We start from the raw sequence: 72,089 nt of genomic DNA on the forward strand, positions 1-72,089 counted from the left end.
AACATGAGACTATGTGTGAATGTGTGTGTGTGTGTGTGTGTGAGTGAGTGAGTGAGTGAGTGAGTGAGTGAGAGAGAGCGAGAGAGAAAGCGTGTGTGTGTGTATGTGTGTGTGTGAGAGAGAGTGTGTGTGTGTCCGTCCGTGCGTCGGTACCCACCATGTAAACATGAGACTGTGTGTGTGTGTGCGTGTGTGTGTGTGTGTGTGTGTGTGTGTGTGTGTGTGTGTGAGAGAGAGAGAGAGAAAGAGAGAGTGTGTGTGTGTGTGTGTGTGTGTGCATGTGTGTGTGTGTGTGTGTGTGTGTGTGTGTGTGTGTGTGTGTGTCGGTACCCACCATGTAAACATGAGACTGTGTGTGAATGTGTGTGTGTGTGTGTGTGTGTGTGTGTGTGTGAGTGAGAGAGAGCGAGAGAGAAAGCGTGTGTGTGTGTATGTGTGTGTGTGTGAGAGAGAGTGTGTGTGTGTGTCCGTCCGTGCGTCGGTACCCACCATGTAAACATGTGCGTGTGTGTGTGTGTGTGTGTGTGTGTGTGTGTGTGCGTGCGTCCGTCCGTGCGTCGGTACCCACCATGTAAACATGTGACTGTGTGTGTGTGCGTGTGTGTGTGAGTGTGTGTGTGTGTGTGTGTGTGTGTGTGTGTGTGTGTGTGTGTGCGTGCGTCCGTCCGTGCGTCGGTACCCACCATGTAAACATGAGACTGTGTGTGTGTGTGTGTGTGTGTGTGTGTGTGTGTGTGTGTGTGTGTGTGTGCGCGTCGGTACCCACCATGTAATCATGAGACAGTGTGTGTGGGTGCGTGTATGTGCATCGGTACCCACCATGTAAACATGAGACTGTGTGTGTGTGTGTGTGTGTGTGTGTGTGTGTGTGTGTGTGTGTGTGTGTGTGTGTACTGTACTCTATGTATTTGTGTATGTTTAATTTTCTACTTATTATGTACATACATTTGTATATGTAGTACATGTTTTGTACATTTATACAATAATGTAAACTGAATGAAAATAGCTTGAGCAATTAGCAAGATATGATTTATTTTCAATTAGGATGAGTTACCTTCATTGAGTACTTTGCTGTCCTTAATAATGGCCAACTCACAGAACTTACTACTATGTGTGTACGGTCAAATCTACCTAGCAACAGCAGTCGGTCCTTACAACTACAAAAGTAAAATATTTGTTTTACTTTGCGTGTTTTGCATTCTGAAGTGAGGTTGCAACTCTCTACTCCCATCTAGTGCTAGATATATTTTTTTCATCATTCTAGCTATAGTGGAAAGGGGGGCCCTCACAACCTACTGACTAAACGTGGGTCCACACAAAGTAGGCAAGACATGTATGTGTGTTTGTACTCGCACAAAATGACAAAGCTACGAACAATGGGAGACCGGGCTTTTCTGCGGAGGTGTGTGGAACGCTCTCCCTGACCACCTGAGGGCACCACAGACTGTGGATGCCTTTTAAATAAGGCTTAAAAACCCTTCTTTTTAAAAAAGCATTTTTTTAGATGTATGCATACTAGTTTGAGCTATTTGGCTGTTCTAGTTTTTATTTTTATTAATTATTTTTTATTTTGAGGTTGTTTACTCAATGCTTTTATAAATAAAATATATTATTATTATTATTGTCGTAAGATATATTAAAACACAGTAATCACGTGATAATTATACAAAATGTTGTTCAATTGTCAACAATAAAGTTGAACTTGTATCTCAGATCCAGAAGAGGAACCCAAATTTGAGTTTGGTGTGGATCCAAGGCCGACCCTCCCTCGGACCCGTCCTCACCAGCAGACTCCACATGAGGTCCGGGGTCGGCAGGATGGACCTGGGCAGGACCATGAGGTAGAACAGACTCCACATGGGGTCCGGGGTCGGCAGGATGGACCTGGGCAGGACCATGAGGTGGAATCTGACATCCATTTCCATGACGAGGACTTCCCGCTGGACCCGAGCATGGTGGCCTCTAAAAAGAAGAAGAAGAAGGCGGCGCTGAAAGGCCAACATAAGATCTACGGTACGCCAGACGGGGAGGAACCCAGCAGCGACATCCATTGCTTGGGCTGCGGCAGCATCCTGCACTGCCGGGACGCGGTGGCCCCCGGGTACCTGCCCAGCGAGAAGTACAGGGTCCTGCTGCAGGAGAAAGGTCTGAGCGGCGCCACCTGCCAGCGCTGCCACCTCCTGCGCCATCACCAAAAGGCCGTCAGAGTCCAAATGTCCAAGGAGGAGTTCCGCCACGTGGTGCAGACCATCCGCTCTAAGAGGGCGCTGGTACTTCTTTGCGTGGACCTCCTGGACGTCCCGGACTCCGTGGTTCCCGACCTAGCGGAGTTGGTGGGCGCCAACAAACACATCGTGGTCCTCGGCAACAAGATCGATCTCCTCCCTGGAGACTCTCCCAACTACCTGCAGCGCATCAAGCGCCAGCTCTCTCAGTACTGCCAGGAGGCCGGTTTCGGGAGCCAGGTGACCGACGTCCACCTGGTCAGCGCCAAGACCGGATACGGGATCGAGGGTCTGATCTCTAGCCTGCAGAGCACCTGGAAGTACAAAGGCGACGTCTACCTGGTGGGGAGCGCCAACGCGGGCAAGTCCACGCTCTTCAACACGTTGCTGGAGTCCGACTTCTGCAAATCCAAAACCTCCAGCGATCGTAAAGCCACCATTTCCCCCTGGCCTGGTGAGTTCTCATACATCCACAAAGCATGCTGGGAGATCTCATCACCTTTTTATAGTGCACTTCTTCTCAAGTAGTCAGTATTAGTGATTATGGAGGCTCAGATGGGACAATAGTAGGGGTGTAACGCTACACAAACATTTGGGTTCGGTACGTACCTCGGTTTAGAGGTCACGCTTCGGTTCATTTTCGGTACAGTAAGAACATTTTTGGGTTATTTATTTACCAAATTTACAAAATGTTCCACCAAAAATATTTTTCTTCGTGTAATATTTGATGTGAAGTAATGGGAACCTTGGATAGGTCAATAATTCTGAACAGCTTTGTTTTATTAGTCAACATTGCAACTTTTTCTAAATGACATTTAACCTTAAAGCTTTTTTATGTCACTTTTGTCATGTTTTTGTTTATTTGAATAGTATTTTTAGAATGTTCCGTGGGCCTTTAAAACATTATCTGTGGGCCGCAAATGGCCTCCGGGGCACACTTTTGACACCCCTGCTATAGATAATAAAAAAAATTAAATGTGATAAATCTAAGGATAAAAAGCAGAGCCTGGCGACGCATGCGCGTTTATCATAACTCTCTCACTCTCTCTGTCTCTGCCCCTCCCTCACCAATGCTGCTGCTTTGTTTTGTTTTGTTTTCAACCCCTTCTTAACCCTGAACGTACATTGAAAACACACGCAACCCTAACTCAAAATGCCGGACATTTTTGGCATTTAAGAAACTCCGCCCTGACAGCTCCGCAAAAGAGGACGTATGGTCAGTCTATCCTAGCCCGTTAGCTGCTAGCATGCCGTGTGTTGTGCCTCGGTGTGCATTGTTTACACAACGTACGTTACGCTACTTAATATGTCCGTGTGGAAACTAGGGATGATACTCGAAACCGGTTTTCCCGGTTGTTTGATAAGAAAAGAACCGAGTCTCGGACTCGAATCCCTTTTTGAGAACCGGTACCCGTTATCGAGACCACTATAGTAAAGGAAAAGAGTTGATTCTTTATTGGAATCCCGTCCCGACCAGAAATGCTCCGTGGGACATCACAAGAAATGACGTCACGTAGCTCAGTCATTAGGCGCAGATAGCGAAAGCAGGAAAAACAATGGACGGGAAAAAGCGCTCCAAGGTGTAATAAAGTTCAAAACAAAAGCTATAATCCATCGAATAACTTTACTGAGAGATTTGAGCAGGGTACAAACACATGACGAACACTTTTACCACCAACCGGAAACATAGCAACCAGGCTAGCAACGCACCTCCTTTACGGCAGCTGTCGCAACCTTCTTAAAACAACCGCAGCACATACATATATATACAACACTGCAGCACATACATATATATACAACATATCTCCCTTTTTTAACTTTTGTTTTTCACACTGTATATGTGTTGTCTGTCTAATTATAAATAATGCAGACGAGGCGTGTTGGCTGACTTCTTGACGTTTACTTTCACGGGTGACGACATGCAACAACACTTTTCGGGGCTACCGCGCATGCTCGTCACTCCCGTTGCATGCTGGGTAGTGTAGTTGTTATATTCCCTAGCTCATAACATCTTTCCCCCTATAAAGAAATAATGTTGACTCAATAAAGTGTATTTCTTTTTTTAGCTTTAACTTTTCATTTATTAGCATGGTAACCACATTTGCAAACAACTTTTCTCTTCATAGAATTTTCTTTCAATAAATAAAGTGCAAAAATGTCAAAGCATCATAACAAACAGTTATGTCAAATAGCAGCAGAAGTGCACTTTTTGGAGAGCTGTATTATTTTCAGTTTTGTGCCCAAGGGACTGATTTTATTTAACACTATATTATTATTTATACACCTATAGTGATCACAGAGACAGCTTGTTTTTGTGTTACTGTATATATTTGTTTCTCTGAAAAATCCCACTTAATATACTTTGGGTAACAACAGTCAATATTTATTTATTTTATTTTATTTTTTTAGGTGGGTAACAGTCAATATTTATTTATTTATTAGATTTAATTTTTTTATTATATAATAAAAGTGAGCTTTTGTTAAACCAAATATTGTGTGTTTTTTTCCATATACAACAACCTATCTGGACTCCATAAGAGAATCGATAAGGAATCGGTTCGATAAGAGGATTCGATAGTAGACTCGAACTCAATAATTTCTTATCAAACATCATCCCTAGTCATGATACACCATATATATGTGGATATGTTTAGTCCATGTCAGGATACACCATATATATGTGGATATGTTTAGTCCATGTCACGATACACCATATATATGTGGATATGTTTAGTCCATGTCACGATACACCATATATATGTGGATATGTTTAGTCCATGTCACGATACACCATATATATGTGGATATGTTTAGTCCATGTCACGATACACCATATATATGTGGATATGTTTAGTCCATGTCACGATACACCATATATATGTGGATATGTTTAGTCCATGTCACGATACACCATATATATGTGGATATGTTTAGTCCATGTCACGATACACCATATATATGTGGATATGTTTAGTCCATGTCAGGATACACCATATATATGTGGATATTTAGCTTTAGCCTTGAATGAACACTTGATGCATATAATCCCAGCAGTATGATGATTCTATGTGTCTACATTCAAACATTCTTCTTCATACTGCATTAATATATGCTACTTTTAAACTTCCATGCAGAGAGGGAAATCACAACTAAAAGTGTATTTATTAAACAGTTATTAAGCAGTGGCACAAACATTCATGTCATTTCAAAACAGAAAGTGCAAGATTGTCAGAGACATTTTAAAACAAGCTATTAGTGCACTTTTGTGCATGATGTCACTAAGATGACATATCCAAACAACACTAAATTAAAGTGCACTTTTTGTACAGAACGCCACTACAATAGTTTAAAACAAATAAAGTGCACTTTTGTGCATGATGTCACACAAGATATTTCAATAAGTGTCATATAAAAATGAGCTGCATAATAGGACATCAAATAGTGTACGTCCTTCGCTATGTGGTAGGTTCCTGCGGACGTTATCTCCTTCTGTTGTGGACTATTTGTTTCATACCGTGTCGATCTGGAAATGGTTGCTTGGGCATTTTGTGGGTGTGGCACCGAACGGAGATGTTGACATGCAGAGTTTCAAGCACTCTTCATTCTCTAAAGCAGGGGTCACCAACGCGGTGCCCGCGGGCACCAGGTAGCCCGTAAGGACCAGATGAGTAGCCCGCTGGCCTGTTCTAAAAATAGCTCAAATAGCAGCACTTACCAGTGAGCTGCCTCTATTTTTTACATTTTATTTATTTACTAGCAAGCTGGTCTCGCTTTGCTCGACATTTTTAATTCTAAGAGAGACAAAACTGAAATAGAATTTGAAAATCCAAGAAAATATTTTAAAGACTTGGTCTTCACTCGTTTAAATAAATTCATTAATTTTTTTACTTTGCTTCTTATAACTTTCAGAAAGACAATTTTAGAAAAAAAAAAAGAAAAAGATTTTAGGATTTTTAAACACATATACCTTTTTACCTTTTAAATTCCTTCCTCTTCTTTCCTGACAATTTAAATCAATGTTCAAGCAAATTAATTGTTTTTATTGTAAAGAATAATAAATACATTTTAATTTAATTCTTCATTTTAGCTTCTGTTTTTTCGACGAAGAATATTTGTGAAATATTTTTTCAAACTTATTATGATTTAAAATTCAAAAAAAATATTCTGGCAAATCTAGAAAATCTGTAGAATCAAATTTAAATCTTATTTCAAAGTCTTTTGAATTTCTTTTAAAATTTTGTTCTGGAAAATCTCGAAGAAATAATGATTTGTCTTTGTTAGAAATATAGCTTGGTCCAATTTGTTATATATTCTAACAAAGTGCAGATTGGATTTTAACCTATTTAAAACATGTCATCAAAATTGTAAAATTAATCTTAATCAGAAAAAATTACTAATGATGTTCCATAAATTCTTTTTTTAATTTTTTCAAAAAGATTCAAATTAGCTAGTTTTTCTCTTCTTTTTTTCGGTTGAATTTTGAATTTTAAAGAGTCGAAATTGAAGATAAACTATGTTTCAAAATGTAATTGTCATTTCGTTCGTGTTTTCTCCTCTTTTAAACCGTTCAATTAAGTGTAAATATCATTAATTATTAATAATAACATAGAGTTAAAGGTAAATTGAGCAAATTGGCTATTTCTGGCAATTTATTGAAGTGTGTATCAAACTGGTAGCCCTTCGCATTAATCACTACCCAAGAAGTAGCTCTTGCTTTCAAAAAGGTTGCTGACCCCTGCTCTAAAGGGTGACTTTTCAAATGATGCTACAAATTAGCAGTAATGTTACTTTTGTAGCAACACTTTTGCCGCATACTTGACATATTACGGTTGTCTGTTCAACATCTTCCCGCCAGACGATGGTTGATTCTTCCTTCATTTGTTAGCAGATTGGCACCTTCTCTCTCTCGTATTACCACTCGCACCGCACCGCTAGCACCACAGCTAATGTTACCATGTCGCTACCTCTCTGCTCGGCGAGGGTGTATGACGTTGCACGCGTGACAGTATGACGTATGTAAGAAGGCGCGCTTGTTTTATGTCTCTGTGAGAAGGAGAGACAAGAAAGAGTGAGAAACGCATGTAGTGTAATGCCCGCAGCTAAAAGCAATTGTGTGAGAACGTATACTCCAATATCACCATATAGTCATTTTCTATATCGCACAAAGACAAACCCGCGATATATCCAGTATATTCCATATATCACCCAGCCCTACTTCATTCACAATCAATATGGATTCCAAATATTAAATAAATGCGATCAAAAGTCTGATTACTATGGATTCTATGGGAGCTGCTCTATTCTGCCTCTAAAGCCCTTAAATAGCATCCAGACACCTCCATTAAGGTTTTATATACATGATGTAAGTATATATGTCATGTAGTAACATTCATAATAACATGTCATATATACATGATGTAAGTATATATGTCATGTAGTAACATTCATAATAACATGTCATATATACATGATGTAAGTATATATGTCATGTAGTAACATTCATAACAACATGTAATATATACATGATGTAAGTATATATGTCATGTAGTAACATTCATAATAACATGTAATATATACATGATGTAAGTATATATGTCATGTAGTAACATTCATAATAACATGTAATATATACATGATGTAAGTATATATGTCATGTAGTAACATTCATAATAACATGTAATATATACATGATGTAAGTATATATGTCATGTAGTAACATTCATAATAACATGTAATATATACATGATGTAAGTATATATGTCATGTAGTAACATTCATAATTACATGTAATATATACATGATGTAAGTATATATGTCATGTAGTAACATTCATAATAACATGTAATATATACATGATGTAAGTATATATGTCATGTAGTAACATTCATAATAACATGTAATATATACATGATGTAAGTATATATGTCATGTAGTAACATTCATAATTACATGTAATATATACATGATGTAAGTATATATGTCATGTAGTAACATTCATAATAACATGTAATATATACATGATGTAAGTATATATGTCATGTAGTAACGGACACATGTATTGTAACATTTAATATTTACGCATTTTGATCATTTTAAGGATATGCGGCACATTAATTCCATAAACGTATCACGACGTTTGCTTTTTTTTAACATGACTGATTATTACTCAGTGCAGACTTTGAGAGCCCACAAACATAATAAAGCATCACTTACTGTACAAGGTCTGCTGTCATCAGGATGCCGACTGCTTGGATGTTCATATATTCCCATTTAGATGAAGAATGACTCATAATACCGTAATTTCCGGACTATAAGCCGCACCTGACTATAAGCCGCACCAGCTAAATTTAGGGGAAAATACAGATTGCTCCATATATAAGCCGCACCCGACCATAAGCCGCAGGGTTTTGATGTGTAATTAGCGTAGTATATAGGGGTTCCTGCTACCACGGAGGGGATTGTCGGGACAGAGATGACTGTTTGGGAACGCAAAGCGTCCCATTTATTAACAATAAATCTTTCAATCATTCAATCAAACTTTCACATCTTTGACATGGCGAACAGCATTCGTGCAGAGTACAAATAATACAACGCTGCAAAGTAATACAAAGTGCCCGCCTGTACGTTATCAAAATAACCAGCCTACCGGTATATGAAAAGTCAGTCTTTAATCATTGTGTCATCGTCTTCCTCCTGCGTACTAAAACCAGCGAAATCCTCTTCGTCGGTGTCGGAGAAGAACAGGCCGTAAATAAGCCGCACCCTTGTATAAGCCGCAGGGACCAGAACCAGGGGAAAAAGTAGCGGCTTATAGTCCGGAAATTACGGTAATTTATTTCAGTCATTTCATTCAAAAAGTGAAACTTGTATATTATACACATTGTTTACTGACATATTCCAAATGTTTATTTCTTGTCGTTTTGATGGTTAGAACTGAAAACGAATGAAAATTCCAAATTTAGTATCTCAGAAAATGACATTACTCATGACCGATTAAAAAAGGACTTTAGAAATGTTGGTGAACTGAAAAGCATGAAGATGACCAGTACTTGACCAGTACTTCTTCTCTGGTGTTTGGACCCGCCCTCTGACTTTGACGGATAAAATACATTCTTCAAGTGCTGACACAAGATGTTCAAAATATAAAATAAATAATTAAATCACTAAATAAACAAATCAATAATAAAACAACACCACATGTTTGTATTTCCAATAATGATTAATAACACAAGCAAGTAATTATTTGAAGATGTATTTAATTTGCAGATATGTAGCAGCAGCAACTAATGCTGTTTGTTAAATGTTACCAATTATGCAGAATAACAAATAAATATCAGTGTTTTCACTCTAGGCGGGACATGAACAATTCTTGTTTGCTATGATGGAAGATAACCATTGTCATGTGACCATGTTGCATTCAGGGACCACTCTCAACCTGCTCAAATTCCCCATCATCAACCCCACGCCGTACAGAATGTTCCGGCGGCAGAAGCGTCTTGGAGAATGGGACCGGCAGACGGAAGATCAGCTGCCGCCTGACGAAGTGAAGAGGCTGCAAGACTTCCGTCGCCAGGGATACTTAGTGGGTAAAGTAAGGGGCGGGGCTACATGGAGAAATGTTTAAAACTATTTGGATTTGAAATGAAAAAAATAGACAAGCGGTAGAAAATGGATGGATGGATGGGTTATGAAACCAAAAAAAAGTTTGGGTTTATTTTTTGGTTCGTAACACCAAAAAAATTGCAACCCAAAAAAGATTTGTAACAAAAAAAGTATTTTGAATTTAAAAAAAATATTTTCAAACAAAAAAAGGTTCGCAAACAAGAACAAAAAATTGGCAACTGGAAAATAATTGCAACCAAAAATAAATGGATTTGAAAGAAAAAAAGATTTTTGTGACCCCAAATTTTTTTTTTGCCAAAAAGAATGGTTTGGAAATTTAAATATAATCAAACCAACCCAAATTGTTGGTTACAAATAATTGATATATTTATTTGTGGTTACACCTTCAGTTCTATCTTGTGGGCGGGGCCTCCTTTAAACAATTATTTTTATTGGCCAGTATCCACCGACCACCAGTCTTTAGTATTTTGCGTGTGAAACAGACCAATAAAAAGGCTTCTAACATTGTTCAGAGGAGGCCCCGCCCACAAGATTGAAGTGGAGTCGTATATAGAAATGATTTCAATTTTGTTTGAATAAAAGACACAATAGAGCATGTGTGTACTTCCAGGTCGTGTGGGGAGAACTTTCCTGCCCACAGTCCAACCGAGAGGGATCTCATTTGACCCCGACAGTTTAGCTTTTGGGGAGAACAGCGAGGAAGAACGGAGCACGGGTGAGAAATGTGAGGTCTGTGATTGGTGGATGGTGTGGTAACTGATGAAGATTTCCACAGAGAAAGAAGACTCGGCAGACGAGTTCACCTACAACGAGCTGAAAGGCGCTCACTGGCTGTTCGACACACCAGGAATCATGAAGGAGCACGACGTGAGGACCAGACTCTGACACTTTCATACAGCTCCTTGCTAACCACCGTCCATTGTCCACAGCTCCTCTCTAACCACCGTCCATTGTTCATACAGCTCCTCGCTAACCACCGTCCATTGTCCACAGCTCCTTGCTAACCACCGTCCATTGTTCATACAGCTCCTCTCTAACCACCGTCCATTGTTCATACAGCTCCTCTCTAACCACCGTCCATTGTTCATACAGCTCCTCTCTAACCACCGTCCATTGTTCATACAGCTCCTCTCTAACCACCGTCCATTGTTCATACAGCTCCTCGCTAACCAACGTCCATTGTTCATACAGCTCCTCGCTAACCACCGTCCATTGTTCATACAGCTCCTCGCTAACCACCGTCCATTGTTCATACAGCTCCTCTCTAACCACCGTCCATTGTTCATACAGCTCCTCGCTAACCACCGTCCATTGTTCATACAGCTCCTCACTAACCACCGTCCATTGTTCATACAGCTCCTCGCTAACCACCGTCCATTGTTCATACAGCTCCTCTCTAACCACCGTCCATTGTTCATACAGCTCCTCGCTAACCACCGTCCATTGTTCATACAGCTCCTCGCTAACCACCGTCCATTGTCCACAGCTCCTCGCTAACCACCGTCCATTGTCCACAGCTCCTCGCTAACCACCGTCCATTGTTCATACAGCTCCTCTCTAACCACCGTCCATTGTTCATACAGCTCCTCGCTAACCACCGTCCATTGTTCATACAGCTCCTCTCTAACCACCGTCCATTGTTCATACAGCTCCTCGCTAACCACCGTCCATTGTTCATACAGCTCCTCGCTAACCACCGTCCATTGTTCATACAGCTCCTCGCTAACCACCGTCCATTGTTCATACAGCTCCTCTCTAACCACCGTCCATTGTTCATACAGCTCCTCGCTAACCACCGTCCATTGTTCATACAGCTCCTCGCTAACCACCGTCCATTGTCCACAGCTCCTCGCTAACCACCGTCCATTGTTCATACAGCTCCTCGCTAACCACCGTCCATTGTTCATACAGCTCCTCGCTAACCACCGTCCATTGTTCATACAGCTCCTCGCTAACCACCGTCCATTGTTCATACAGCTCCTCTCTAACCACCGTCCATTGTTCATACAGCTCCTCGCTAACCACCGTCCATTGTTCATACAGCTCCTCGCTAACCACCACCCATTGATCATACAGCTCCTCGCTAACCACCGTCCATTGTCCATACAGCTCCTCGCTAACCACCATCCATTGTTCATACAGCTCCCCGCTAACCACCGCCCATTGTCCATACAGCTCCTCGCTAACCACCGTCCATTGTTCATACAGCTCCTCGCTAACCACCGCCCATTGTTCATACAGTTCCTCGCTAACCACCGTCCATTGTTCATACAGTTCATCGCTAACCACCGTCCATTGTTCATACAGCTCCTCGCTAACCACCGTCCATTGTCCATACAGCTCCTCGCTAACCACCGTCCATTGTTCATACAGCTCCCCGCTAACCACCGCCCATTGTCCATACAGCTCCTCGCTAACCACCGCCCATTGTTCATACAGCTCCTCGCTAACCACCGCCCATTGTTCATACAGTTCATCGCTAACCACCGTCCATTGTCCATACAGCTCCCCGCTAACCACCGTCCATTGTTCATACAGCTCCTCGCTAACCACCGTCCATTGTTCATACAGCTCCTCGCTAACCACCGCCCATTGTTCATACAGTTCCTCGCTAACCACCGTCCATTGTTCATACAGCACCTCGCTAACCACCGTCCATTGTTCATACAGCTCCTCGCTAACCACCGCCCATTGTTCATACAGTTCCTCGCTAACCACCGTCCATTGTTCATACAGTTCATCGCTAACCACCGTCCATTGTTCATACAGTTCCTCGCTAACCACCGTCCATTGTTCATACAGCTCCTCGCTAACCACCGTCCATTGTTCATACAGCTCCTCGCTAACCACCGTCCATTGTTCATACAGCTCTTCGCTAACCACCGTCCATTGTTCATACAGCTCCTCGCTAACCACCGTCCATTGTCCATACAGCTCCTCGCTAACCACCGTCCATTGTTCATACAGCTCCTTGCTAACCACCGTCCATTGTTCATACAGCTCCTTGCTAACCACCGTCCATTGTCCGCAGCTACTCGCTAACCACCGTCCGTTGTCTGCAGGTCATGGCTCTGCTGAATGAACAGGAAGTGAAAGCCCTGGTTTCTACGCGGGCTATCGTACCTCGCACCTTCGTACTCAAGCCCGGAATGAGTCTCTTTGTGGGAGCTCTCGCTCGGATCGACTTCCTGCAGGTGGGCAACTTTTATTTTTGAAAACTTGACTTTGAACTTCAGTCGTCTCTCGTTGATTGCGGCAATTGCTTCCAAGCCTGACCTTGGTTATCTATTTCCCGCAAAGTAAAAACTGTCTAAATATGTTCTTTAAGCTAATTAGAGCCTGTAAACATGACATAACTTCCAGACACCTTGAGTGTGTTCTACTCGAGACTACAGTACTCACTGGCAGGATCCTCCAAGCATCACCCAGCCGCTACAACACGGCTACTACCCTGGAAATACTTCATCCCATTCCTCTAAGTTACAACTGTGCTTTTTAATTTAACAAAATTCACAGTCCATGTGTGTTTGAAAGTCCCCTCTACGTTGACCAGATGGGTTTTGGAGTCCCAACTGCTGCAGGCACACCCCTCGCCTCCATCTGCCCGTCCTGTCTCCCGGGAGCGGCTTCATCCTGACGGGCTGGCCGAAGTTCAGCTCCGGCAGATCCCTCGCCGATTTGTCATACACTAACTTCGCCGCCTGATGCTTCCCCCTCAGCTTGTCGGGAACCCCTGTGATGACCTGAGGTGCAAGGAGCTGGTCGGCCACCGGAAGAAGGGTTCTCAGCCTTCGTGACACGAGCCACTGTGCTGGGCTGCAATGCATGCCCTCAGTGGCCGTGTTTCGCCAATGCAGAATGGCCTTCCAGGGGTCCTTTTTGGCACGGTCAGCCTTTTTGCACAAGCCTTTCACAATCTACATAGGTAGTAGTGGAAGCGTTGACAGGCGAACACGATGCTCAGGCACTCCTTTTCTATCTGTGCGTAGTTTTGTTCCGTCTGGGTCATGGCGCGGTAGGCAAAAGTGACAGGCTGCCCTTCCTGTAGCAGACAGCATCCCAGGCCTGTCTGACTGGAGTCGCTCTGTATGGTGACTGGCTTGATGGCGTCATAATAACGCAAGACCGGTACTGCTGTGACCAGTGTCTTCATTTTCTTCATGGCAGCATCATGTTTTGGCAGCCAGTGCCACGTCACGTCTTTGTCTAGCAGCCTTCTCAATGGTTCACATACCTCTGACAGGTGGGGCATGAATCTGGAAAGATAGTTCACAAAGCCAACACACCGTCTGTGGGGTTCGGCATGTCCAGAACCGCCCTGACTTTGTCAGGGTCAGCCTTGAGGCCCTCGGCGGACAGTATATGGCCGTGGAAACGGACCTCCTTCCCTCGGAACTGCAACTTTTTCAGGCTCAGCCTGAGCTTAACTTCTCTGTATCTGTCTATCAGGGCAATGAGGTTTGGGTCATGGTCGCGGTTGGCCTCATCGTCCGTATCCCCGCAGCCAACTATGAGGATATTATCGGCTATGGGTTCAAGCCCAGTTAATCCAGCTAGGAGCTCATGTTGCTTTCTCTGGTACAGTTCCGGAGCATCTGACACACCATAGGGGAGCTTCAGCCACCGTTTTCTGCCCCATGGTGTCCAGAACATTGTCGTCAGGCTACTCTCCTCACCCAGTCGGCACTGCAGCAATGCATCACGTGCATCCACCAGTGTGAATATACGCGCCTTTGGCAGCTTTTACAGCACGTCATTTAAAGTGGGCATGAGGTAGTGGGACCGGTTGAGTGGCTTCGGGTCAATGCATAATCTCAATTTATCTGTTTTTTTCACTATGACCAGATTGCTGATCCAGTCTGTGGGCTGTATGACTGTGGTTAAATGTCCATCCTTTTCGTATCGATCGAGCTGTGCTTTAATAGCTGCCTTGAGGGCCACTGGAACATTCCTGGGGGCACACTGCACAGGCGCCACACTGCTGTCCAGCTCAAAGTGAACATCACCAGGCAGGGAATCAACTGGGCCGGTGAACACGTCGTGGTATGTGTTGATGAGACGCTCTTTGGTCAGCTCTCCCATCCTGCAGTGTTCCACCATATTTAGCTCCTCAGGAATGGTGAATCGTATCAGGCCCAGTCTCTCACATGTCTCCCCTGAAAGCAAGGGCCTCTGGCCTGTATGCACAACCTCAAAGTCCAGCTTGTGTGTTCTGCCCCTAATGACACACTGTGTGCTGTGTGAGTTCATCAACTCACTGTTGTACAGCTTCAATCTGGTGAGACTCTTCTGAAGAGGCGTTCTGGGCGCCAGTCTCATCTTGTCCTTCATGCTCATCACATTGCAGGTGGCTCCAGAGTCGAGCTTGCACCTCTGGACCCCCTGTTGCAGTGGCAGATTGACAAACCACTTCTTCCCTTGCGTGTTCACAGCTCCCACGCTCTCTGCTGTGTACACATCTCCCTCATCTCCATCACTGTCCTCCTGTTCCCCTGTCGACGGGTCATCCACAGCGTTCAACGGGCGTGTGTGCTGACCCCTCTTCATGCATACTTTAGCAAAATGGTTGGCAGTTCCACAAGAGCGGCAGGATTTACCAACGTTTGTGGACAGCCAGTACTTCATCCATGGCCACCGGACCTGTGCCCCCCCCACCCCCTCCAGAAGGGAGAGGGGGGGACACAATCACAATCACCCTGTAACGCTAACTTCCTACTCACCATTTACCCTGCAAGCTAACTTCCTACTCACCATTTACCCTGCAGGCTAACTTCCTACTCACCATTTACCCTGCAGGCTAACTTCCTACTCACCATTTACCCTGCAAGCTAACTTCTGTTGCGTCGACCAGCTCTTCCTCCCAGGGCATCTAAGTTACTGGTCAATCCCAAGTTCTTTCGATGACATATATGCTGAGTAAGAAGGACCATCAAGACAGAATTGGAATATTTTCAAGTTTTACTAAGGCTTTAGGAGGTCAACTTAACCGATACATTCATATCGGCTACTCTAGTTGATCTGATCTAACATAATAGTGAGAGTCCAGTCCATAGTGGATCTAACATAATAGTGTGAGAGTCCAGTCCATAGTGGATCTAACATAATAGTGAAAGTCCAGTCCATAGTAGATCTAACATAATAGTGAGAGTCCAGTCCATAGTGGATCTAACATAATAGTGAGAGTCCAGTCCATAGTGGATCTAACATAATAGTGAGAGTCCAGTCCATAGTGGATCCAACATAATAGTGTGAGTCCAGTCCATAGTGGATCTAACATAATAGTGAGAGTCCAGTCCATAGTGGATCTAACATAATAGTGAAAGTCCAGTCCATAGTAGATCTAACATAATAGTGAGAGTCCAGTCCATAGTGGATCTAACATAATAGTGAGAGTCCAGTCCATAGTGGATCTAACATAATAGTGAAAGTCCAGTCCATAGTAGATCTAACATAATAGTGAAAGTCCAGTCCATAGTAGATCTAACATAATAGTGTGAGAGACCAGTCCATAGTGGATCTAACATAATAGTGAAAGTCCAGTCCATAGTGGATCTAACATAATAGTGAAAGTCCAGTCCATAGTGGATCTAACATAATAGTGTGAGAGTCCAGTCCATAGTGGATCTAACATAATAGTGAAAGTCCAGTCCATAGTGGATCTAACATAATAGTGTGAGTCCAGTCCATAGTGGATCTAACATAATAGTGAGAGTCCAGTCCATAGTGGATCTAACATAATAGTGAAAGTCCAGTCCATAGTGGATCTAACATAATAGTGTGAGTCCAGTCCATAGTGGATCTAACATAATAGTGAGAGTCCAGTCCATAGTGGATCTAACATAATAGTGAGAGTCCAGTCCATAGTGGATCTAACATAATAGTGAGAGTCCAGTCCATAGTGGATCTAACATAATAGTGAAAGTCCAGTCCATAGTGGATCTAACATAATAGTGAAAGTCCAGTCCATAGTGGATCTAACATAATAGTGTGAGTCCAGTCCATAGTGGATCTAACATAATAGTGAGAGTCCAGTCCATAGTGGATCTAACATAATAGTGAGAGTCCAGTCCATAGTGGATCTAACATAATAGTGAAAGTCCAGTCCATAGTAGATCTAACATAATAGTGAGAGTCCAGTCCATAGTAGATCTAACATAATAGTGAGAGTCCAGTCCATAGTGGGGCCAGCAGGAAACCACCTCGAGCGGAGACGGGTCAGCAGCGCAGAGATGTCCCCAACCGATGCTTAGGCGAGCGGTCCACCCCGGATCCCGACTCTGGACAGCCAGTACTTCATCCATGGCCACCGGACCTGTGCCCCCCCCACCCCCTCCAGAAGGGAGAGGGGGGGACACAATCACAATCACCCTGTAACGCTAACTTCCTACTCACCATTTACCCTGCAAGCTAACTTCCTACTCACCATTTACCCTGCAGGCTAACTTCCTACTCACCATTTACCCTGCAAGCTAACTTCCTACTCACCATTTACCCTGCAAGCTAACTTCCTACTCACCATTTACCCTGCAGGCTAACTTCCTACTCACCATTTACCCTGCAAGCTAACTTCTGTTGCGTCGACCAGCTCTTCCTCCCAGGGCATCTAAGTTACTGGTCAATCCCAAGTTCTTTCGATGACATATATGCTGAGTAAGAAGGACCATCAAGACAGAATTGGAATATTTTCAAGTTTTACTAAGGCTTTAGGAGGTCAACTTAACCGATACATTCATATCGGCTACTCTAGTTGATCTGATCTAACATAATAGTGAGAGTCCAGTCCATAGTGGATCTAACATAATAGTGAAAGTCCAGTCCATAGTAGATCTAACATAATAGTGAGAGTCCAGTCCATAGTAGATCTAACATAATAGTGAGAGTCCAGTCCATAGTGGGGCCAGCAGGAAACCACCTCGAGCGGAGACGGGTCAGCAGCGCAGAGATGTCCCCAACCGATGCTTAGGCGAGCGGTCCACCCCGGATCCCGACTCTGGACAGCCAGTACTTCATCCATGGCCACCGGACCTGTGCCCCCCCCACCCCCTCCAGAAGGGAGAGGGGGGGACACAATCACAATCACCCTGTAACGCTAACTTCCTACTCACCATTTACCCTGCAAGCTAACTTCCTACTCACCATTTACCCTGCAGGCTAACTTCCTACTCACCATTTACCCTGCAGGCTAACTTCCTACTCACCATTTACCCTGCAAGCTAACTTCTGTTGCGTCGACCAGCTCTTCCTCCCAGGGCATCTAAGTTACTGGTCAATCCCAAGTTCTTTCGATGACATATATGCTGAGTAAGAAGGACCATCAAGACAGAATTGGAATATTTTCAAGTTTTACTAAGGCTTTAGGAGGTCAACTTAACCGATACATTCATATCGGCTACTCTAGTTGATCTGACATTCAAACGGAAAAGCCCACTAATTGCACACAATGAAATCCCCCATCTTCTCCTCGCAACACTGATAAGGAAAAAGAGTGGGGGTTGTAGTTCACATTCCAAGGGTGAAGACACTAACCAGGCATCTGAAATGTCGAAAGAAACTGGTAGAATATACAAAGGAAAAGTACTAGCTACTCTAAACATGGCTATGTAAAAAGAAAGAACTCTTGAACAAATATATGCATCCTCCACACTTCCTACTCACCATTTACCCTGCAAGCTAACTTCCTACTCACCATTTACCCTGCAAGCTAACATTGGCTGGATGTTTGTGTTGTGAACCAAAAAGTGAATTTTGTCTTTCAGGGCGAGCAGTCCTGCTGGTTCTCTGTGCTGACCTCCGCTTACCTACCTCTTCACCTCACCACTGTGGACAAGGCCGACAGTGTCTACCACAAACATGCTGGACATCAGCTGCTGGGGGTGAGAGGTCACAATGTCAGTGGTCAAGTGGGGGTCATGGTGGGGAGAGGTCACAATGTCAGTGGTCAAGTGGGGGTCATGGTGGGGAGAGGTCACAATGTCAGTGGTCAAGTGGGGGTCATGGTGGGGAGAGGTCACAATGTCAATGGTCAAGTGGGGGTCATGGTGGGGAGAGGTCACAATGTCAGTGGTCAAGTGGGGGGTTCAAGGTGGTGTGGGGGTGAGAGTCACAATGTCAGTGGTCAAGTGGGGGTCATGGTGGGGAGAGGTCACAATGTCAGTGGTCAAGTGGGGGTTCATGGTGGTGTGGGGGTGAGGTCACAATGTCAGTGGTCAAGTGGGGGGTTCAAGGTGGTGTGGGGGTGAGAGGTCACAATGTCAGTGGTCAAGTGGGGGTCATGGTGGGGAGAGGTCACAATGTCAGTGGTCAAGTGGGGGGTTCAAGGTGGTGTGGGGGTGAGAGGTCACAATGTCAGTGGTCAAGTGGGGGTCATGGTGGGGAGAGGTCACAATGTCAGTGGTCAAGTGGGGGTTCATGGTGGTGTGGGGGTGAGGTCACAATGTCAGTGGTCAAGTGGGGGGTTCATAGCGGTGTGGGGGTGAGAGGTCACAATGTCAGTGGTCAAGTGGGGGGTTCATAGCGGTGTGGGGGTGAGAGGTCACAATGTCAGTGGTCAAGTGGGGGTTCATGGTGGGGAGAGGTCACAATGTCAGTGGTCAAGTGGGGGTTCATGGTGGTGTGGGGGTGAGGTCACAATGTCAGTGGTCAAGTGGGGGGTTCATAGCGGTGTGGGGGTGAGAGGTCACAATGTCAGTGGTCAAGTGGGGGGTTCATAGCGGTGTGGGGGTGAGAGGTCACAATGTCAGTGGTCAAGTGGGGGTTATGGCGGTGTGGGGGTGAGAGGTCACAATGTCAGTGGTCAAGTGGGGGTTCATGGTGGTGTGGGGGTGAGAGGTCACAATGTCAGTGGTCAAGTGGGGGTCATGGTGGGGAGAGGTCACAATGTCAGTGGTCAAGTGGGGGGTTCAAGGTGGTGTGGGGGTGAGAGGTCACAATGTCAGTGGTCAAGTGGGGGTCATGGTGGGGAGAGGTCACAATGTCAGTGGTCAAGTGGGGGGTTCAAGGTGGTGTGGGGGTGAGAGGTCACAATGTCAGTGGTCAAGTGGGGGTCATGGTGGGGAGAGGTCACAATGTCAGTGGTCAAGTGGGGGGTTCAAGGTGGTGTGGGGGTGAGAGGTCACAATGTCAGTGGTCAAGTGGGGGTTCATGGTGGGGAGAGGTCACAATGTCAGTGGTCAAGTGGGGGTTCATGGTGGTGTGGGGGTGAGGTCACAATGTCAGTGGTCAAGTGGGGGGTTCATAGCGGTGTGGGGGTGAGAGGTCACAATGTCAGTGGTCAAGTGGGGGGTTCATAGCGGTGTGGGGGTGAGAGGTCACAATGTCAGTGGTCAAGTGGGGGTTCATGGTGGGGAGAGGTCACAATGTCAGTGGTCAAGTGGGGGTTCATGGTGGTGTGGGGGTGAGGTCACAATGTCAGTGGTCAAGTGGGGGGTTCATAGCGGTGTGGGGGTGAGAGGTCACAATGTCAGTGGTCAAGTGGGGGGTTCATAGCGGTGTGGGGGTGAGAGGTCACAATGTCAGTGGTCAAGTGGGGGTTATGGCGGTGTGGGGGTGAGAGGTCACAATGTCAGTGGTCAAGTGGGGGGTTCAAGGTGGTGTGGGGGTGAGAGGTCACAATGTCAGTGGTCAAGTGGGGGTCATGGTGGGGAGAGGTCACAATGTCAGTGGTCAAGTGGGGGGTTCAAGGTGGTGTGGGGGTGAGAGGTCACAATGTCAGTGGTCAAGTGGGGGTCATGGTGGGGAGAGGTCACAATGTCAGTGGTCAAGTGGGGGGTTCAAGGTGGTGTGGGGGTGAGAGGTCACAATGTCAATGGTCAAGTGGGGGTCATGGTGGGGAGAGGTCACAATGTCAGTGGTCAAGTGGGGGGTTCAAGGTGGTGTGGGGGTGAGAGGTCACAATGTCAGTGGTCAAGTGGGGGTTCATGGTGGGGAGAGGTCACAATGTCAGTGGTCAAGTGGGGGTTCATGGTGGTGTGGGGGTGAGGTCACAATGTCAGTGGTCAAGTGGGGGGTTCATAGCGGTGTGGGGGTGAGAGGTCACAATGTCAGTGGTCAAGTGGGGGGTTCATAGCGGTGTGGGGGTGAGAGGTCACAATGTCAGTGGTCAAGTGGGGGTTCATGGTGGGGAGAGGTCACAATGTCAGTGGTCAAGTGGGGGTTCATGGTGGTGTGGGGGTGAGGTCACAATGTCAGTGGTCAAGTGGGGGGTTCATAGCGGTGTGGGGGTGAGAGGTCACAATGTCAGTGGTCAAGTGGGGGGTTCATAGCGGTGTGGGGGTGAGAGGTCACAATGTCAGTGGTCAAGTGGGGGTTATGGCGGTGTGGGGGTGAGAGGTCACAATGTCAGTGGTCAAGTGGGGGTTCATGGTGGTGTGGGGGTGAGGTCACAATGTCAGTGGTCAAGTGGGGGGTTCATAGCGGTGTGGGGGTGAGAGGTCACAATGTCAGTGGTCAAGTGGGGGTTCATGGTGGTGTGGGGGTGAGGTCACAATGTCAGTGGTCAAGTGGGGGGTTCATGGCGGTGTGGGTGTGAGAGGTCACAATGTCAGTGGTCATGGTGGTGTGGGGGTGAGAGGTCACAATGTCAGTGGTCATGGCGGTGTGGGGGTGAGAGGTCACAATGTCAGTGGTCATGGCGGTGTGGGGGTGAGAGGTCACAATGTCAGTGGTCAAGTGGGGGTTCATGGCGGTGTGGGTGTGAGAGGTCACAATGTCAGTGGTCATGGTGGTGTGGGGGTGAGAGGTCACAATGTCAGTGGTCATGGCGGTGTGGGGGTGAGAGGTCACAATGTCAGTGGTCATGGTGGTGTGGGGGTGAGAGGTCACAATGTCAGTGGTCATGGTGGTGTGGGGGTGAGAGGTCACAATGTCAGTGGTCATGGTGGTGTGGGGGTGAGAGGTCACAATGTCAGTGGTCATGGTGGTGTGGGGGTGAGAGGTCACAATGTCAGTGGTCATGGTGGTGTGGGGGTGAGAGGTCACAATGTCAGGGGTCATGGTGGTGTGGGGGTGAGGGGTCACAATGTCAGTGGTCATGGTGGTGTGGGGGTGAGAGGTCACAATGTCAGTGGTCATGGTGGTGTGGGGGTGAGAGGTCACAATGTCAGGGGTCATGGTGGTGTGGGGGTGAGAGGTCACAATGTCAGTGGTCATGGTGGTGTGGGGGGGGTGTCTGCAGGTGCCAGCAGGAGGAGCAGAGCGCATGAAGGACTTCCCGGCCTTGGTTCCTCAAGAGTTCCGGCTGGAAGGGCGCGGTCACACGGAGGCCGTGGCCGACATCAAGCTGTCGTCCGCAGGTACGCCACAAACGTGCGCCTGCAGGCGTCAGCCGCGCGGTTGTCATGGAAACCATTGCTGTGTGCAGGCTGGGTGGCGGTGACTGCGCGGCAGGGTCAGCAGCTGCTGCTGGCGGTCCACGGCCCGCCCTCGCTGGCCTACGGCCTGAGGACGCCGCCGCTGCTTCCACACGTGGTCTCGCTGAAGGGAGCGCGAATCCCCGGATCGGCCGCCTACAAAGCCAAGAGGCCGTCGGGGATGCTGGACCTCGGACTGTCCGCACGTGCGGCCTCCAGGCAGAAAGCCAAGGTCAAGAAGAAATGAGAGGAAGTGACGTTTGCACCTGGGGATAAGTTGATTGGCAACACTCTAGTGTGTGAATGTTGTCTGCGTGGGCCCTGTGATGAGGTGGTGACTTGTCCAGGGTGTACTCCGCCTTCCGCCCGAGTGTAGCTGAGATAGGCTCCAGCACCCCCCGCAACCCCAAAAGGGACAAGCGGTGGAAAATGGAGTTGTTGTCAACTAAAGAAAACATTTGATGACAAACTTTATTTGATGTGTGAAAAGTGCTCATTTCTATCAGACGTGAAACAAGCCACTTCATTTGGAACACATGCTGGGAATGTCTTGAATATTTTCCTCCCAAAAGAAACATTTGTGCTTCCATTACAGTGCAAATTGTGGTTTTCTTTGCTGAAATATTTACTGTTTTATGTTTATTAGGGATGTCTGATAATATCGGCCTGCCGATATTATCGGCCGATAAATGCGTTAAAATGTAATATTGGAAATTATCGGTATTGTTTTTTTTATAATCTGTATCGTTTTTTTTAAATTAAATCAACATAAAAAACACAAGATACACTTACAATTAGTGCACCAACCCAAAAAACCTCCCTCCCCCCATTTCTTCCTGTTATCAATATTCTGGTTCCTACATTATATATCAATATATATCAATACAGTCTGCAAGGGATACAGTCCGTAAGCACACATGATTGTGCGTGCTGCTGCTCCACTAATAGTACTAACCTTTAACAGTTAATTTTACTCATTTTCATTAATTACTAGTTTCTATGTAACTGTTTTTATATTGTTGTACTTTCTTTTTTATTCAAGAAAATGTTTTTAATTTAGTTATCTTATTTTATTATTTTTTTTAAAAAGTACCTTATCTTCACCATACATGGTTGTCCAAATTAGGCATAATAATGTGTTGATTCCACGACTGCATATATCGGTTGATATCGGTATCGGTAATTAAAGACTTGGACAATATCGGATATCGGCAAAAAGCCATTATCGGACATCCCTAATGTTTATACTCCATCACAATTGAGCTTTCATACATCATCAATAACAAATCTAAAAAAAATAAATTTGCTTTTATTTTGAAGGAAGTCACTAAATAATAGGCGTGGGAATCTTTGAGCACCTAACTTGTCATCCAATTCACTGGGTGATGATTCCACTCAACACTGTTTTATTTGGTATATTCATTATCAAAGTCTTTAAAAACTCATTCTGATAAATGAGGATGAATAAGAACATAAATGGCAGCCAAACTGCTGAGCAATAATTGTTAGACATCACCTTTCTTATCCAGGAGGTTCTGAACACATGACACCAGTTATTATAACTAATGTACCAAATAATATACTGCCTTCTAAATAAAGAATGGATTTGAAAGGTTGTTTAGTTGAATCAACACAACTTGTGTGCACACAAACTAACAATGACCACATCAACACAACTTGTGTGCACACAAACTAACAATGACCACATCAACACAACTTGTGTGCACACAAACTAACAATGACCACATCAACACAACTTGTGTGCACACAAACTAACAATGACCACATCAACACAACTTGTGTGCACACAAACTAACAATGACCACATCAACACAACTTGTGTGCACACAAACTAACAATGACCACATCAACACAACTTGTGTGCACACAAACTAACAATGACCACATCAACACAACTTGTGTGCACACAAACTAACAACGACCACATCAACACAACTTGTGTGCACACAAACTAACAATGACCACATCAACACAACTTGTGTGCACACAAACTAACAATGACATCAGTCCTGAGGTGTGAAAGCCAGCAGATCTTCACAAGTTTGTTGATATGAAAAATGATTTATTGCACAAAGTCTGACAAGCGCTCAGAAAGTAAAAAGAAAAAAAGGTCTGATTGTCAGAGAAAATCCGTGCTGTTGACCTTTGACCATAGAATCGGTCCATGTGATGACATCATCATACTAGGCGTCCATGTAGTCCATGTGATGACATCCTACTTGGTGTCCATATCGTAAACATGATGACATCATCCTACTAGGCGTCCATGTAGTAGACATGATGACATCATCCTACTGGGTGTCCACGTAGTCTACATGATGACATCATCCGGCTGGGCATCCATGTAGTAGACATGATGACATCATCCTACTGGTCCATGTAGTAGACGTGATGACATCCTACTGGTCGTCCACGTAGTAGACATGATGACATCATCCTACCGGTCGTCCACGTAGTAGACATGATGACATCATCTTACTAGGCGTCCATGTAGTAGACATGACATCATCCTACTAGGCGTCCACGGAGTAGACATGATGACATCATCCTACTAGGCGTCCATGTAGTAGACATGATGACATCATCCTGCTGTGCGTCCATGTAGTAGACATGATGACATCATCCTACTAGGCGTCCATGTAGTAGACATGATGACATCATCCTACTGGTCGTCCATGTAGTAGACATGATGACATCATCCGACTAGTCGTCTATGTAGTAGACGTGATGACATCATCCTACTGGTCGTCCATGTAGTAGACATGATGACATCATCCTACTGGTCGTCCATGTAGTAGACGTGATGACATCATCCTACTGGTTGTCCATGTAGTAGATGTGATGACATCCTACTAGGCGTCCATGTAGTAGACATGATGACATCATCCGACTAGTCGTCTATGTAGTAGACGTGATGACATCATCCTACTGGTCGTCCATGTAGTAGACATGATGACATCATCCGACTAGTCGTCTATGTAGTAGACGTGATGACATCATCCTACTGGTCGTCCATGTAGTAGACATGATGACATCATCCTACTGGTCGTCCATGTAGTAGACATGATGACATCATCCTACTGGCCGTCCACGTAGCAGACATGATGACATCATCCTACTGGTCGTCTATGTAGTAGACATGATGACATCATCCTACTGGTCGTCCACGTAGTAGACATGATGACATCATCCTACTGGTCGTCCATGTAGTCTACATAATGACATCATCCTACTGGTCGTCCATGTAGTCTACATAATGACATCATCCTACTGGTCGTCCATGTAGTCTACATGATGACATCATCCTACTGGTCGTCCACGTAGTAGACGTGATGACATCCTACTGGTGGTCGATGTAGTCTACATGATGACATCATCCTACTGGTTGTCCACGTAGTAGACGTGATGACATCATCCTACTGGTCGTCCATGTAGTAGACGTTGACCAGGTGGCGGTTGAGGTGGCGGCGGTACTCGGCCTCCAGGGGGAAGTGGCGGTCACAGAAGATGCACATGTGACTTTTCAGCTGGGTGGGGGAGGGGATCTCCTGGGTGGGGGTCTCGGGGTCGTTGTTGGCGGCGTTGCTGTTGAGGCCAGAGTCCACGCTGCCTTCCGAGGCGCTGTCGCTGATGTCGCTGGCTCCTTCGTGGCTGCTGTGGACACCTTCGTCGTCTTCCGGTTCGGCCGTTTTGTCCGGTTCGGCCGTTTTGTCCGGTGGCGGCGAAGAAGGGCGGATGGGTGAAGTGGGCGGCACCACAGGGGGGAGGTCTTCACTGGGGTGTGGCGTGGTGCTCACCTGACATGCAGCGTCGACGGAGCGTTCCTGTGCATCTTCTTGTACCTTTAGCGGGGACTTCCTGGTGGACCTCCTGGTCCTCTTAGCGGACTCAAGGCTCACCTGGTCTTTGGAAGTGGACTTGCTGCCAGGTCTGACCCGCCGGGCTTTGGGGGCGGGCACGCTGGAGGACTCTGAAGAAAGGTCCGGCGCTTTTCTCTTCCTGTCCTTTTCTCTCTTCTGCTGGACCAGAGTCTGAGCAGGTTCTTCTGGTTTGGCTCTTCTAGGCTTCTCGGCTCCTCCCACTTTAGTCTGCACACACTGGCCATCTGGAGGTGGGTCAGGTGGTCCATCAGCTGCTGCCTTCTTGACTCTTCTCTTGGTCTTGGTGGCGCTCACGTCCTGGTGGTTCTCCTTGGTCTTCTTGTCGGTCTTGGCCACCTTACTTTTCCTGGGAACTTCCTTGGGTTCTTGCCCTTGGTCCAAGGACAGATTGATGGGGTCTGAGGATTTGTGCTCCTGGTCAACCTCCTCAAAGTCCTCGGCGTGGTCCATCTTGGTGGAGGACTGGTGTTTCTTGACGGGGTCTGAGGATTTGTGCTCCTGATCCAGCTCCTCCTCGTCCTCCTCCTCGTCCATCTTGGTGGAGGACTGGTGTTTCTTCAGGCGCAGTTTGACCTTGGAGACGTCCAGCGTGACCTGGCAGCCCGCATGGCGAGACTTGATGTGGTACTGCAGGTTGCACTTCTTGGAGGCGGCGTACTTGCAGAGCGGGCACAGGAACTGGCGAGGGTTGAGGTGGAGCTCCACGTGCTTCTTGAAGTTGCTGCGGTCAGCAGTCTTGTAGTCACAGTAGGGACACACCAGGGGCTTAGGACCGTTGTGGACCTGGCGGGCGTGGCGGGTCACCTCGTGCTGATTGGCCGCCAGGTAGTCGCAGCTCTCGCACTTGAAGGGTCGCTCACCTGCACACACACGCGCGCGCACACACACACACACACACACACACACACACACACACACACACACACACACACACACACACACACACACACACACACACACACACACACACACACACACACACACACACACACACACACACAGACAGTTAGCAACGCCTACTGACAACTACACTGTGTGTGTACACTACAACTACTACAACTGCCCTTTGATTAACTCAATGACCGCCCTTTGATTAACCCAATGACCGCCCTTTGATTAACCCAATGACCGCCCTTTGATTAACCCAATGCTGCCCTTTGATTAACCCAATGACCGCCCTTTGATTAATTCAAAGACCGCCCTTTGATTAACCCAAAGACCGCCCTTTGATTAACCCAAAGACCGCCCTTTCATTAACCCAATGACCGCCCTTTGATTAACCCAATGACCGCCCTTTGATTAACCCAATGACCGCCCTTTGACTGCCCTTTGATTAACCCAAAGACCGCCCTTTGATTAACCCAATGACCGCCCTTTGATTAACCCAATGACCGCCCTTTGATTAACCCAATGACCGCCCTTTGACTGCCCTTTGATTAACCCAAAGACCGCCCTTTGATTAACCCAATGACCGCCCTTTGACTGCCCTTTGATTAACCCAAAGACCGCCCTTTGATTAACCCAATGACCGCCCTTTGACTGCCCTTTGATTAACCCAAAGACCGCCCTTTGATTAACCCAAAGACCGCCCTTTGATTAACCCAATGACCGCCCTTTGATTAACCCAATGACCGCCCTTTGATTAACCCAATGACCGCCCTTTGACTGCCCTTTGATTAACCCAAAGACCGCCCTTTGATTAACCCAATGACCGCCCTTTGATTAACCCAATGACCGCCCTTTGATTAACCCAATGACCGCCCTTTGATTAACCCAAAGACCGCCCTTTGATTAACCCAAAGACCGCCCTTTGATTAACCCAATGACCGCCCTTTGATTAACCCAATGACCGCCCTTTGATTAACCCAATGACCGCCCTTTGACTGCCCTTTGATTAACCCAAAGACCGCCCTTTGATTAACCCAATGACCGCCCTTTGATTAACCCAATGACCGCCCTTTGATTAACCCAATGACCGCCCTTTGACTGCCCTTTGATTAACCCAAAGACCGCCCTTTGATTAACCCAATGACCGCCCTTTGATTAACCCAATGACCGCCCTTTGATTAACCCAATGACCGCCCTTTGATTAACCCAATGACTGCCCTTTGATTAACCCAATGACCGCCCTTTGACCGCCCTTTGATTAACCCAATGACCGCCCTTTGATTAACCCAATGACCGCCCTTTGACTGCCCTTTGATTAACCCAAAGACCGCCCTTTGATTAACCCAAAGACCGCCCTTTGATTAACCCAATGACCGCCCTTTGATTAACCCAATGACCGCCCTTTGATTAACCCAATGACCGCCCTTTGATTAACCCAATGACCGCCCTTTGACTGCCCTTTGATTAACCCAAAGACCGCCCTTTGATTAACCCAAAGACCGCCCTTTGATCAACCCAAAGACCGCCCTTCGATTAACCCAAAGACCGCCCTTTGATTAACCCAATGACCGCCCTTTGATTAACCCAATGACCGCCCTTTGATTAACCCAATGACCGCCCTTTGATTAACCCAATGACTGCCCTTTGATTAACCCAATGACCGCCCTTTGACCGCCCTTTGATTAACCCAATGACCGCCCTTTGATTAACCCAATGACCGCCCTTTGACTGCCCTTTGATTAACCCAAAGACCGCCCTTTGATTAACCCAATGACCGCCCTTTGATTAACCCAATGACCGCCCTTTGATTAACCCAATGACCGCCCTTTGATTAACCCAATGACCGCCCTTTGATTAACCCAATGACCGCCCTTTGATTAACCCAATGACCGCCCTTTGATTAACCCAAAGACCGCCCTTTGATTAACCCAAAGACCGCCCTTTGATCAACCCAAAGACCGCCCTTTGATTAACCCAAAGACCGCCCTTTGATTAACCCAATGACCGCCCTTTGATTAACCCAATGACCGCCCTTTGACTGCCCTTTGATTAACCCAAAGACCGCCCTTTGATTAACCCAAAGACCGCCCTTTGATCAACCCAAAGACCGCCCTTCGATTAACCCAATGACCGCCCTTCGATTAACCCAAAGACCGCCCTTTGATTAACCCAAAGACCGCCCTTTGATTATCCCAACGACCGCCCTTTGATTAATCCAATGACCGCCCTTTGATTAACCCAAAGACCGCCCTTTGATTAACCCAATGACCGCCCTTTGATTATCCCAACGACCGCCCTTTGATTGACCCAATGACTGCCCTTTCAATGACCGCCCTTTGATTAACTAAATGACTGTACATGACACCGATCAAACACTGCATATGTCATGTGTGTATGATGAGATACTGTACATGTACAGTATAGGAAACACTGCATATGTCATGAGACAAGAGCACACAGAAAGAAGTCATTAAAGTGTTTACCGTGTCTCTCCTCCATGGAGTGCATGAGTGAAGGAAGACAAGTCAACAATTCAAGTATCGTGTTGTGACTGACCTGAGTGAGTCCTCATGTGTCTGGTCAGGTGTGTCTTCTGGGAGCTGGAGTACTGGCAGAACGGGCACTGGAAAGGACGCACACCTAGAAGGCCAGAGCAGGTGAGCATGCAGGAATGAGGCGCACGACAGCGCGGGTGAGGACTCACCTGTGTGTGTGCGGATGTGCTGGATGTAGTTGCTCTTGCGGTCTGAGTAGTAGGAACACTGAGTGCAGGTGTGCAGCTTGCTGGGGAAATGGTTCCTCAGGTGTTTCCTCCAGTGGTACTGACTGATGGTGCTGTATGCACACAAGGTGCACTTGAACACCCTGCAGACATTAGTGGTAGAAGATGTCTTATACAAACAAGATGGTACTGACTGATGGTGCACTTGAACACCCTGCAGACACAAGTTTTAGAAAACAACAAACAAGATGGAGGCCTTCCCACCTGTGGTCGTCGCCCTCCTTGGTGTGGTGTTTCAGGTGTGCCACGTAGTGGTCCAGGCGGTTGGTGTTGTAGCCGCAGCGTTCGCAGCAAATCAAGCCTTTGCTCTCAGCGCTGGGCTCCTCCTCCTCCTCCTCACATGACGCCGACTGACCTTGGCCTGCTTCCGCCTCTTGACCTTTGCTCCGCCCCTTCACCCGGTTGATCACCATCATCTTCTTGCTGGCGTGTGTTCTCAGGTGTTCCACAAACTCCTCCTCGTTCTCAGCTTGGAACTGACAGGGTTTACAATGAAGAGGCTTCTTCTTCTTCACGGCCTCTGACAGGACCCGCCCAGGGGGCCCGTCTTTGGCTTTTGGGTCCGCCTGGGCTTTGGGTTCTTCAGAGTCTTTGGACAAGTCCTTGTCCTCTTGGCCATCATTTAGTCCTTGAACAGCACAAAGGCCCACAGTCTCGGAGTAGTCCACACTGCAGACCTCACCGGGGTTTCCGTTGTCGTAAGTGTACCTGGGAAAAGTGGGTGGGGCATGTCAGCACTTGTCAACTTGACTGCATGGGTGGACTTGATGCCACACTACCTGATGACGTTCTCATCCTCGCTGTCTGAGTAGCTGCAGCCCACCGTCATCAGCTCCATCATCTCCTTCTCGTCCGCCACGCTGCCCTCGCCGTAACCCTCCACCGCCACGTTGGCCAGCATCACCAGTTGAGGGGCGGCGGAATTTCTGTCCAACTCACCGAGGTTCTGATCGGTGTCCATCATGGAAACACCAACAGGAAAAGCCTCCATGGAGAACATGGAGGATGTGGCCATGTTGACTTCCTGCTGAGACGACAGCATGGACCTTAAATCTCACATCGGTCACCTCCTTTTCTAAGAAACACTTTTTGTGCATCGCTCCCAGCATCTTTACTCATAGTGTTTACTCATAGTGTTTACTGCTTACTCATAGTGTTTACTGTTTACTCATAGTGTTTACTTATAGTGTTTGCCGTTTACTTATAGTGTTTACTGTTTACTCATAGTGTTTACTGTTTACTCATAGTGTTTACTTATAGTGTTTACTGTTCACTCATAGTGTTTACTGTTTACTCATAGTGTTTACTTATAGTGTTTACGGTTTACTCATAGTGTTTACTCTTTACTCAGTGTTTACTCATAGTGTTTACTCAGTGTTTACTGTTTACTCATAGTGTTTACTGTTTACTCATAGTGTTTACCGTTTACTCATAGTGTGTTTACTCATAGTGTGTTTACTCATAGTGTGTTTACTCATAGTGTGTTTCCTCATAGTGTGTTAACTCAGAGTGTTTACTCTGTGTGTTTGCTCTCTATCTCTAACAAGCAAAAAGCTGTGAAAACTATGATGCTGTCTTCCAAATGTGAATTATTTATGGAACTTGCGTGAGCCTATGGCTTTACATTTTGTTACACACACACACACACACACACACACACACACACACACACACACACACACACACACACACACACACACACACACACACACACACACACACACACACACACACACACACACATATACATACATATATATATATATATACACACACACATATATATATATATATATATATATATATATATATATATATATATATATATATATATATATATATACATATATATATAAATACACATATATATATATATACACACACACATATATATATATATATATATATAAATACACATATATATATATACACACATATATATATATACACACACATATATACACACACACACATATATATATATATATATATATATATATATATATATATATATATATATATATATATATATATATATATATATATATATATATATATATATATATATATATATATATATGTGTGTGTGTGTACAGCTCCATTAATGGACATTGGAGTGTTACTTTCAAAGGCAAAATTAAAGTATTGCTAGAAACTAATTTTATATTGGACTTTGTTGTATTATATGTATAGTACATGTTCCAAAAAGAAAAAAGCATAAAACACAGTATATTTAAATATACTAAATGTAAAAAAGGGAATAAATATTCAAAATAATGTACTTTGGTTACGCCATCATGAGCGCAACACAAGGTTGTAAAAGTTTCAACTACAATTCTAAATAAGATGTCAAAAGCAAACTGATATCAAATACACACAGCTTAAAGATTGATCAATACCTATTTATGATGATTTATCAAAATATAAAGTAACGCTATGAATCGCGTTTTTCCAAGTTTTGGGGGATTTTTATGCTATTTCCAAGCATTTCCTTTTTGTTATCGTTGATTTTAAATGGTCAAACTAATGCATATTATATATGCATGCCCTAGTAAACAAAAAAAAAAAGGCATATTTATTTTGATTGTTACATTTTGAAGTACATTTGTGCAGGTGGGTGCGAATTAGGGGTGTGGGAAAAAATCGATTCAAATTCTAATTGCGATTCTCACGTTGTGCGATTCAGAATCGATTCTCATTTTTAAAAAATCGATTTTTAATTTTTTTTAATTAATCAATCCAACAAAACAATACACAGCAATACCATAACAATGCAATCCAATTCCAAAACCAAACCCGACCGAGCAACACAAACACCACACAGAACAAACCAAAAGTAGTGAAACAAAAATGAATATTATCAACAACAGTATCAATATTAGTTACAATTTCAACATAGCAGTGATTGAAAATACCTCATTGACATTATCATTAGACATTTAAAAATAAATAAATAAAAGAACAATAGTGTGACAGTGGCTTACACTTGCATCGCATCTCATAAGCTTGACAACACACTGTGTCCAATATTTGCACAAAGATAAAATAGGTCATATTTTTGGTTCATTTAATAGTTCAAACAAATGTACATTATTGCAATCAGTTGATAAAACATTGTCCTTTACAATTATAAAAGCTTTTTACAAAAATCTACCACTCTGCTTGCATGTCAGCAGACTGGGGTAGATCCTGCTGAAATCTATGTATTCCATCAATAGACAATCCTTTTGAATCGGGAAAAAAATCGTTTTTGAATTGAGAATTGCGTTAAATCGGAAAAAATCGATTTTGAATCGAATTGTGACCCCAAGAATCGATATTGAATTGAATCATGGGACACCCAAAGATTCACAGCCCTAATACATATATATATAATACATATATATATATATATGGTATTCTTCTTTAGTTGCTTTATTGAGTTTACAACCCCCTGGCGCTGTTTTTTTTTGTACGTTTCTGTACTTGTTTTGATTATTATAATTGATTTGATTGTATGTAATTGTTGAATATTGAAAATAAAAGGTTTCGACCATCCAAAAGCAAGCCAGACAACTGTCAGTGAAAGTAGCAACAATGTCCGCCATTTTGAAAGCAGCACCAGCAGAGTCGACAGCGACACTTTCACTCCTTCGACAACTTTCTGCCTTCAAAGGAGCTGACATGGCAAAGTTTCTCGCTTTAACGTGGCTCAAATGTTTGTTGTTGTTGTTCATAAAAGAGTCTTCAGTCACGAAGCAGCTTCTTGGCTATAAACCATAAACACCGTCGAGGGAACTTAAGTCAAAACAACTGATTAAAAGCGGACTCACGACTGGGAAAAAAGGTGAGTAAAAGCGGACTCATGACTAGAAAAAAAGCAGAATTCTGACTATAAAAAAGGTGATTAAAAGCAGAATTCTGACTATAAGAAGGTGATTAAAATCAGAATTCTGACTAGAAATGTTTGGCGAGGACGTCGAGATTTGCTGCCTCCATTTTAAACTTTCTGCTAAGTTGGCGGAAGTGAAGAGCAGCGAGACGAGCAGGAGGAGAAGTGCCGGACAAGAAGATACAAGTTAGTGTAGTAACTAGTCGTCATTAGGAGGACTTAACTCCAAGTAACAAACATGACAAAGTTCACAAACAGGACAGCGACTCCTCGTCCTGCTGGGCCGCCATTTTCTCTCCAACTCCTGCAAACTTTGCTCCGCCCGACACTCAGCAGGCGACTAAAAGGTCGCTTTCAGGCCGACGACCCTCGCCCTCAGGCCCGCCACACTCACCCGCGCTCCCGCCACGACCTTCTCCAAGGTGCCGCTGAGATTCGAGACAACTTTAAACAGATCGAGGGCGGCGAAGAAGGAGGAGAAAGAAGTCAAAGTTTGCGCACATTCCTGCACAGCGCTGACGTCGCCCTGATGACGTCATCACGCAGACCCGCTACACACGCAGACCCGCTACACACGCCTAGACTTCAACCAAAACATATATTATATTCATATGCAGCTTACTAACTAATAATAAACAACTATTACATATATTATATTCATATACAGCTTACTAACTAATAATAAACAACTATTACATATATTATATTCATATACAGCTTACTAACTAATAATAAACAACTATGACATATATTATATTCATATACTGCTTACTAACTAATAATAAACAACTATTACATATATTATATTCATATACAGCTTACTAACTAATAATAAACAACTATTACATATATTATATTCATATACAGCTTACTAACTAATAATAAACAACTATTACATATATTATATTCATATACAGCTTACTAACTAATAATAAACAACTATTACATATATTATATTCATATACAGCTTACTAACTAATAATAAACAACTATTACATATATTATATTCATATACAGCTTACTAACTAATAATAAACAACTATTACATATATTATATTCATATACAGCTTACTAACTAATAATAAACAACTATGACATATATTATATTCATATACTGCTTACTAACTAATAATAAACAACTATGACATATATTATATTCATATACAGTTTACTAACTAATAATAAACAACTATTACATATATTATATTCATATACAGCTTACTAACTAATAATAAACAACTATTACATATATTATATTCATATACAGCTTACTAACTAATAATAAACAACTATGACGTATTATATGCATATACAACTTAATAACTAATAATAAACAACTATTACATATATTATATTCATATACAGTTTACTAACTAACAATAAACAACTATTACATATATTATATTCATATACTGCTTACTAACTAATAATAAACAACTATTACATATATTATATTCATATACAGCTTACTAACTAATAATAAACAACTATGACATATATTATATTCATATACAGCTTACTAACTAATAATAAACAACTATTACATATATTATATTCATATACCACTTAATAACTAATAATGAACAACTATTACATATATTATATTCATATACAGTTTACTAACTAACAATAAACAACTATTACATATATTATATTCATATACAGCTTACTAACTAATAATGAACAACTATTACATATATTATATTCATATACAGCTTACTAACTAATAATAAACAACTATTACATATATTATATTCATATACAGCTTACTAACTAATAATAAACAACTCTGACGTATTATATTCATATACAACTTAATAACTAATAATAAACAACTATTACATATATTATATTCATATACAGTTTACTAACTAACAATAAACAACTATTACATATATTATATTCATATACAGCTTACTAACTAATAATAAACAACTATGACATATATTATATTCATATACAGCTTACTAACTAATAATAAACAACTATTACATATATTATATTCATATACCACTTAATAACTAATAATGAACAACTATTACATATATTATATTCATATACAGTTTACTAACTAACAATAAACAACTATTACATATATTATATTCATATACAGCTTACTAACTAATAATGAACAACTATTACATATATTATATTCATATACAGCTTACTAACTAATAATAAACAACTATTACATATATTATATTCATATACAGCTTACTAACTAATAATAAACAACTCTGACGTATTATATTCATATACAACTTAATAACTAATAATAAACAACTATTACATATATTATATTCATATACAGTTTACTAACTAACAATAAACAACTATTACATATATTATATTCATATACTGCTTACTAACTAATAATAAACAACTATTACATATATTATATTCATATACAGCTTACTAACTAATAATAAACAACTATGACATATATTATATTCATATACAGCTTACTAACTAATAATAGACAAGTATTACATATATTCATAAACCACTTAATAACTAATAATGAACAACTATTACATATATTATATTCATATACAGTTTACTAACTAACAATAAACAACTATTACATATATTATATTCATATACAGCTTACTAACTAATAATGAACAACTATTACATATATTATATTCATATACAGCTTACTAACTAATAATAAACAACTATTACATATATTATATTCATATACAGCTTACTAACTAATAATAAACAACTATTACATATATTATATTCATATACAGCTTACTAACTAATAATAAACAACTATTACATATATTATATTCATATACAGCTTACTAACTAATAATAAACAACTATTACATATATTATATTCATATACAGCTTACTAACTAATAATAAACAACTATTACATATATTATATTCATATACAGCTTACTAACTAATAATAAACAACTATTACATATATTATATTCATATACAGCTTACTAACTAATAATTCAAGTGTTTAGGTTCCCATTAAATTAATTTAAACAATATTTTGACCCTTTTTTTTACGTCGAGTGGTAAGGATTGTCCTAAGTCAGGGGTCGGCAACCCAAAACGTTGAAAGAGCCATATTGTACCCAAAAATAAAAAATAAAAAACCTTGTCTAGAGCCGCAAAAAATGTAAAGTCTTATATAAGTGTTATAATGAAGGCAACACATGATGTAAGTGTCTATATTAGCTATATTAGCCTACTATCAAAATGACTCTATAAGTCTTATATAAGTATTATAATGAAGGAAACACATGATGTAAGTGTCTACATTAGCTATATTAGCCTACTATCAAAAAATGAGGCATAATGATGCTATATGTAAATATAGCTAGCCTAAATAGCATGTTAATATTTATTAGCTTGCAGTCATGGACTGACCAAATATGCACGATTAGCACTTCAACAAGTCAAGAACACCAACAACAGCATTCACGCACAGTATAAAACCTTTGGTGGACAAACAAAAAAATTATTTTTCCCCCATCTTTTTCCATTTTCAATCCTTTTTGAAAAATGCTCCAGGGAGCCACTAGGGCGGACCCCCGTCCTAAGTAATCCCCCACCCAGAACATTTCATCAAAATTTGTAGTTTACACGCAGACAAAAGACATATAATGAATACATGAAATACATCAACTTGAGCTTTTTTCAAAGACTTGTTGGGAAAGACCGGCTGGGCGATACAGATGATTTCGGTATCAATCAACCAAGTAAATATGGGGGAATACCGCCGATACCAATACAGATACTTCTTACTTGAAACATTATGGTCAAATACTTTGTAAATGTGCCTCTACTTAGTCAGCTATGATCACCATAAAACACAGGACAAACGCAAAACACGTTTATGACCTAAAACCAAGGTCACAGTATACAAATAAATATTTATAAAATATGTCATGTATGTTTATATAGTTTTAATTATTGTATCTATATGTATGTATAGACTATAGAGTATATATGCACAATAAATTGTGCCACATATACAGTATTTATGTAAATAATGCAACAACAACAAAAAAAAAAACCAGCACCCCCGCGACCCCGAAAGGGACAAGCAGTAGAAAAATGGATGCATGCAAAAAAATTTTAAAATATCACATCCTGTTCTGTTGATTTTGTGTCTGAGGGAGGAGGCGCGGCCAAATGTGCTTTCGTTCCCAGCACAGACCCAATAAGGGAGGGGGCGGGGCCAAATGTGCTTTCGTTCCCCGCACAGACCCAATAAGGGAGGGGGCGGGGCCAAATGTGCTTTTGTTCCCAGCACAGACCCAATAAGGGAGGGGGCGGGGCCAAATGTGGTTTAGTTCCCAGCACAGACCCAATAAGGGAGGGGGCGGGGCCAAATGTGCTTTAATTCCCAGCACAGACCCAATAAGGGAGGGGCGGGGCCAAATGTGGTTTAGTTCCCAGCACAGACCCAATAAGGGAGGAGGCGGGGCCAAATGTGCTTTAGTTCCCAGCACAGACCCAATAAGGGAGGGGGTGGGGCCAAATGTGCTTTAGTTCCCAGCACAGACCCAATAAGGGAGGGGGCGGGGCCAAATGGGCTTTAGTTCCCAGCACAGACCCAATAAGGGAGGGGGCGGGGCCAAATGTGCTTTAGTTCCCAGCACAGACCCAATAAGGGAGGGGGTGGGGCCAAATGTGCTTTAGTTCCCAGCACAGACCCAATAAGGGAGGGGGCGGGGCCAAATGGGCTTTAGTTCCCAGCACAGACCCAATAAGGGAGGGGGCGGGGCCAAATGTGCTTTAGTTCCCAGCACAGACCCAATAAGGGAGGGGGCGGGGCCAAATATGCTTTCGTTCCCCGCACAGACCCAATAAGGGAGGGGGCGGGGCCAAATGTGCTTTCGTTCCCCGCACAGACCCAATAAGGGAGGGGGCGGGGCCAAATGTGCTTTCGTTCCCAGCACAGACCCAATAAGGGAGGAGGCGGGGCCAAATATGCTTTAGTTCCCAGCACAGACCCAATAAGGGAGGGGGCGGGGCCAAATGTGCTTTAGTTCACAGCACAGACCCAATAAGGGAGGGGGCGGGGCCAAATGTGCTTTCGTTCCCTGCACAACCCAATAAGGGAGGGGGCGGGGCCAAATGTGCTTTAGTTCCCAGCACAGACCCAATAAGGGAGGGGGCGGGGCCAAATATGCTTTCGTTCCCCGCACAGACCCAATAAGGGAGGGGGCGGGGCCAAATATGCTTTTGTTCCCAGCACAGACCCAATAAGGGAGGGGGCGGGGCCAAATGTGCTTTAGTTCCCAGCACAGACCCAATAAGGGAGGGGGCGGGGCCAAATGTGCTTTAGTTCCCAGCACAGACCCAATAAGGGAGGGGGCGGGGCCAAATGTGCTTAGGTTCCCAGCACAGATCCAATAAGGGAGGGGGTGGGGCCAAATGTGCTTTTGTTCCCAGCACAGACCCAATAAGGGAGGGGGCGGGGCCAAATGTGCTTAGGTTCCCAGCACAGACCCAATAAGGGAGGGGGCGGGGCCAAATGTGCTTAGGTTCCCAGCACAGACCCAATAAGGGAGGGGGTGGGGCCAAATGTGCTTTTGTTCCCAGCACAGACCCAATAAGGGAGGGGGCGGGGCCAAATGTGCTTAGGTTCCCAGCACAGACCCAATAAGGGAGGGGGCGGGGCCAAATGTGCTTTAGTTCCCAGCACAGACCCAATAAGGGAGGGGGCGGGGCCAAATGTGCTTTCGTTCCCTGCACAACCCAATAAGGGAGGGGGCGGGGCCAAATGTGCTTTAGTTCCCAGCACAGACCCAATAAGGGAGGGGGCGGGGCCAAATATGCTTTCGTTCCCCGCACAGACCCAATAAGGGAGGGGGCGGGGCCAAATATGCTTTTGTTCCCAGCACAGACCCAATAAGTGATCGGGCGGGGCCAAATGTGCTTTAGTTCCCAGCACAGACCCAATAAGGGAGGGGGCGAGCCAAATGTGCTTTAGTTCCCAGCACAGACCCAATAAGGGAGGGGGCGGGGCCAAATGTGCTTAGGTTCCCAGCACAGATCCAATAAGGGAGGGGACGGGGCCAAATGTGCTTAGGTTCCCAGCACAGACCCAATAAGGGAGGGGGTGGGGCCAAATGTGCTTTTGTTCCCAGCACAGACCCAATAAGGGAGGGGGCGGGGCCAAATGTGCTTAGGTTCCCAGCACAGACCCAATAAGGGAGGGGGCGGGGCCAAATGTGCTTTAGTTCCCAGCACAGACCCAATAAGGGAGGGGGCGGGGCCAAATGTGCTTTCGTTCCCTGCACAACCCAATAAGGGAGGGGGCGGGGCCAAATGTGCTTTAGTTCCCAGCACAGACCCAATAAGGGAGGGGGCGGGGCCAAATATGCTTTCGTTCCCCGCACAGACCCAATAAGGGAGGGGGCGGGGCCAAATATGCTTTTGTTCCCAGCACAGACCCAATAAGGGAGGGGGCGGGGCCAAATGTGCTTTTGTTCCCAGCACAGACCCAATAAGGGAGGGGGCGGGGCCAAATGTGCTTAGGTTCCCAGCACAGACCCAATAAGGGAGGGGCCAGGGCCAAATGTGCTTAGGTTCCCAGCACAGACCCAATAAGGGAGGGGGCGGGGCCAAATGTGCTTAGGTTCCCAGCACAGACCCAATAAGGGAGGGGCCGGGGCCAAATGTGCTTAGGTTCCCAGCACAGACCCAATAAGGGAGGGGGCGGGGCCAAATGTGCTTAGGTTCCCAGCACAGACCCAATAAGGGAGGGGGCGGGGCCAAATGTGCTTTTGTTCCCAGCACAGACCCAATAAGGGAGGGGGCGGGGCCAAATGTGCTTAGGTTCCCAGCACAGACCCAATAAGGGAGGGGGCCGGGCCAAATGTGCTTAGGTTCCCAGCACAGACCCAATAAGAGAAACACCAACTTTGAAGAAAATTGTGTAATTTGCTGGACGTATAACGCCAAAAAACTGCAACAAAAGTATGGATCTAATCAAACTAGTATTGATGTTAGTTATGATAGTATATATGATAGTATATATGATAGTATATATCTGTATCATGAATCCATTTAAGTGGACCCCGACTTAAACAAGTTGAAAAACTTATTGGGGTGTTACCATTTAGTGGTCAATTGTACGGAATATGTACTGTACTGTGCAATCTACTAATAAAAGTCTCAATCAATCAATCAATCAATCCGATACCAAGTAGGTATTGATACGCATGTGAGGTGATAACGATGGCAAATGCTTATCATGAATACATTAAATGAAAGTGAGCTTTTTCCAAAGACTTGTTTGAAAAAGAGCAGATCAACCAAGTAAATACAGGCCGATACCGCCGATACCAATACTTTTGACTTGACACATTACAGTCAAATCATTGTGTAAATGTGCCTCTACTTAGTTAAATATCCATCCATCCATTTTCTATGATAATGATAAAAAAGGACAATTGGTTGTATGCAAATAAAAATATTTGACATAAAAACTATTTTACATTATACAAATAAATGTCACCAAGGGTGCAGAATGTAAATAAAAGTAATTTAATTGTCCCAGGAAGCAAGGAACAAACACACCAGGTCTACAAAGTACTAGGATCCTCTAGGTGGGACTAACTAGAACTGATTCACCAGAATCAGCTGGGACGGAACATAAAGTAAAGGTGCTTCAAAACACAGAGACCAGACAGGAAGTACCGACAAAACAAGAGCATCCTGACAGGAAATGATTCTAAACACAAGTAAAAACTAGAAATAAGAGCTCTAGACAGGAATTAAAACAACATACACGGGAAAACCCAAACTTTAGTTAGTTAGAATTATACATACTGACTAGTTAGTTAGAATTATACATACTGACTAGTTAGTTAGAATTATACATACTGACTAGTTAGTTGGAATGACACATACTGACTAGTTAGTTAGAATGATACATACTGACTAGTTAGTTAGAATGATGCATACTGACTAGTTTGTTAGAATGATACATACGGACTATTTAGTTAGAATGATACATACGGACTAGTTTGTTAGAATGATACATACTGACTAGTTGGCTAGAATGATACATACGGACTACTTAGTTAGAATGATACATACGGACTAGTTTGTTAGAATGATACATACGGACTATTTAGTTAGAATGATACATACGGACTAGTTTGTTAGAATGATACATACTGACTAGTTAGTTAGAATGATGCATACGGACTAGTTTGTTAGAAGGATACATACTGACTAGTTAGTTAGAATGATACATACTGACTAGTTAGTTAGAATGATACATACGGACTAGTTTGTTAGAATGATACATATGGACTAGTTTGTTAGAATGATACATACGGACTAGTTAGTTTGAATGACATATACGGACTAGTTAGTTAGAATGATACATACGGACTAGTTAGTTAGAATTATACATATTGACTAGTTCGTTAGACGCATGTGTTGGAAAACTAGATGACTGTAACAAGCAGAGAACTTGATGACTGTAACAACCAGAGGACCAGAGGACTGTAACAACCAGAGGACTAGAGGACTGAAACAACCAGAGGACTACATGGCTATAACAACCAGAGGACTGGATGACAGTAACAACCAGAGGACCAGAGGACTAGATGACTGTAACAACCAGAGGACTAGATGACTGTAACAACCAGAGGACCAGAGGACTAGATGACTGTAACAACCAGAGGACTACAGGACTGTAACAACCAGAGGACTAGATGACTGTAACAACCAGAGGACCAGAGGACTAGATGACTGTAACAACTAGAGGACTGAAACAACCAGAGGACTACATGGCTATAATAACCAGAGGACTAGATGACTGTAACAACCAGAGGACTAGATGACTGTAACAACCAGAGGACCAGAGGACTAGATGACTGTAACAACCAGAGGACTACAGGACTGTAACAACCAGAGGACTAGATGACTGTAACAACCAGAGGACCAGAGGACTAGATGACTGTAACAACCAGAGGACTACAGGACTGTAACAACCAGAGGACTAGATGACTGTAACAACCAGAGGACCAGAGGACTAGATGACTGTAACAACTAGAGGACTGAAACAACCAGAGGACTACATGGCTATAATAACCAGAGGACTAGATGACAGTAACAACCAGAGGACTAGAGGGTTGTAACAACCAGAGGACCAGAGGACTAGATGACTGTAACAACCAGAGGACTACAGGACTGTAACAACCAGAGGACCAGAGGACTAGATGACTGTAACAACCAGAGGACTGGAGGACTAGAGGACTGTGACAACCAGTGGACTAGAGGACTTGATGACAGCACAAAGGATGACTCAGCATCAAAGTGTGAAATTACGTTTGCAGATCAAGTCCTAAAAACATAAAGTTGTTTTTGTTTAACCCTCCTATTGTCCTTGGGGTCAATGTGACCCCAAGGACAATAGGAGAGTCTCTAAAAAGATGGTTGTCATTAGTTTTTCTTCCTAATATTTCATGACTTTTCCTAATCCATCAGGGAGACACAGAAAAATATAAAATCAACTGCATGATTGTTTCTCATTTCTCTGTACACATTTTGACCACGCCATCGTTCCTCAGGGGTCATATAGACCCCAGGATTGGAAAGCACTATAAGTCTTTGTGTGTTAGAGTGAGACACATGATCCAATTGACTTTTTTGTGCTCCCAAGTGATCTGAACACAGAGAATTCAATTGTGAGTTGATCTGACCATCATACACTGAATTATTGTTGGTTTAATATCGTTTGGCAGCCATTTTGACAGTTTTCCATAGATATTTCGGCACATTGCACCCCCCCCCACCAAATACCCCCCAGTGGGAAATTACTTATGTGTGCTCCTAAGTCCCCTGAACACAAAGAAACAAATAGTGAGTCAATCCAACCATCATAGACCGAGTTATTGCAGTTTGAATACTGTTAGGCTTGGTCTTGAATGTGACCAAAAGTGATTTTCGTAATTTCTGAACGTACAAATACATATAAACTCAGTTTTCCATATAAGTGTCACACAAGAAATGAAATGGAACAATCACTGTGAGTTTATCTGACTATTACATGCTGAACTAGTGTGGTTTGAGTAGCGTTTGGTGGCCATTTTAGCGTTTTTCTACCTCGAACATCCCAGTAGGAAACCATTTATTTGTGCTCCTAAGTCCCCTGAACACAGAAAAAAGCAGTGAGTAGATCTTTATTAGTAATTGATGCAGAAACCACTGAGATAAATGGTCTTGAAAATAAATTTATAATTTATACTCTGTCGGAATGGCGGGATGTCGGAACAGTTCAAACATTCCGTTCCCGCGCCGTGTGAGAACAGGAGGAGGGGAGGGGGGAGGAGCAAACATATAAAAGCACTCGCATAGCAGCCTTCTAAACCATTTCTCTGCTGCTGTCTCTGCTGCTGTTTGTGATATACTCTCTCTCTCTCTCTCTCTTGTTTCGAGTTTGCCTTCTAAACCATTTCTCTGCTGCTGTTTGTGATATACTCTCTCTCTCTCTCTTGTTTCGAGTTTGCCTTCTAAACCATTTCTCTGCTGCTGTTTGTGATATACTCTCTCTCTCTCTCTCTCTTGTTTTGAGTTTGATGATGCCAAACCACAAGACGTTCTCTGTCCAGGAGGTTTTGGATCAGGTTTTTAGTGAAGAGGTAGACATAGAGGAAAATGTGTCTGAAATCGAAGACAATGTTGTGGAAGACCCTGATTATGGGGCATCGTCCTCTGATGAGGATGAGACCCTTGATGCTGAAGTTCCTGTCAACACTGGAACACCAGCAGACATTTTCCTGTCCAAAAATGGAAAGTTGTCGTGGTCCCCTGCCCCACGTCAACGGCAGGGTAGACTTAGCGCTGGTAATGTCATCAAAATGGTTCCAGGCCCAACCCGATATGCGATTAGCCGTGTCCAAGACATAAAATCTGCATTTGAGCTCCTCATGACACCATCAATTGAGAACCATGTACTCTTGATGACCAATTTAGAGGGGAGTCGTGTGTTTGGGGACAGTTGGAAGCCGATCGATGCAATTGACTTGCAGGCATACATCGGGTTGCTCATTTTGGGGGGCGTGTACAAGTCCAAAGGCGAGGCAGCAGAAAGCCTGTGGAATAAAGAGACTGGAAGGGCCATCTTCCCAGCCACCATGTCTCTGAAGAAATTCCATATTATGTCTCGTGTCCTACGGTTCGATGACAGAGAGAAAAGACAGGGCCGGAGAGAACATGACAAGCTGGCAGCTATCCGGGATGTATGGGACAAGTGGGTTCAGCAACTGCCATTGCTTTACAACCCAGGCCCCCATGTGACTGTGGATGAATGTCTGGTGGCGTTTCGTGGCCGCTGTCCATTTAGACAGTACATCCCGAGTAAACCAGCCAAATACGGCATTAAAATATGGGCAGCATGTGATGCCCAGTCGAGCTATGCCTGGAATATGCAGGTCTACACCGGCAAAGCCCCTGGGGAAGCACCTGAAAAAAATCAGGGCATGAGGGTTGTCCTGGACATGGCTGAGGGACTGGAGGGGCACAATATAACGTGCGACAACTTCTTCACCTCCTATGCCCTTGGTGAAGAACTCGCAAAGCGGAAAGTCACCATGCTGGGGACAGTCCGCAAGAACAAGCCAGAGCTTCCCTCTGAGCTTGTTGCAATCAAGAACAGACAGGCTACATCCTCAGTGTTTGCCTTCACTGAGAACGCCACAGCTGTTTCGTATTGCCCCAAGAAAGGGAAGAACGTTGTGCTCATGAGTACGATGCACAAGGATGCCCAGCTCAGCACCAGGGAGGACAAGAAGCCACAAATGGTGTTGGACTACAATGCCACAAAGGGTGGTGTTGACAACCTGGATAAAGTCACAGGCACGTACAGCTGCCGACGCATGACTGCACGATGGCCCCTTGTTGTATTCTTCAACATCATCGATGTGAGTGCCTACAACGCTTTTGTGCTTTGGAGGGAGATCAGTGAAGGCTGGAACAGCGAAAAGCTGTACCGGAGGAGGCTGTTCCTGGAACAGCTGGGGTACGCGCTGGTGCAACCCCAAATTGCACGAAGAGTTGTCCTACCAAGAGCCTCAGCGGCTGCTGTGGTGATAGTGGAGGATGTTCAGAGGGAGGCACACACCTCCAATCCTCCAGTGGCCAGAGGGCAAAAACGAGGCAGGTGCCAGATCTGTTCCACTAGGAACGATAACAAGACAACTAATACATGTGGGGGATGTGGCAAATACATCTGCAAGGAGCACATCCGTTGTGGATCATGTGCCCAGTAGTGCTTTACCCTTTCTTGGAGAGTGGGGGATGAATATTGCCATTTTTCATTTGTTTTACATTTCTTGAGAGAGGTAGACTCTAGGCTACTTTTTGCAGTCTGTGAAAAAATAGGAGTGGCAGACTTTTACAGTATTTTAGTTTTTTTGAAATAAGACAATATTTTTGGTAAATAGCCTACTGTCTTGTTATTTTTTTCTTCAAATATGGACACTCCAAATGGCCGGCCAATGGTCAGATATTTGTTGTTGTTGAAAAAAAACAAAACAAAAAAAAAAAAAATACAAAATATAAAGAGTAATAAAAAAACTTCCCCCATTGAGGATTGCCACCTTATCCTGGTCAGAGGGTTTGTGCTTGACCCTTTCTTGGAGAGTGAGACGAATATTGTTATTTTCAAATGGACACTCCAAATGGCCAACGGTCAGATATTTGTTGTTGTTGAAAAAAAAAAAAAGAAAAAAAAAAGAAAAAAAAAAAAAGTTATAAAAAACTTCCCCCTGGAGGATTGCCACCTTATCGTGGTCAGGGGGTTTGCGTGCTTCCATGACCCTAAGAGCTATAGCTGGTCTTAGGGTAGAAGCCTGACTAAGTGCAATCTAAATGGCAAAAAACAACAACAACAACAACACCATACAATTAATACAATTCGGTCACATTCAATGATGGCCGCCTAACAGTATTCAAACTGCGATAACTCGGTCTAAGATGGTTGGATTGACTCACAATTTGTTTCTTTGTGTTCAGGGGACCTAGGAGCACAAATAAGTGGTTTACCACTGGGAGGTTATCTGGGGGGGGGGGCGTAGTGTGCCAAAAAATCAATAAAAAACGGTCAAATTTGACACCAAACGGTATTCAAACAACAATAATTCAGTGTATGATGGTCAGATCGACTCAGAGTTGACTTCTCTGTGTTCAGAAGACTTGGGAGCACAAAAAAGTCAATTGGATCATGTGTCTTACTCCCACACACAACAACTTATAGAGCTTTACATCTCTGGGGTCTATGTGACCCCTGAGGAACGATGGTGTAGGCAAAAATCGAGGTCAATAGGAGGGTTAAAGCATTTGTGTAAACTTCTTACAAGTCGTCATGTGGCCATCACACCACTGGGCGTCGCTGTTTGTTTAAAGAATTGCTGCAGGCTTCTTACAAGTCGTCATGTGGCCATCACACCACTGGGCGTCGCTGTTTGTTTAAAGAATTGCTGCAGGCTTCTTACAAGTCGTCATGTGGCCATCACACCACTGGGCGTCGCTGTTTGTTTAAAGTATTGCTGCAGGCTTCTTACAAGTCGTCATGTGGCCATCACACCACTGGGCGTCGCTGTTGTGCCGGCAAATTATTTTTTTGAAAGGCGACTGAAAATAATATTTATTTTATTTGTTTTGATGATATTTGACTAATGACGTGCACATGTGAGGTATATGTCCTGGAAATAAGTCAAATACTGTAAGTAATGTAGTTCATACATCAGTTTTATTTTGAAATAACCCAAAAATCTACTTGATAATAAAAACTAAATACTGTGAGCAAAAGAGATTGAATATCTTAAATGAAGGTTAAAACATTGTATTTTCTTGGCGATGGCCGCCGCGGTGTTGTGCTCCCTCGTGGTTGTTGTCTTTCTGTCATTCTCACATTGAACAAAGTCAGAGTGCAACTCCTTGTGTGTGAAACATATTTATTGTGAGGACTAAAAGGTTAGTGATGATTGAAATGTGATGGAAACATAGAAGAAGCTTATAGTCATGAGAGGAAGTGGTATTGGTCACATGATCACAAACCTATTGATGATTGACATTTACATGTGAAAAAAGACAAAGTGGGAAAACCAAGTTGGGCGCTAAGTAAAATAAGTCATACCAACCAATATGAAAGTGGTCTTGGGGATCTAGGTCACGTGACCAAAACGCTATCCACCATTGAAACCCCCCAAAATAAGTCCAAATGAAGAAATGAATGCATAAGTTGAATGAATGCATGAGTTGAATGAATGCATGAGTTGAATGAATGGGTGAGTTGAATGAATGCATGAGTTGAATGAATGGGTGAGTTGAATGAATGGGTGAGTTGAATGAATGCATGAGTTGAATGAATGGGTGAGTTGAATGAATGCATGATTTGAATGAATGCATGAGTTGAATGAATGTGTGAGTTGAATGAATGCATGAGTTGAATGAATGGGTGAGTTGAATGAATGCATGAGTTGAATGAATGGGTGAGTTGAATGAATGCATGATTTGAATGAATGGGTGAGTTGAATGAATGCATGAGTTGAATGAATGGGTGAGTTGAATGAATGCATGATTTGAATGAATGCATGAGTTGAATGAATGGGTGAGTTGAATGAATGCATGAGTTGAATGAATGGGTGAGTTGAATGAATGCATGAGTTGAATGAATGGGTGAGTTGAATGAATGCATGAGTTGAATGAATGGGTGAGTTGAATGAATGCATGATTTGAATGAATGCATGAGTTAAATGAATGGGTGAGTTGAATGAATGGGTGAGTTGAATGAATGCATGAGTTGAATGAATGGGTGAGTTGAATGAATGCATGAGTTGAATGAATGGGTGAGTTGAATGAATGCATGAGTTGAATAAATGGGTGAGTTGAATGAATGGGTGAGTTGAATGAATGCATGAGTTGAATGAATGGGTGAGTTGAATGAATGGGTGAGTTGAATGAATGCATGAGTTGAATGAATGGGTGAGTTAAATGAATGCATGAGTTGAATGAATGCATGAGTTGAATGAATGGGTGAGTTGAATGAATGCATGAGTTGAATGAATGGGTGAGTTGAATGAATGCATGATTTGAATGAATGGGTGAGTTAAATGAATGCATGAGTTGAATGAATGGGTGAGTTGAATGAATGCATGATTTGAATGAATGGGTGAGTTAAATGAATGCATGATTTGAATGAATGGGTGAGTTAAATGAATGCATGATTTGAATGAATGCATGAGTTGAATGAATGGGTGAGTTGAATGAATGCATGAGTTGAATGAATGGGTGAGTTGAATGAATGCATGAGTTGAATGAATGGGTGAGTTGAATGAATGCATGATTTGAATGAATGCATGAGTTAAATGAATGGGTGAGTTGAATGAATGCATGAGTTGAATGAATGGGTGAGTTGAATGAATGCATGAGTTGAATGAATGGGTGAGTTGAATGAATGCATGAGTTGAATGAATGGGTGAGTTGAATGAATGCATGAGTTGAATGAATGGGTGAGTTGAATGAATGCATGAGTTGAATGAATGCATGAGTTGAATGAATGGGTGAGTTGAATGAATGCATGAGTTGAATGAATGGGTGAGTTGAATGAATGCATGAGTTGAATGAATGGGTGAGTTGAATGAATGCATGAGTTGAATGAATGGGTGAGTTGAATGAATGCATGAGTTGAATGAATGCATGAGTTGAATGAATGGGTGAGTTGAATGAATGCATGAGTTGAATGAATGGGTGAGTTGAATGAATGCATGAGTTGAATGAATGGGTGAGTTAAATGAATGCATGAGTTGAATGAATGCATGAGTTGAATGAATGGGTGAGTTCAATGAATGCATGAGCCGAGTGCAACATGGAAGGTGGCAATAGGAAAGTGGTTTGTGTGAAGGTTTATTGTCCATCAAACATCAACATGTTGCTAGAATTGTCATAGACATCTTCCACATAGACGAGGGGGCGTGGCCATCACACCATGTGTCTATGTCATGTGACTTCTCACCTCTCTGTGAGCGTGTCTAGTCAAATTATTATTCTTTATTATTATTATTACAAACCCCAGAAGCAGTGAAGTTGTCACGTTGGGTAAATCAATCAATCAATCAATCAATCAATCAATCAATCAATCAATCAATCAATCAATCAATCAATCAAAGTTTACTTACATAGCCCTAAATCACGAGTGTCTCAAAGGGCTGCACAAGCCACAATGACATCCTGGGCTCAGATCCCACATCAGGGCAAGGAAAAACTCAACCCAATGGGATGACAATGTAATCCAAAGACATATACTGTATATGTCTTTGGATTACATTGTCATCTAACATAATAGTGAGAGAGTCCAGTCCATAGTGGATCTAACATAATAGTGTGAGTCCAGTCCATAGTGGATCTAACATAATAGTGTGAGTCCAGTCCATAGTGGATCTAACATAATAGTGTGAGAGTCCAGTCCATAGTGGATCTAACATAATAGTGTGAGTCCAGTCCATAGTGGATCTAACATAATAGTGTGAGTCCAGTCCATAGTGGATCTAACATAATATTGTGAGAGTCCAGTCCATAGTGGATCTAACATAATAGTGAGAGTCCAGTCCATAGTGGATCTAACATAATAGTGTGAGAGTCCAGTCCATAGTGGATCTAACATAATAGTGTGAGAGTCCAGTCCATAGTGGATCTAACATAATAGTGTGAGAGTCCAGACCATAGTGGATCTAACATAATAGTGTGAGAGTCCAGTCCATAGTGGATCTAACATAATAGTGTGAGAGTCCAGTCCATAGTGGATCTAACATAATAGTGTGAGAGTCCAGACCATAGTGGATCTAACATAATAGTGTGAGAGTCCAGTCCATAGTGGATCTAACATAATAGTGTGAGAGTCCAGTCCATAGTGGATCTAACATAATAGTGTGAGAGTCCAGTCCATAGTGGATCTAACATAATAGTGTGAGTCCAGTCCATAGTGGATCTAACATAATAGTGTGAGTCCAGTCCATAGTGGATCTAACATAATAGTGTGAGAGTCCAGTCCATAGTGGATCTAACATAATAGTGTGACAGTCCAGTCCATAGTGGATCTAACATAATAGTGAGAGTCCAGTCCATAGTAGATCTAACATAATAGTGTGAGAGTCCAGTCCATAGTGGATCTAACATAATAGTGTGAGAGTCCAGTCCATAGTGGATCTAACATAATATTGTGAGAGTCCAGTCCATAGTGGATCTAACATAATAGTGTGAGAGTCCAGTCCATAGTGGATCTAACATAATAGTGTGAGAGTCCAGTCCATAGTGGATCTAGTTAACAGCGTGAGAGTCCAGGCCATAGTGGATCTAGTTAACAGTGTGAGAGTCCAGTCCATAGTGGATCTAGTTAATAGTGTGAGAGTCCCCAATACACTACAAAGTACATTTCACCACGGTCCCTTAACCCGATACAGTACCTTGTACATTTTACCACGGCCCCTTAACCCGACACACTATATAGTACATTTTACCACGGTCCCTTAACCCGACACACTATATAGTACATTTTACCACGGTCCCTTTGCCCGACACACTATATAGTACATTTTACCACGGTCCCTTAACCCGACACACTATATAGTACATTTTACCACGGTCCCTTTACCCGACACACTATATAGTACATTTTACCACGGCCCCTTAACCCGACACACTATATAGTACATTTTACCACGGCCCCTTAACCCGACACACTATATAGTACATTTCACCACGGTCCCTTAACCCGACAAACTATATAGTACATTTTACCACGGTCCCTTAACCCGACACACTATATAGTACATTTCACCACGGTCCCTTAACCCAACACACTATATAGTACATTTTACCACGGCACCTTAACCCAACACACTATATAGTACATTTTACCACGGCCCCTTAACCCGACACACTATATAGTACATTTTACCACGGTCCCTTAACCCGACACACTATATAGTACATTTTACCACGGTCCCTTTACCAGACACACTATATAGTACATTTTACCACGGTCCCTTAACCCGACACACTATATAGTACATTTTACCACGTCCCTTTACCCGACACACTATATAGTACATTTTACCACGGTCCCTTTACCCGACACACTATATAGTACATTTCACCACGGTCCCTTAACCCGATACAGTACCTTGTACATTTTACCACGGCCCCTTAACCCGACACACTATATAGTACATTTTACCACGGTCCCTTAACCCAACACACTATATAGTACATTTTACCACGGTCCCTTTGCCCGACACACTATATAGTACATTTTACCACGGTCCCTTAACCCGACACACTATATAGTACATTTTACCACGGTCCCTTTACCCGACACACTATATAGTACATTTTACCACGGTCCCTTAACCCGACACACTATATAGTACATTTTACCACGGTCCCTTTACCCGACACACTATATAGTACATTTTACCACGGTCCCTTAACCTGACACACTATATAGTACATTTTACCACGTCCCTTTACCCGACACACTATATAGTACATTTCACCACGGTCCCTTAACCCGATACAGTACCTTGTACATTTTACCACGGCCCCTTAACCCGACACACTATATAGTACATTTTACCACGGTCCCTTAACCCAACACACTATATAGTACATTTCACCACGGTCCCTTAACCCGATACAGTACCTTGTACATTTTACCACGGCCCCTTAACCCGACACACTATATAGTACATTTTACCACGGTCCCTTTACCCGACACACTATATAGTACATTTTACCACGGTCCCTTAACCCGACACACTATATAGTACATTTTACCACGGTCCCTTAACCCGACACACTATATAGTACATTTTACCACGGCCCCTTAACCCGACACACTATATAGTACATTTTACCACGGCCCCTTAACCCGACACACTATATAGTACATTTCACCACGGTCCCTTAACCCGACACACTATATAGTACATTTTACCACGGTCCCTTAACCCGACACACTATATAGTACATTTCACCACGGTCCCTTAACCCAACACACTATATAGTACATTTTACCACGGCCCCTTAACCCGACACACTATATAGTACATTTTACCACGGCCCCTTAACCCGACACACTATATAGTACATTTTACCACGGTCCCTTAACCCGACACACTATATAGTACATTTTACCACGGTCCCTTTACCCGACACACTATATAGTACATTTTACCACGGCCCCTTAACCCGACACACTATATAGTACATTTTACCACGTCCCTTTACCCGACACACTATATAGTACATTTTACCACGGTCCCTTTACCCAACACACTATATAGTACATTTCACCACGGTCCCTTAACCCGATACAGTACCTTGTACATTTTACCACGGCCCCTTAACCCGACACACTATATAGTACATTTTACCACGGTCCCTTAACCCAACACACTATATAGTACATTTTACCACGGTCCCTTAACCCAATACAGTACCTTGTACATTTTACCACGGCCCCTTAACCCGACACACTATATAGTACATTTCACCACGGTCCCTTAACCCAACACACTATATAGTACATTTCACCACGGTCCCTTAACCCGATACAGTACCTTGTACATTTTACCACGGCCCCTTAACCCGACACACTATATAGTACATTTTACCACGGTCCCTTAACCCGACACACTATATAGTACATTTTACCACGGTCCCTTTACCCGACACACTATATAGTACATTTTACCACGGTCCCTTTACCGACACACCATATAGTACATTTCACCACGGTCCCTTAACCCGATACAGTACCTTGTACATTTTACCACGGCCCCTTAACCCGACACACTATATAGTACATTTTACCACGGTCCCTTAACCCAACACACTATATAGTACATTTCACCACGGTCCCTTAACCCGATACAGTACCTTGTACATTTTACCACGGCCCCTTAACCCGACACACTATATAGTACATTTTACCACGGTCCCTTTACCCGACACACTATATAGTACATTTTACCACGGTCCCTTTACCCGACACACCATATAGTACATTTCACCACGGTCCCTTAACCCGATACAGTACCTTGTACATTTTACCACGGCCCCTTAACCCGACACACTATATAGTACATTTCACCACGGTCCCTTAAACCGATACAGTACCTTGTACATTTTACCACGGCCCCTTAACCCGACACACTATATAGTACATTTTACCACGGTCTCTTAACCCGACACGCTATATAGTACATTTTACCACGGTCCCTTAACCCAACACAGTACACCACGGATCCCACGAAGTGACAAACATGCTTTTTTTGATTGATTGATTGAAACTTTTATTAGTAGATTGCACAGTACAGTACATATTCCGTACAATTGACCACTAAATGGTAACACGTTAATCAATTCATGGTAATCCATAAAGTATCTGCTGAATAATAATAATAATAATAATAACTTGAAACTAACTTAGACAATCACGATGCGTTCAATGTCAGTTAAATAAAGTGGGAAAAGTGAAAACTCGGCGAACGCAAACGACTGACACATGCAAAAAATGCGCGATTTCTATAGTTCTGTGTTTCGTTTTCCAAATAAAGCCTGGAGCATCTTGCATAACATTGTTGGTGGAATAGGTCACGTGTTAGGGTGACCACACCCCTGTCACTTGATAGCACGCGCTTTCAGCAGAAAAAAGATATGGAAACTGAAAAAAAAACCCAACTGGGTTGCAGTCACGTGACCTAGAGGCACATCCGGGCACTTCCGAGTTTCAGGCGACAGCCTCAAGTCTTATTAGGCTGCAGATGTTGTATTAACTGGATCAGTGCAGATGTTGTATTAACTGGATCAGTGCAGATGTTGTATTAACTGGATCAGTGCAGATGTTGTATTAGCTGGATCAGTGCAGATGTTGTATTAAGAAAGGTTTACAGGCAAATATAAAAAAAATAAAGTATTATTATTCCTGCTACAAGTATTATTATTCCTGCAACAAGTATTATTATTCCTGCTACAAGTATTATTATTCCTGCTACAAGTGTTATTATTCCTGCTACAAGTTATTATTCCTGTTACAAGTATTATTATTCCTGCAACAAGTGTTATTATTCCTGCTACAAGTATTATTTTTCCTGCTACAAGTTATTATTCCTGTTACAAGTATTATTATTCCTGCAACAAGTTATTATTCCTGCTACAAGTATTATTATTCCTGCTACAAGTACTATTGTTCCTGTTACAAGTATTATTATTCCTGTTACAAGTGTTATTATTCCTGCTACAAGTATTATTATTCCTGTTACAAGTATTATTATTCCTGTTACAAGTGTTATTATTCCTGCAACAAGTTATTATTCCTGTTACAAGTATTATTATTCCTGCAACAAGTGTTATTATTCCTGCTACAAGTATTATTATTCCTGCAACAAGTTATTATTCCTGCTACAAGTATTATTATTCCTGCTACAAGTACTATTGTTCCTGTTACAAGTATTATTATTCCTGTTACAAGTGTTATTATTCCTGCTACAAGTATTATTATTCCTGTTACAAGTATTATTATTCCTGTTACAAGTGTTATTATTCCTGCAACAAGTTATTATTCCTGCTACAAGTATTATTATTCCTGTTACAAGTATTATTATTCCTGTTACAAGTATTATTATTCCTGTTACAAGTGTTATTATTCCTGTTACAAGTTATTATTCCTGCTACAAGTGTTATTATTCCTGCAACAAGTTATTATTCCTGCTACAAGTGTTATTATTCCTGCAACAAGTTATTATTCCTGCTACAAGTATTATTATTCCTGCTACAAGTATTATTATTCCTGCTACAAGTGTTATTATTCCTGCTACAAGTGTTATTATTCCTGCAACAAGTTATTATTCCTGCTACAAGTGTTATTATTCCTGTTACAAGTTATTATTCCTGCAACAAGTATTATTATTCCTGCTACAAGTGTTATTATTACTGCTACAAGTTATTATTCCTGCAACAAGTATTATTATTCCTGCTACAAGTGTTATTATTCCTGCTACAAGTATTATTATTCCTGCTACAAGTGTTATTATTCCTGTTACAAGTGTTATTATTCCTGCTACAAGTATTATTCCTGCTACAAGTATTATTATTCCTGCTACAAGTGTTATTATTCCTGTTACAAGTGTTATTATTCCTGCTACAAGTATTATTCCTGCTAAAAGTGTTATTATTCCTGTTACAAGTATTATTATTCCTGCTACAAGTATTATTATTCCTGCTACAAGTATTATTATTCCTGTTACAGGTATTATTATTCCTGCTACAAGTATTATTCCTGGACTAATATTTATTACTAGGATTGAACATGACCTTAGTTTGTTTGTAAACGTTGTAGTTATAATAAGACATAGCAACCACAAAAGAACACAAACTAATGCGATTTCATGTTCTTTTCTTAATGTAGTTTTGCTGTGAACTGATAAAGTACAGAACAAACTCGATTGCATCACAGAAAGTTTCTGGAACAAATGACATGTTTTCATACAAAAGTAAGATGATGACAGTGATAGTTTTAAGAGCCATTTGCCGGACTTGGTGGACTTTAAGCAACTAAACTCACGCTCACTTGTTTGAATGCGACGCTCAAACTGCATGCCGATGAAGCCGCCAAGAAGAACCGGATGTGACGTTATACGCATACACAAAGCGAAAAAGGTGGGGAAATTGTCTTCCAAGGACACAACGGCAGTGTCGATGGTGGGGGAAGCGGGGATCGAACCCGGAACCCTCAAAATTGCTGTGGCACGGCCGCCCCACTCATTTCTACTTTAAATACAGGGATTCAACATCAAAATTCGAATTTCAACTGTGCTTTTCTATAGTAGCCGCCCTATGTGCAGACAACGTAAGTCTTTTATTTTGGAAACTCTCGCCGGAAGCGCTCAATGTCATTGACTTACCTTAACGGTGGAAAAATAGAAAGTTTTTCCACTTCTTCGGAGTTCTGGCGTTTTAACACGTGACGTCTGACCTGAGCGCATTTTTACATCAACACTGACTGCTTATTGTCGTGCCCCGGAGCCGCGACGCCGCTTTAACGGACCACTTTCTGGGCGAGGACTGAAAGAAGCGCGGCGCGGGATAAGAAAAGTTAACGGAGTGGTGTTAGCTCGCGCGGCTAAAGCTAACTGTCCTTCGGCGTGTGACGTCACCAGAAGCAGGACCTCGCCTAACTGTCCTTGACTGTGACGTCACCAGAAGCAGGACCTCGCCATGTCCTCCTGAGGACAGATGGAGGTCCCCGCAAGCAGCTAGTCCAGTCAGGAGTCACCCAGGATGGCCGCCGACTCCTCGGCGAAGTTTAGCGTCCTCCATCGGACCTGCAAGCTGGTGGTGCTGCTGTGCTTCCTCCACATCTCCGTCACCCTGGTCTACTACGTCCGCTCTCTGGACACCACCTCCGCCTTCCTGCACCACCTGCACCAGCACAACACCAGCACCGCCCCCACTACTGGTACTGGTACTGGTACTGGTACTGGTCGCTCCAAGCCGCCCATGGACGTCCCCAAAGAGGAAGGGGACAAGAAGAAAGGCTTGGACAAATGTCCTGAAACTTCTCCACTGCTCGGTGAGGCTTACAGGACTTGTTGTCTTCAACTAACTCACTAACTAACTAACTCACCAACACACTAACTAACTAACTCACCAACACACTAACTAACTAACTCACCAACACACTAACTAACCGCTTGGACAAATGTCCTGAAACTTCTCCACTGCTCGGTGAGGCTTACAGGACTTGTTGTCTTCAACTAACTAACTAACTAACTCACCAACACACTAACTAACTAACTCACCAACACACTAACTAACTAACTCACCAACACACTAACTAACCGCTTGGACAAATGTCCTGAAACTTCTCCACTGCTCGGTGAGGCTTACAGGACTTGTTGTCTTCAACTAACTAACTAACTAACTCACCAACACACTAACTAACTAACTCACCAACACACTAACTAACCGCTTGGACAAATGTCCTGAAACTTCTCCACTGCTCGGTGAGGCTTTCTGGACTTGTTGTCTTCAACTAACTCACTAACTAACTAACTCACCAACACACTAACTAACCGCTTGGACAAATGTCCTGAAACTTCTCCGCTGCTCGGTGAGGCTTTCTGGACTTGTTGTCTTCAACTAACTCATCAATTAACTCACTAACTAACTCACCCACTAACTAACTCACCAATTACTAGCTCACTAACTAACTGCTTGGACAAATGTACTGAAACTTCTCTTTCTGGACTTTTTGTCTTCAACTAACTCACCAATTTACCAACCAACTAACTAACTCACCAACTAACTAGCTCACTCACTAACTACTTGGACACATGTACTGAAACTTACCTGGTGCTCGGTTAGGCTTTCTGGACGTTTTGTATGTATCTAACTAACTAACTCACCAACACACTAACTAACTGCTTGGACAAATGTCCTGAAACGTCTCCGCTGTTTGGTGAGGCTTTGTGGACTTTGTCTTCAACTAACTCATCAATTAACTCACCCACTAACTAACTCACCAATTACTAGCTCAATAACGAACTGCTTGGACAAATGTACTGAAACTTATCTTTCTGGACTTTTTGTCTTCAACTAACTCACCAAATAGCTCACTAACTAACTCACTGACTAAGTAGCTCACTAACTAACTGCTTGGACAAATTTACTGAAACTTATCCACTGCTCGGTTAGGCTTTCTGGACGTTTTGTCTTTAACTAACTAACTAACTCACCAACTAACTAACCAATTACTAACTGACTAACTAACTGCTTGGACAAATGTACTGAAACTTGTCCGCTGCTCGGTGAGGCTTTCTGGTCTTTTTGTCTTCAACTAACTCATAAATTAACTCACTAACTAACTAACTCACCAACTAACTAACTCACCAATTACTAGCTGACTAACTAACTGCTTGGACAAATGTACTGAAACTTGTCCGCTGCTCGGTGAGGCTTTCTGGTCTTTTTGTCTTCAACTAACTCACCAATTAACTCACTAACTAACTCACCAACTAACTAACTCACTAACCGATTGGACAAATGTCCTGAAACTAATCCGCTGCTCTGTGAGGCTTTCTGGACTTTTTGTCTTAAACTAACTAACTCACTGACCAACTAACTAACTCACACACTAACTCACCAACTAGCTCACTAACTAACTGCTTGGACATGTGTCCTGAAACTTCTACACTGCTCGGTGAGGCTTTCTGTACTTTTTGCACTCACTCGCTAACTATCTGTTACTTTCATGTTCCCTCACTTGTTCTTGATTTAGCTTATTTTAACTTGGTCTTGACTTATTAATTTAATTAAACTTGTTCTCGACTTGTACACTTGTTCTTGACTTGCTAACTTGTTGTAACTTGTTCTTGACTTGCTAACTTGCTTTAACTTGTTCTTGACTTGCTTTAACTTGTTCTTGACTTGTTAATTTGCTTTAACTTGTTTTTTGACTTGCTATCTTATTTTAACTTGTTCTTAATTTGTTCTTTTAACTTGTTTGTTTCAACTTGTTCTTGACTTTTGAACTTCTTCTTGACTTGTTAACTTTGGTCTTAACTTGTGTCTGACTTGGTTGAACTTATTCTTGACTCATTAACTTGTTTTAACTTGTTCTTGACTCACTAACTTGTTTTAACTTGTTCTTGACTTGCTAACTTGCTTTATCTTGTTATTGACTCGCTTACTTGTTTTAACTTGTTAATTTGCCTTAACTTGTTCTTGACTTGCTAACTTGCTTTAACTTGTTCTTGACCTGCTAACTTGTTTTACATTTTTCTTGACTTGCTAACTTTTAAAAAATTGTTCTTGACTTGTTAACTTGTTCGCGACTTGTTAACTTTGGTTTTAACTTTGTTTTGACATGTTAACTTTTTTTTTTACTCGTTTTTGATTTGTTAACTTGTTTTAACTTGTTTGTGACTTGTTAACTTTGGTTTTAACTTTGTTTTGACTTGTTAACTTTTTTTTTTTTTTCTCATTCTTGACTTGTTAACCTTTTTGAACTAATTTTCATTCTTTTTTCGGACTTGCTCTTGACTTGCTTACATATTTTAACTTGTTGTTGACTTGCTAACTTGTGTTAACTTGTTCTTGGCCTGTTAACTTGTTTTAAAATTTAGTTGACTTATTAGCTAGTTTTAACTTGTTGTTGACTTGTTAACTTTGGTTTTAACTTGTTCTTGTATTTTTACTTTGGTTTTCACTTTTTCTTGACTTGTTAACTTGTTTCAATTTCTTTTTGACTTGTTAACTCTGGTTTTAACTTGTTCCTGACTTGCTAACTTGTTTTTAACTTGTTCTTGACTTGCTAACTTGTTTAACTTTTTTTTGACTTGTTAACTTGCTTTAAAATGTTCTTGACTTATTAGCTAGTTTTAACTTGTTGTTGACTTGTTAACTTTGGTTTTAACTTGTTCTTGTATTTTTTTACTTTGGTTTTCACTTTTTCTTAACTTCTTGACTTGTTTCAATTTGTTTTTGACTTGTTAACTCTGGTTTTAACTTGTTCTTGACTTGCTAACTTGTTTTTAACTTGATCTTGACTTGCTAACTTGTTTTTAACTTGTTCTTGACTTGTTAAATTGTTCTTGTTTTGTTCTTGACTTGCTAGTCTATTTTCGAACATGTTCTTGACTTGTTAACGTAGGTTTTAACTTGTTCTTGACTAGTTAACTTGTTTTAACTCGTTCTTGACTCGTTAACTTAGGTTTTAACTTGTTCTTGACTCGTTAACTTGTTTTAACTTGTTCTTGACTCAATAACTTGTTTTAACTTGTTCTTGAGTCACTAATTTGCTTTAACTTGTTCTTGACTTGTTAACTTCTTTTAACTTGTTCTTGACTTGCTATGTTAACGACTTTTGTATATTAACCACTTTTGTATGTTAACCACTTTTGTATGTTAACCACTTTTGTATGTTTACGACTTTTGTATGTCAACGACTTTTGTGTGTTAACGACTTTAATGGGTTCACTTTTATATGTTTACGACTTTTGTGTGTTAACAAGTTTTGTATGTTAACGACTTTTCTATATTAACGACTTCTCTATGTTAACACATTTTGTTTGTTAATGACTTTTGTGTGTTAACAAGTTTTGTATGTTAACAAGTTTTGTATGTTAATAATTTTTGTATGTTAATGACTTTTGTATGTTTACAACATTTTTGGGTTAACAAGTTTATTATAGTTTTGTATGATAACAAGTTTTGTTTAGTTTTGTATGTTCACAACTTTTGTATGTTAACACGTTTTGTATAGTTTTGTATCTTAACAAGTTTTGTATTGTTTTGTGTGTTAACAAGTTATGACTTCTTTGTGTTAACAAGTTTTAAATGTTAACGACTTTTGTATGTTAATGACTGTGTGTTAACAAATTTTACGTGTTAACAAGTTTTGTATGTTAACAACTTTTGTATTTTAACGACTTTTGTGTGTTAACAAGTTTTGTATAGTTTTGTATGTTAACAACTTCTGTGTGTTAATTTTTGTGTGTTAACAAGTTTTATATGTTAACGACTTTTGTATATTAACGACTTTTGTGTGTTAACAAGTTTTGTCTGTTAACGACTTTTGTATTTTAACGACTTTTGTGTGTTAACAAGTTTTGTCTGTTAACGACTTTTGTATGTTAATCACTTTTGTATGTTAACCACTTTTGTATGTTAACGACTTTAGTATGTTAACCACTTTTGTATGTTAATCACTTTTGTATGTTAACCACTTTTGTGTGTTAACAAGTTTTGCGTGTTAACGACTTTTGTATTTTAACGACTTTGTGTGTTAACGACTTTTGTATGTTAACAAGTTTAGTACGTCAACAAGTTTAGTATATTAACAAGTTTAGTATATTAACAAGTTTAGTATGTTAACGACTTTTGTATGTTAATGACTGTGTGTTAACAAATTTTACGTGTTAACAACTTTTGTATTTTAACGACTTTTGTGTGTTAACAAGTATTGTATGTTAATGACTTTTGAATATTAACGACTTTTGTATATTAACGACTTTTGTATGTTAACCACTTTTGTATGTTAACCACTTTTGTATGTTAACCACTTTTGTATGTTAACAAGTTTTGTCTGGTAACGACTTTTGTATGTTAACCACTTTTGTATGTTAACGACTTTTGTATGTTAACCACTTTTGTATGTTAACCACTTTTGAAAGTTAACCACTTTTGTATGTTAACAAGTTTAGTATATTAACAAGTTTAGTATATTAACAAGTTTAGTATGTTAACCACTTTTGTATGTTAACAAGTTTTGTCTGGTAACGACTTTTGTGTGTTAACAAGTTTTGCGTGTTAACAAGTTTTGCGTGTTAACGACTTTTGTATTTTAACGACTTTGTGTGTTAACGACTTTTGTATGTTAACAAGTTTAGTATGTTAACAAGTTTAGTATGTCAACAAGTTTAGTATGTCAACAAGTTTAGTATATTAACAAGTTTAGTATGTCAACAAGTTTAGTATGTCAACAAGTTTAGTATATTAACAAGTTTAGTATGTCAACAAGCTTAGTATATTAACAAGTTTAGTATGTTAACAAGTTTAGTATGTCAACAAGTTTAGTATATTAACAAGTTTAGTATGTCAACAAGTTTAGTATATTAACAAGTTTAGTATGTCAACAAGTTTAGTATGTCAACAAGTTTAGTATATTAACAAGTTTAGTATGTCAACAAGTTTAGTATATTAACAAGTTTAGTATGTCAACAAGTTTAGTATGTCAACAAGTTTAGTATATTAACAAGTTTAGTATGTTAACAAGTTTAGTATGTCAACAAGTTTAGTATATTAACAAGTTTAGTATGTCAACAAGTTTAGTATATTAACAAGTTTAGTATGTCAACAAGTTTAGTATATTAACAAGTTTAGTATGTTAACAAGTTTAGTATATTAACAAGTTTAGTATATTAACAAGTTTAGTATGTTAACGAGCACGTAGTTCAGCGACTGGGAATGTTGGTAGGGCCGCCATGTTTCCTCAGCTGTGACCTCTCTCTCTCTAGGCCAACTTTACTCAGCTGACTTGTTGGCGGGGGACCAGAACTGGGCGACACAGTCCACTCTGAAACAGTTGGATCCTCCCAAGTATTTTATTTTGTGTGTCGTCCTGCTTTGAAGGGCGAGTGGATGATGAGGACATAACATAAGCAAAACTACTATTGCTGTTAAATGGAATCCTTTGTTTGAATCCCCCGCCAAAGGGACAAGCGGTAGAAAATGGATGGATGGATGTTTCTTTCAGTATTCCCTGAGTTTGTAAATAACAAAAGGATTTTGTGATGATTTAATCACAGTAGAATTGACCATAGACTGATATTATACTGATCCTCCTACGGTGTGGCATGTTTAGCTAGTCCTCCAGTGATAATGTTACTTATTTAGCCCAGTGGTCTACTGTTGGCTGCTAGGATTGGCTTGACTTGTCCCTTTTGTGTTGCCAGTGGGTCCCCTGCGGGTGGAGTTCAGCAGTCCGGTGAGCCTGGAGCTCATCAAGGAGAACAACGGGCAGCTGGAGCCGGGCGGACGCTACAAACCCAAAGACTGCGAGGCGCTGCAGAAGGTCGCCATCATCATCCCATTTCGCAAGCGAGAAGAGCACCTGAAGTACTGGCTGCACTACCTGCACCCCATCCTGCAGCGCCAGCAACTGGACTACGGAGTCTACGTCATCAATCAGGTAGTGCAAGTCAGTCTTGGTCTGGAATCACTCATCAAAAAATGAACCGCTACATTTGTTTGGCATTTGATGGCAGTCACACATAAGAGATACGTGTAGACTGCAATATGATGGCAGTCACACATAAGAGATACGTGTAGACTGCAATATGATGGCAGTCACACATAAGAGATACGTGTGGACTGCAATATGATGGCAGTCACACATAAGAGATACGTGTGGACTGCAATATGATGGCAGTCGCACATAAGAGATACGTGTAGACTGCAATATGATGGCAGTCGCACATAAGAGATACGTGTAGACTGCAATATGATGGCAGTCACACATAAGAGATACGTGTAGACTGCAATATGATGGCAGTCGCACATAAGAGATACGTGTAGACTCCAATATGATGGCAGTCGCACATAAGAGATACGTGTAGACTCCAATAGGATGGCAGTCGCACATAAGAGATACGTGTAGACTGCAATATGATGGCAGTCGCACATAAGAGATACGTGTAGACTGCAGTATGATGGCAGTCACACATAAGAGATACGTGTAGACTGCAATATGATGGCAGTCGCACACAAGAGATACGTGTAGACTGCAATATGATGGCAGTCACACATAAGAGATGTGTAGACTGCAATATGATGGCAGTCACACATAAGAGATACGTGTAGACTGCAGTATGATGGCAGTCGCACATAAGAGATACGTGTAGACTGCAATATGATGGCAGTCGCACATAAGAGATACGTGTAGACTGCAATATGATGGCAGTCGCACATAAGAGATACGTGTAGACTGCAATATGATGGCAGTCGCACATAAGAGATACGTGTAGACTGCAATGTGATGGCAGTCACACATAAGAGATACGTGTAGACTGCAGTATGATGGCAGTCACACATAAGAGATACGTGTAGACTGCAATGTGATGGCAGTCACACATAAGAGATACGTGTAGACTGCAATATGATGGCAGTCACACATAAGAGATACGTGTGGACTGCAATATGATGGCAGTCACACATAAGAGATACGTGTGGACTGCAATATGATGGCAGTCACACATAAGAGATACGTGTAGACTGCAATATGATGGCAGTCGCACATAAGAGATACGTGTAGACTGCAATATGATGGCAGTCACACATAAGAGATACGTGTAGACTGCAATATGATGGCAGTCGCACATAAGAGATACGTGTAGACTGCAATATGATGGCAGTCACACATAAGAGACAGGGTTTCCCACACATTAATTTATTTGTGGCGGCCCGCCACGAAAGAATTATGTCCGCCACAAATGTAAAAAAAAATAAACCTTTTTTTTTTTTTTTTTTTGGTCCTGTCCAGCTTCTCAGGCCAATCATATACCGTATTTTCCGCACCATAAGCCGCACCTAAAAACCACAATTTTTGTCAAAAGCAGACAGTGCGGCTAATAACCCGGTGCGCCTTATATATGGATTAATATTCATATTTATTTTCATAAGGTTTAGGTCTCGCAACTACGGTAAACAGTCGCCATCTTTTTTCCCCGTAGAAGAGGAAGCGCTTCTTCTTCTACGGTAAGCAACCGCCCCCATAGAAGAGGAAGCGCTTCTTCTTCTACTGTAAGCAACCGCCAAGGTGAGCACCCGCCCCCGGAGAAGAAGAAGCTCGCGGATATTTCATTTCATTTGTTTTTCTGTAAAGACAACAAAATGTCTCCTACTAAGAGACACGCGTACAAGGTTCCACTGGCTTTTGATATTCCTGTGAACCGCACTGTGGATACAACGGGAACACGTACGGTGAATATTCGCACCACAGGGAATGAGAAGTGGTTCTAGCTTGCCATGCTAACGGCCAGAAACTTCCACCCACGGTGATATTCAAAAGGAAGACCTTGCCAAAAGAGAACTTTCCAGCCGGCGTCATCATAAAAGCTAACTCGAAGGGATGGATGGCTGAAGAAAAGATGAGCGAGTGGTTGATAGACGTTTACGCGAAGACACCGGGTGACTTTTTTCACGCAGCGCCGTTCCTGTTGATCTACGACTGCATGCGCGTCCACATCACAGATGGTGTCAAAAAACAAGTGAAGCACGCCGAAGAAGAATAATTCGAGGGATTTGTGGATGAGTAATAACTTCAGAAAGTGAGCTTTAAATGTTTATTTTGTGTGTTGTGTGACACTAACGTATGAGCAACGTTGAGTTATTGATGTTGCTATTGCTCTGCACTATTTTGACTGTTACTATTTTTGTGATTGCACATTTGCACATTACATTTTGGGAGTGAACAGAGTTGTTAGAACGCTGGTTTGTAATATATTATTAAAGTTTGACTGACCTATCTGACTGTTTTGTTGACATTCCCTTTAGCGTAGCGTAGGTGCGGCTAATAGCACGGGGCGGCTAACAGGTAAACAAAGTTTTGAAATATGCCGTTCATTAAACGTGCGGCTAATAACACGGGGCGCCTTATGGTGCGGAAAATACGGTAGTTGATGTAGATGCTCATATAGGCTGTTCAGATTTACTTTACAAAAGAGAAGTGTAGGATACTTCTCTTGTTGCCTTATTTGTATTTGACTTTATTAAATGTATTTATATTGACTTTATTAAATGTATTTCTATTAGAAACACAACATGTGTATACAACAAAGGGTGCAAAGTCTGCAGGCAGTAGGAAACACATGGTTAAGTGTAGGGAGTAAAACTGATGGCAGTCTAAAGTTCAAGATTTTTGGAGCTCTTTGTTCAGTGGATCAGATGTTTGATGAAGCTCTGTGTCTATCTACCACCACTACTGTTTTGTGTTTATTTGTTACTGACTGTGGCAGGACACCTCTGCCTCTGTTTCACTTTATGTTGCTGGTAAATAATATGGTTGTAGTAGTAGGCTAAAGTTAAATTATTTAGTATGCACTAATTAAAGGGGCAAAGCTTTGAGACATTTTAGCTTTTATATTTTATAAGATATATTTTTTGTAAGAACCACAATTAATAAATATATTTCAGTGAATAACAAATCTGTATATAAATATGTACATAAAGTGTTGTAATTATATTGTAAAATGGATGGATGGACGTTTAAAACAAAACTGTTATTATTAATTAGTAAGTATACATTTTTTGAGCCTTTTTAAAGAAAATCAAATCATTGTAGTAAATTATGCAAATTACTCGATGATGTCATGGTGACCACGCACATAGCCACGCCCCCACCGCCACAGGTATCTTGGCAGTTTATGGGAAACACTGAGAGATACATGTAGACTGCAATATGATGGCAGTCACACATAAGAGATATGTGTAGACTGCAATATGATGGCTGTCACACATAAGAGATACGTGTAGACTGCAATATGATGGCAGTCACACATAAGAGATACGTGTAGACTGCAATATGATGGCAGTCACACATAAGAGATATGTGTAGACTGCAGTATGATGGCAGTCACACATAAGAGATACGTGTAGACTGCAATATGACTGAAGTAAACAACACCAACATTTTATATGTTCCATTGAAAATCTATCAAAATGTTTTAGTTGGACTTTGGTAAGCTATGAAGCCACACCGCTTGATGGATTGTACTGTGCTTCAACATAGGAGTATTATTATGGTGTGTGTGTATAAGGTAAGACATATTATCTGGACATATTATCTGGACATATTATCTGGACTTATTATCTGGACTTATTATCTGGCGTTTTGTTTCACAATAGGTAAGCGGGTCTTAATTGTCATTGCACAAGTACAATGAAACTTTGTTTTCAGCACTAACCGGTTCAAGACAAACAAACAGTGTACAGGGTTACAGAAGAGGAATGCTGATAAGTCGCCACAAGGCGCCCTGTAAAAGATGGGGAAAAAGTAAACACAATAGAACTGTAGTTTTTATTCTTCTTCATCGTCATCGTATGGGCAGCTGTTTTCCGGCACCCGGACCTGAGGCCGAGGGTCTATGCCTGTCAGGTGTATTTATAACGACATGGCTTCCCACACTTGAAAAGGAAGGACTCGATGAGGCTCAGGATTTCACTCGTATTTCAGTTTATTAACTGGAATCTTGGAAGGTGAAAAACCGGTAGTCCGTTTGGTTTGAGTCCTTTTTCCCATGCGTTTGTGAAGTGCTTTCGTGGTTTTAGTGATCGTCTCTGTCTCTGCTGCTCTCAGCTCCGTCCTGCACACTGCTGGAGAGCGCACCTGGTGAGGCGCGCCGCGGAGCAGCGCTTCTGCTGTGACGCGCATGCAGCGCTTCTGCTGTGACACGCATGCAGCGCTTCTGCTGTGACGCGCATGCAGCAGCACAGCCGCTGTCACACACACACACCTTCAGCCGCACCTCCAGGCAGATCGCCGCAACACCTCCCACTCGATCTTTGCAGTGTAACCTGGAAAGATCGCACCTCTCAGGCGAGCTGGTCTCCCCTGACCTGATCCTCCGCCGGGATGAGGACGACAAGGCGTCGGACGTCTCGATGCAGTATGGTGCCCTGGAAGTCCTTCTCCTTAGACCTGGACTCTTTAACGACAGGGTTTGGAGTCTTCACCTGAACGCACCCACTTGGAGAGACTTTCACGTGGACATCTCGGACAATGCCTTTGGGATCTGCGTTCACACTGACAACTCTTGCTAGCTTGAACTGACCCCTCAGTGCATTTTGGTCGCAGAGCCACACTATGTCTCCAATGGCAGCATTTCTTTCAGCAGTATGCCATTTACTGCGGATGAACAGGTTTGGACCTGCGAGTTGGCTCCAGGACTTCCAAAAGTAGCTGACTTGCATTTGAATCTCTTGCAGCCTTTTGAAGGGGTAAGTTGTGTAGTCGAATGTTTTGAAATCTCCACTTTGTGTGGCTCGACCAAGCAACAGGGTGTTTGGAGTGATGTATTGGATGCCGTCCTCACGGCACTGGACTCTAGCGTCGATAGGCCTTTCGTTGGCAAGGTTGGCGGCCAGCTTGAGTACAGTCAGGAATTCACTGAAGGCAAGGCCTTCTCCTCTACCAAGGCTTTGTAGAGCTCTTTTGGTGATCTTGACAGCAGCTTCGGCGGCACCGTTTCGGTGAGGTGAATCGGCTGGAAGGATTCTCCACATCCAGTCGGTCCCATTCCTGGCAGCATATTCTTCTAGTGATCCTTTGTTTTGTCGTCTCAGGTAACTGTACATCTCTTCAAGGACAGGTTTTGCTCCAATAAAGTTCGTACCTGGATCGGACCAGATCTTCTGAGGATGGCCTCGGACAGAAGTGAACCTCTGGTAAGCAAGTAGAAAGCTCTCCGTTGTTAGCGTGTTTGCCAGTTCGACATGGATGGCTCGGCTGGACATGCAGCAGAAGAGCACGCCCCATACTTTCATGCTCACCCTCCTCTTGACATCATCCTTCACTTGGTACGGTCCGAACAGGTCGACAGATGTGAATTGAAATGGTGCAGCCGGATTCGATCTCTCCTCAGGCAAGTTTCCCATTATTTGCTGGCAGGTCTTTGCTTTTGCTTTCTTGCACACGACACACTTGTCAACAACTTTTTGGGCAATCATTCTTCCTTTGATGACCCATGCTTTCTTTCGCATCCGCAGTGTAGTTCCTGCCACTCCTTCATGTCCCTCACTGTGTGCTTCCCGGGCTAGGAGGGTGGAGATCCAGGCCTAGAACGGTAGCAGGGGAACAGCTCTGTGGTCTTCTCTGAAGGTCTGGATCCTGCCACCACACATCAGGAGTCCGCTTGTTTGGTCCTTGTAAACAACCAGTCTGTCTGTTGTTGTGTTTGGAAAGTGTACGCCCTCCTGTGCTGCCAAGCATAGGTCTCTGAACACATCTTCTCTTTTGTTCACAGTGATGACACCAGATGAAAGTACTGCCTCCCACTTTTCTTTATCGCCGGGGCACAGGAATTTCTTTACTGCTCTCCAAGTCCATACTATTGTCCCGACCAGCCGTCTTAGATTGCTGAAGCGCCTTTCGTCCAGTAGCTTTTGGACTGCTGCTGCTGCAGGTGGTCTTCTGAATCTGGACTCTGTTTCTTGGACTCTTTTTGGGTCCTGTGCTTTCTGTTGACTTCGGGTGAGTACGGCGACAAATGTTTTCTTCTGTATTTTTGTGATATTGTCTCTTGCTTGTGCGGCGACGTCTTTGGCTGATTTCTTCGGCCACTCACTTTCAGGAAGTCGAAGGAACTTTGGACCTGACTGCCACTCGGATTCCTCAGTTAAGTCATTTGGACTGGCCCCTCTGGTTATGATATCTGCAATGTTCTCGGGCCCTGGAATCCACCACCAGTCTTGGACATTTGTGCTGCTTTGGATCTCGCCGACTCGGTTGGCAAAGAAGGTCTGGTAACCATAACTCTCCCGCTGGATTGCGCCTAGGACGGTCTGACTGTCGACGAGATGGTACCACTTCTCAACATCGATTCGGCAGTGTCTCTGGAAGTAGTTCTTCAACCGGGCGGCAAAGACTGCTCCACACATTTCCGCCTTCACAGGGTCACCCTTGTGGTCGAGAGGGGTCAGCTTGGCCTTAGATTCAACTAGCCTCACAACAACACCATGGCTGCAGCTCCAGCGTAGGTACAGCACAGCGCCATATGCGTGCTCACTGCCATCAGAGAAGGTGATGCCACTTGGTTTTGCACGTGGATTTGGTGGTGTCAGGGGTCTGGTGAATCTGAGTTGGCTCAGCTCTGCATAGTCTTCTAGGAGCTTTATGGCATCTTCTCTGAGTCCTTTGGACAAGGCGGCATCCCAGGTGTCTTCTATGCAGTACATGACTTTTGCTTCTTGAAAAGCTCTTCGGATGAGGATGGCTCCCTTCTGCTTTGCAGGAGCCACGAGGCCGAGTGGATCATAGAGACCAGAGACTTGGCTCAACAGTTCTCTTCTGGTGAATGGATCTGGGGTTTGTCTTCTTACTTCATCTCTCAGTAAGTCCTGACCAAGGCGCATTTTCCTCTTCTTCTTGGAGAAGTTCACTGCAACCATGACATGTAGTGTGTCATCCTCAATGGTGTAACCAAGGCCGAGGGCTTTGTTATCCTCTTCAGTGAGCTGGTTTGGCAGGATCATGGTCTTTGACTCCATCTTCTCACCTCTCGGCCCTTTCCTCCCACTTTGATCGGAGTAGACCCAGGGCTTCATGATGAATCCTCCAGCTTTAAGGATCTGTTCGATGTTGGATGTGAGGAGTTTGAGGTGCTGGAGGTTGTTGTGAGAGGTCAGGATATCATCCACATATGCATCTTCCTCTATCACACGTTTCTCTTCTTTGAAGTGTTTGAATGAAGGCAAGTTGGCGGTCTCTCTCATGGCGACTTGGGCTATGCAACCAGCAGGTTTGTCTCCCATGTTGACCCTTGTTATGGCGAAGTCTTCTATTTCAGCCTTTTCAGTGTCACGCCACAGGAACCTGTGCAGGTGGACCTCTCTCTCTTCCAACCAGACAGAGTTGTACATCTTGCGGATGTCACCGAGGGCAGCAAAGACACCAGCTCGGAACCTCAGTAGGACAGCTCTGATTGGGTTCAGGACGTCAGGACCTTTGATTAGTATGTCGTTCAAACTCAGGCCTCTGTACTTCTGGCTGCTGTTCCATACTAGCCTCACTGGGGTGGAGACTGAATGTGGATTTGGTGCAATCAGGTGACTTATGTACCACACTGGCCCAGTCCAACTCTGCAGAACCTCTTTGGATAGCTTCACTGCAGCTTTGCGATGAAGCATTTCATGGACTTGTGACATGTAGGCTGTCTTCAACTCCGGTTCCTTTGCCAGCTGCTTCTCTGTCCTGAGGAATGTGGCTTCAACCGCTCTCCTGTTGTTGGGTAGAGATGCTGGATCTTCTGTCCAGGGATACTTGGCATGCCAGTGGGGATCAGGGCTGTGATGGTCTCCATTCACATACATCAACCCGTTCTTCACTATCTCCATCTCTCTTTCTTCAGCCAGTGTCATTTCTTTTCCCCCGGGTTGGCAATTCCCACAGCGACATCCTCCACATCTTGGCTCACAAGCAGCTCCAATACTTTCCCACTTCCACCACTTCAGAAAGTCTCTGCTGCTAGTGGCTGTATTGGACTGGGTGTGGGGCTTGTCGGGAGACTGGCAGGAGATTGGATCTCTACAGATGAGTTCACTGTATTTGACTGCTGCAGTTCTCATGGATCTTGCGAAGTGTGTCTTTGATGTGTGGGCCATTAAGGTGACTTCTTCAAAGAGGTCCGGGTGTGTGCCTCCGATCGTCTTGCCGAGGGGGCCGTCCCAGAGCACAAGGTTGCCAACAGAACGAACCTTCTGGGGTACTAGCTGGCCTTCCTTGTGGCTGATCAGGAGTTGCACCTCTTTGGGTCTAGCAAGGTCTCTTAGGGGAACATCTGGGAAGATTTTCTGTAGCTTAATAGCTGGAACATGTCTGTGAAACTCTGCAATCTTATCAAGGCCATAGCAGATTAGTTGATGTGACCTGAGGGTCCCTCTCGGAGTGTTGACCCGAATCTTGAGGAGGTAGCGCTTAGTTGCAACAGACACCTTCATCCCTCCAACGCCGTAAACCACCAGTGTCACATCTTCACCTCTCAGGTTCAACTTGCTGGCAGCTCTATGTGTTATATAGTTCGTGTCTGATGCCAGGTCGATGAGGGTCCCAATTCTCTGTCCATCGTTGGCAGTGACATCAAAGAGCATCAGGATCACTGGATACTCATGCAAGCCATT

The 72,089-nt window shown here is 42.8% G+C and overlaps 4 protein-coding genes across 5 annotated transcripts in view; 3 read left to right on the forward strand and 1 right to left on the reverse strand.

The window, feature by feature from the left end:
• The first annotated feature begins 1,083 nt into the window (after window positions 1-1,083).
• On the forward strand, window positions 1,084-23,787 carry LOC133645071 (nitric oxide-associated protein 1-like). Its single transcript, XM_062039856.1, has 9 exons — window positions 1,084-1,165; window positions 1,714-2,679; window positions 9,647-9,811; window positions 10,459-10,563; window positions 10,624-10,715; window positions 12,911-13,042; window positions 18,605-18,721; window positions 22,021-22,138; window positions 22,207-23,787. The coding sequence occupies exons 1-9, from the start codon at window positions 1,084-1,086 to the stop codon at window positions 22,440-22,442; spliced, it is 2,013 nt and encodes a 670-aa protein (XP_061895840.1). The 3' UTR covers window positions 22,443-23,787.
• Window positions 23,788-24,036: 249 nt separating this feature from the next.
• On the reverse strand, window positions 24,037-34,171 carry LOC133645038 (RE1-silencing transcription factor B-like). Of its 2 annotated transcripts, none has more exons than XM_062039825.1 (6): window positions 34,033-34,164; window positions 30,547-30,794; window positions 29,972-30,475; window positions 29,690-29,850; window positions 29,542-29,625; window positions 24,037-26,957 (listed from the first exon to the last, which is right to left on the reverse strand). In XM_062039825.1, exons 2-6 carry the CDS (start codon window positions 30,780-30,782, stop codon window positions 25,633-25,635), a joined length of 2,310 nt encoding a protein of 769 aa, XP_061895809.1. In that variant the 5' UTR covers window positions 30,783-30,794; window positions 34,033-34,164; the 3' UTR covers window positions 24,037-25,632. The 2 variants fall into 2 exon arrangements, with proteins under 2 accessions (XP_061895809.1, XP_061895808.1); XM_062039824.1 differs by having other exon boundaries at window positions 24,038-26,957; window positions 30,547-30,791; window positions 34,033-34,171.
• Window positions 34,172-43,471: 9,300 nt separating this feature from the next.
• On the forward strand, window positions 43,472-46,195 carry LOC133645023 (piggyBac transposable element-derived protein 4-like). Its single transcript, XM_062039808.1, has one exon. It carries the CDS (start codon window positions 44,213-44,215, stop codon window positions 45,902-45,904), a length of 1,692 nt encoding a protein of 563 aa, XP_061895792.1. The 5' UTR covers window positions 43,472-44,212; the 3' UTR covers window positions 45,905-46,195.
• A 10,160-nt stretch (window positions 46,196-56,355) lies between these two features.
• The window catches only part of LOC133644845 (beta-1,4-galactosyltransferase 1-like), a 75,645-nt gene continuing 59,911 nt past the window's right edge, over window positions 56,356-72,089 (forward strand). Inside the window, exons 1-2 of the mRNA XM_062039589.1 lie at window positions 56,356-57,267; window positions 63,152-63,387. Coding sequence (XP_061895573.1) covers window positions 56,976-57,267; window positions 63,152-63,387 — 528 coding nt within the window. The 5' untranslated portion in view covers window positions 56,356-56,975. The remainder of the gene's footprint in view (window positions 57,268-63,151; window positions 63,388-72,089) is intronic.

The sequence above is a fragment of the Entelurus aequoreus genome, linkage group LG28 (assembly GCF_033978785.1).
Source record: "Entelurus aequoreus isolate RoL-2023_Sb linkage group LG28, RoL_Eaeq_v1.1, whole genome shotgun sequence".
Classification (NCBI taxonomy): domain Eukaryota; kingdom Metazoa; phylum Chordata; class Actinopteri; order Syngnathiformes; family Syngnathidae; genus Entelurus; species Entelurus aequoreus.

Coding starts and splice junctions, on each gene's coding strand:
- LOC133645071 (XM_062039856.1), top strand. CDS start 1,084: ATGGCCAACTCACAGAACTTACTACTATGTGTGTACGGTCAAATCTAC. Junction 2,680..9,646: donor CACCATTTCCCCCTGGCCTG/GTGAGTTCTCAT, acceptor TGTTGCATTCAG/GGACCACTCTCAACCTGCTC. Junction 13,043..18,604: donor CTCGGATCGACTTCCTGCAG/GTGGGCAACTTT, acceptor TTTGTCTTTCAG/GGCGAGCAGTCCTGCTGGTT.
- LOC133645038 (XM_062039825.1), bottom strand. CDS start 30,782: ATGGCCACATCCTCCATGTTCTCCATGGAGGCTTTTCCTGTTGGTGTT. Junction 29,626..29,689: donor GCACATCCGCACACACACAG/GTGAGTCCTCAC, acceptor CTGGCCTTCTAG/GTGTGCGTCCTTTCCAGTGC. Junction 26,958..29,541: donor ACACATGAGGACTCACTCAG/GTCAGTCACAAC, acceptor GTGTGTGTGCAG/GTGAGCGACCCTTCAAGTGC.
- LOC133645023 (XM_062039808.1), top strand. CDS start 44,213: ATGATGCCAAACCACAAGACGTTCTCTGTCCAGGAGGTTTTGGATCAG.